The following is a 72089-nucleotide window of genomic DNA, read 5'->3' as shown; positions in this document are numbered from 1 at the left end:
ACCGCAATATTTTTAAAATGTTTAATACTTTACATTGTTATAATAAGAACAAAAGATGTGTAGTTATCTATTTAGAGAAGATTAAAAAATAGTTTCTATATTGTCCTTATATTACCAGAAACAGATACATGTGGATCCCATTTTGATTTGGGGACATAAGAATTGTTTTCCTAAGATAATAGCACCAGCTAGGATTGTTACACAAGGCCAAAATGGCTAAAATTTTACCATATAAGCGTAACAGAAATCTCAAGTGAGTCCCAACTCAAATTCTCTTTTACTTAGACTTATTCTGTTCTCAGATTTAGTGTTAGCAAATGCCTAAACACCTGCTATCTGTAGTGGATTCTGTTAGACACCGCAAGGAACAAAGGAAGTTAATGGCAAAAGTTCTTCATTCTACAACATTGCCACGAAAGAAGCAAGGCTCCTTAAAGTGCTTCCTGGAGTCATCTAAATGCAGAGTATCTTCAATCTGAGCTCTCCTTGATACCATTCAGAGAATATGTGTGACGTGTGACAGGTCTGGTGTCTGTCTAGATCTAAAGAATCTAAAGAAAAAGCAGAAATCTAAAGAAAAACTAAAAACACAATGTAATTGTGACAGGGGGCTGACTTTTTTTTTTTAAACCAATACACTCTAATATTTACCACGGTAATAGGAGTATTTTTGTATTACTGTGTGCTCTTTTATATTCTGTCATGAGAACACTTTTTCAGGGAATTATATCTAAAAATATATGGCTATATTTTTCTTTATCACTCTAATGGCAGATTTTGTACCAAAACAGAACATTTAAAAATAATAATAATAGATAATAATTTCCTTTGACAAGGACTATAATGATAGCATAAAATGGAGGAAGGGCAAGTATACATTTATTTTTGTGACAGTTATATCAATGCACAGAAAATTGTGGACCATTAATCTATTTGTATGTCAGGCTTTGGTTGGGTTATCATGGATCTCAGAGAGTGCCATATCCTTTATTAGTTTCTTTCTCCAGGAGGAAAATTATTTATCTGGTGGAATATAGAAGAACACACATTGAAAGTGCACATGTAGCCTGCCGAACTACATATAGAAGCATTTCTCTCAGCAATTCTGTAAGCACCCATTTTCAAGCATCATATGGCACAATTACCATAATTAATTAGCTTTATGGGGCTGTGCTCAGCAGTCACCTGCTTTCAAAAGGAAATTAAAGTCACTGTTTCTGATAAGTTAAAGAATCATTATGAATGTGGGTGAAATTATAGATCATAGTGTTCTTATGGTGTCAGGTTTACCACAGAGAGGAAAAGAAAGAACTATTTCTAGGGGTCACTAAACTTTCTATGAAAAAAATTAAAAAACAAGAATAGCTAGATGAACTGTGCAAGTGTTTACCAGTCAACGAGATACCCAAAGATCAAGGGTTAGAACTGCCCTCAAACCTTTATGTTTATGCATTTTTGATGCTTGTCATCACATTAATAGTAGAGCTCTTTCCTGTGTCAGATAGAAGAGGAATCTACAACAATGAAAACAGATTATATCTCATTTTTAGTAACCTGTATGTTTCTAAATAACTTTAAATGTTGAAAAAATCTTTTAAAAATAAACCTGTTTGATTATATATGTTTTGATATAAGGCAGAGTCTTGGGGGAAAAAATAACCCAGCATGTTTCAGGATTGAGCTTAGCTATAGATAAACTGGGACATTTGCTTAGAAGAGTGAAAAATACTGCCTGAGCTCAGGAAGGATAGACACTAACTAGGACTAACCAGGACTAACAAAACTGGGAACTGGTGTGGAAAGAGTTAGTGTTATACTCTGTCACATGCTCCGTGTTGATCTTGCCATATGTAGAAGGTTGAATGGAGGCCTCTGGAAAGCTATGCCCAGGTCCAAATCCCTAGATACTGTGAAAGTTAGCTTATTTGCAAAGAGGGTCTTTGCAGATGGAATCTAGAGATGTGGTCTGCTTGCATTACTGGATGGGCCTGAGATAATGGCAAATATCCTTACAATAGAGAAAAGGAGGCCCAGACAAGCAGAGAAGGTGGCCATGTGAATACAGAAGCAGAGACTGAAGTGACACAGCAACAAGCTAAGGAATGGTAAGGATTGCCAGCAGCCACCAGGAGAAAGACATGGAATGGTCAGAGTATAGCCCTGCTGACACCTTGATTTCAGACTTCTGGCCTCTATAATTGTCAGAGAATACATTTATGATGCTCTACGCCTCTCAGTTTATGGTGATTTGTTACAGCAGCCCTAGGAAACTAACACACTATATCATCCCCCAGATGAAATGGTAAATAAAAATATGCAAAGGGCAAAAAGAAAGAGGGACATTCCCATTTCTTTAACCACCCAAAACTGTTTGGGAAGGGCAGGTGTAAAATATGCAGACATCTCAGAAGCCTGGCCAAGAGAGAGGAAGGGGAAGCCTGGTTCTGGCAAGATGAGGGAGAAGCTCCACATGGGAATGGCCCATGGTGAGATGGTCTCTTTTATATACCTACTAAATACAACATCTAATGAGAAGCACAAATGCTGCTTTGGCTTATAAAAATAATATAATTGAAGAAAACCAATGTGGTGAGGAGGCAGGCAGGCACAGTAGCAGGAGGCTGGGCACGCTTGAGTAGAAGAGGGGATCTGTTGACAGAAACCCTGGCTGATTCCTGGGCAAGACCAGAGGAAGGGAAAAGAGACAGGTGCTGGCAAATTTCCTGCAGTGATTGGGATAAACACTGCTGAACCATTGACTATCAATTTAGTCCCCATGCAGTGTGAGCAATATAGTGTTCCCCACTAAGATCCATGGGGTCATTGGACCGTTTGAGGGGTTTGAGATGACCTGATGGATCGTACAAACCGCGCCGCTTTCTGTTTTGCAATATAGCTTCTTCCAGAACTCATAATGATCTCTTTAGAACTCCGGGGGTTTTTTGTTTGTTTCTTGTTTTTAGAAGAATATGAAAGTCCTTGAGAAGGCAAAATGGTCTCCATTTTCCTAAATATTCGTGTGCTATTTCAACTGCTTGGCTGACAGGGGTAAATAGTAAGATAGAGTGTATTAAATTCTGTCCACAGTGTTCAGCATGGTTTAACAGTTGACAGCCACTCTGATGTATCAGGAAGGTTGTGCTGTGTGAAATATTCTTTCATTTGATAATGACAATTTCATTGCTATTTTATGTAACAGGTGCCATGTGGGGGAAGCCGCGGTAATGAACTGGCATCATTTAGATCTTCCTAATATGATAATTTTCCAGTAATCCTAAAACCTCTGCCCCAATTCATATCAGGCTTTAGCTACAGACTCTGACTACCCCTCTGGCTACAGTTTTCTGCCTGTAAAGTCAGCAGGAAGCATACGAAGGGGAGAGAGCATTCAATGATATATAGTGAATAAAATGAAATATTTTGGCATAATGACAGGTCTCAAGTCAGCTTTATCATTCATTTGCTGTATAGTATAACAGAAGTTTCTTACCTATATGGAGTTTCAGTTTCTGGGTCAGCCAGGAACTATAATCTGTGCCCATAATTAATTTATCCACTTATCTGTCAGTGGACATTTTGGTAGCTTCCGGTTTGGGAATACTCTGAATAACACTGCAGTAAAATCCGTATATATTATTTCTGGTGAATATGTGTAGTATTTTTGCTGACTATTTACTTAGGAGAGCAATTACTGGGGTATATTTTACATTTTTTGAAGATGCTGCTAACCAGTTTTCTGAAGTAGATATGTAAATTTTACTCTTCCAGCTGCATTACTGTAGAGTTCTTGTTGGTCCACAGCCTCACCACCACACAGTGTTGAACATAATCACATCTCAGCTACTGATTTTCTCCCTGAAATCTGTTTCTTCCACAATCTTGCACTTTGCAGTAAGTGGCATGGCTGCATATCACACCTGTTTGTCTGCATTGATTTCTCTCTCTAAATCCAGTGAAGCACAAGGCCTGATAATTCTATTTCTAAACATCATTCTAATGTGTCAGCTACTCTCTCTCTTCATTGCCAACTTCCTAGTCTAAATAAACACCATTTTTCACTTGGTCTACTGCAATAGCTCCCTATCCTTCCTAGCTCCCTATTTCCCCTACTTCTCTCGTTCCCTCCTATTCATTCATAGAGTAGCCAATGAGTAAACTGGATTCTTTTATATCCCTGTTTAAAAACTCTTCATGTAAAATGTTCTATAATTATAATGTTTTCAAGTTTCATTCTTCACAACACCATTCCTTTTTATGACTGAATAATTTTCCACTGTATAGATATACCACTTTTTGTTTATCCATTCCTCTGTAGATGGACATTTAGATTATAAATTGAACTGGGTATGAACATTTGTATACATCATGCTCAGTAAAGGAAGACAGACACAAAAGACCACACATTATATGATTCCACTTATGTAAGATATCCAGAATAGGTAAATCTATAGATAGGGGAAATAGATTAATAGATTCCAGGGGCTTGGAGGACAAGGAACATAGAGTGACTGCTTCGTGTGTGTGAGGTTTGCATTCCGGGTGATGAAAAAGTTCTGAAACTAGGTGGTGGAGATAGCTGAACCACATCGTGAATGCACATAAACTACTGAATCGCACACTTTAAAATAGTTACAAATGGTAGATTTCATGTTATATATATTTCACAATAAATTCTACTATAGTGATGGTCGAACAACTTCATAAATATACTGAAAACCACTGAACTATGCACTTTAAATGCATGATTTTTTTAGTGTCAATTATATCCCAATAAGGCTTTTAAAAAAATGGGGGAGGTCAGCTAGAGGCTGTGACTGTCAGTTGACCTGTGAGTTGGACCCCGGCAATCAGAGGTTCCTCACCCCCTCCCCTGTCCTGGGAATGTAGGTTCCACTTGGCTCCCCCACTGCCAGAGGCTGCTGTAAGGACCTAGCCTTGAGATGGTGATGTGATGCTGAGACTGAATACATGACTGAACCCAGTGAAGGCCGCTCTATGAGTTTTTATGATTCGGTGGGCAGGTGTGGAGGCCTCCTTGTCCTGCAGCTGCTCAAGGCAAGCCCTGTAAGTTCCAGCTGCTTATGAAGCCTGACATCTACCGATGTAGAGTGCTCTGCCTCTTTCTTCAGTCTCTCCTTGCCCTCCATGTATGGAGACCAGTTTCAGATTGCACTTGCGAACCCACGAAGCCCTTCATATAATTTCCATTTTACTTCAGCCAAATTCCAAATTTCTCATCTTGGATAACCTGACTCCTTTTGAGCTGTCATTCTCATGTGGAGCCCTTCTCTTCCAATTAAGTCACATCCAGCCATTTTTACCTTCTTTTAGTTCCTACAACACATTGTTATTCCCTTAACTCAGCCCCTGTGTACTTGCCATTTCCTCTGCATGGAATACCATCCTCCTCTTCTCCCCCAGAGCTGAATTCTTCTCATTCTTTACATTTTACTTTAAATTTTATCTCCACAGACAGACTCCCATTGCCCTATAAAAGTAGCCCTCGGGTTCTGCCTTCAGTGCTCACAGTCCTTCAGTGCGTTCTATCCTGACTCATCCATTGCTTCTATACCTCATTCCCAATTTATAAGAACCGACTTGTTTTCCTGTTTCACATCTGTTACCACCCCACTAGAGGGTAAACCCCATGAGAGTGGGGAATGTGTCCACTTCACTTACCACTAATAGTGTCTGGCATACAGTCATTGCTTAAAAAACATGTATTGAACAAAATATTCAATTATTATTGCATGCCTCTCACTGGTCTGCATTGGAAGTTCACATTTCTATAGACTCTTGGAATAAAGTCACTCGAGACACTTATGTGGAGAATTTTTATTCTGCCTGAAACATATAGAACTCCAACAACTTTTTTTTTTAAATAAATGAATGAGTGAATAAATTAACATTGAAATGTATGCTGAGTCTCTTAGATTTTTAAATTTTAAATGTAGAAGCTTTCTTGAGAGTAATACTTTTTAGTTTAGTTTTTAGTATTTGAAAATTTTATTCTCCATGTATATTGATTCTGTATTATAAATAATCATAGATATAATCACTGTGTTTTCAACCTAAGTCAAATTTCATATGGCCAAGCTTTGTAACTACTTAAGTTATGGAGACAAGGGAAATTTCAATTTTGATGTTTTTACAATTAGACTAATTTACAGTTAGACTAATTATAATTAGACTAATTTTAAAATGGCTAAATATAAAGATAAATGGATTATAATCACTATCAACCATTTTCTAGGTGTGTGGCAAATCCTTTAGTCTCTCTGTGACTCACTGTTTTCATATATTTAAAGCAAAGATTGGGTTAACCGGATGTCAATGTTCTCTTTGAGTTCCTTTTTCATACAGAAATTCCTTCTACAGAACTGCTCATTGGTTGCCATTCACTCTATTTCATTCTGCCACTTCTATAAAAATAAATTTTAAAATGAGCCACCAGACCATATTTCAATTCTAATGAGAGTTATACTTTTGTTTGTACAATTCCTTATTTATTACTAGTTTAAATTATTTTTAGGGCACCTGGGTGGCTCAGTTGGTTAAGTGACTGCCTTCGGCTCAGGTCATGATCCTGGAGTCCCGGGATCGAGTCCCGCATTGGGCTCCCTGCTCGGCAGGGGGTCTGCTTCTCCCTCTGCCCTCTTCCCTCTCGTGCTCTCTGTCTCTCATTCTCTCTCTCTCAAATAAATAAATAAAATCTTAAAAAATAAATAAATAAAATAAGTAAATAAATTATTTTTAAAAAGTCATATACCGGGGCGCCTGGGTGGCTCAGTTGGTTGGGCGGCTGCCTTCGGCTCGGGTCATGATCCTGGAGTCCCGGGATCGAGTCCCGCATCGGGCTCCCTGCTCGGCGGGGAGTCTGCTTCTCCCTCTGACCCTCCCCCCTCTCATGTGCTCTCTCTCATTCTCTCTCTCTCAAATAAATAAAATCTTTAAAAAAAAAAAAGTCATATACCAAATCAGAATCATGTCTTAATATAGCTGGTTGTCTAGCAGCCCCTGCCATTTCATTTTGCAAGGAGATACAGTTCAAATTGAGCCTGGGAATTTATACACACCGGTAATTAGTTGAGCCTTGTAAATTGCAGACTTTCTCTCCTTGTAAGGCATCTCAGAGATTTTGTGTCAAGACATGAAACAATATAATATGTCAAGATTTGGGAAAATATATGCCAAACTGTGATGGCTTAGTTGAAAACACAGCTGGTTGGGGAAAAAAAGCAGGAAAATTGTAGGATGCAAGTAACACATTTAGTGTGTTTGGAAAGTCTCTAAAGATACCCATATAGTCTGCAGATTCTCCTTCCTGTGGGAATGCAAGGTAAGTTTAAAATGAAGCAGCCAGGAGTATTTGGTAGTATTGTCCCCATTACTTTGGGAACTAATTAATGACAGAAAAAAAGAAATAGGAGAACTTCTTGGAAGTGACAAAACAAATGTAAGTGATCATGAATAGATTGAAAACATTGATCAAAAGTATTGGAAAAATTCACATTGGTGTATGCCTCAGATATGCACTGCCCCCCCCCCTTTTTTTTTCCCTCTCTAAGCATTAGTATTCTAGCCATCCTGCCTTTTAGGAAGCCTTTCTGATTGTCCCAGTCAGCAAAGATCATGTCTTTTCTCCAAACAGCAGTACTTGGGTAAAGCATGCGAAGCCAAGTAAAACCTTGTTATCTAATTATTTCATGTTTGTAAGACACTTCCCTCATGTGACTGCAAGCTCTCTGTGGGCGGAGATAGGTGGTGGGTGCCTCGTGCAAAGATGAATACTTACTGCTTCTAGTCTGGTTAATTAAATTCCACAAATATTTATTCTGTGTCCCAACACAGCCTGCTACAAAAATTAGGCATAGCCACAGATGTTTCTATCTCAAAAGGGTACCTCAGGGCTCTTCCACATGGGTAACCCTTGCCTATTTTTAAATATTGTCATATAAAGTGGAAGCATTGGGTTTTGAAGGTATATGAGGTAGTGTGGAATGCATCTGTGAGAAGCAACCTGGCACTGTTACAACTTCCTGAGAAGGAGGTTGGAATAGACTGATCTGTGGTGGGGCAGGGGCAGGGCTTTAACAAAATGAAAACCTAGCCAAGAGCCCCCGGGAGGATTGAAAAATCAGTGGAATATTTTAGTATCTTCATTAATGAAGATGCAGATTTTACTACAAAGCTTTAAAAGCCATATTAACAAAAACCACCTTCTTAATCCATTAAGTGATGAAAGCTAAGCAAAGTTGAGAAATCCTTATCCTATGTAGGCAGAAAGCGAAAATATCTATCACTATTATATTCTGGATTTTGTGTAAAGCATGTCATATAAACATTGTAATCTTGCTCTTGTAACATACTTACAGTGATAGGTTTTATGCCCTCGTTTTACATAAGGTAGAACTTGGGCTCAAAGACATGAAGTGTCTGTTTCAATTTCATGGAATGGAAAAGAAGCTGAGCCCTCAGTAAAGGATGTTCTATGGGACCTTCTTTCCCAGCTCTCTTTGCCATCGTGTACAGTAGTGTGGAATGGAGTAGTGTGTGTTAATATTCCTGCAACAAATTGTTAAATATAGCTTAGAAAAATATGTTATTTCACATTTTTAGCTAGTGTGCTTATTGAAATTTTAACAGTTGCTGCATAAAAATAGTGAATGCCATTATGTTTTCCTCCAGCAGAAAAACAATGAAGAAAAACTATACAATTTAATTTTACATTTGAAGTAAAGGCTAATCACAGTAGCCTATAAAGTTATTCTCTGGAAAGTTGTTCTGTAAAACAAATGTTACTGATTTTAATTAGAGTACATGTATGCACAATTTCACATTTAATGCTGAAACGGGAAATTAAAGAATTCAATCTCATTGGCCTTAAGTCAATTCAGAATGAAAAATAACTTCTCACTCCAGAGCTTATGCAATAAACACAGCTTTAAAGTTCTGTCTTTGAATTTCAGGCCAGTCATTTTTTTTTAATCATTTAGAAGTTTCCATTTTTCACCGAGGTACCTTCTATCTATACTCCTCTTCCTCTGCCATTATGTTTCTTGCCAGAAAACAATGCCAATGTGAAAATAAAAAGTTTTTAAAGGGTCAGACACAAAGGCAATAAGAAGAAGCTCTCTAGAGATTTTCCTTGTAAAGATGTTTTTGAGTAATTTAATTTCTCGATAGCTCCATCGCCTCATTCATAATGCATAGTGCATTTTACTCTAATTCCCTTTCTCTCTAATAACCACTGCAGAGCACACTCCTGCTTAGCTTTCATCAGCAATGGATCGGGTTACCTAGGAGAGCTGCTTGTACTCAAATGACCTAAAATAAAATGTAATGGGAATATAATTAAAAGTTAGTTTAAAAAAAAAGTTAAGTAGCCTAATGGTCCGGTCTCTCATATTTGGTTTATGTTGGATAAACTGATCCATTAAGGAACAGAAAGAAAACATAGCACCTCTTTGGAAAGAAACATTTAATTACTCTGCATTGCCTCCAGGAAAATGTGCACATTTCTCCCAAACTGCTCTTTAGGGTCCTCCATTACTCACATCGAATTCGCTTCTCTATGGGATTTGCACCCCCATAGTTGACAAGCTAGGACTATAGACTGGGCCAGAGTAGGTCAGGAGTGTTAATAGTGGAGCAGAGCTTCAAGCGTGTTTTTGTTTTTGTTTTTGTTGTGGGTTTTTTTGTTTGTTTGTTTGTATGTTGGTTTTTTCAAAGTAGAGGCTGAGCGCAGAGGACAAGGAAAGTTTGGAGCAACCTTCCTCAGAAGGCTGTGGTGTGGAAACACCAGGCTGAGAGAGTGAATAAATGAAAGTATTCATAAGCTTGAAAATGAAGCCGAGGTCAGAAAGCATTTATTAAGTAGTCAGTTGGTCTCTGAAACGGAAAGATTTAGAACAGGAATTAAACTTTCTGTGCATTTCAAAATTCTCTGTTTTCTGTCTCTTTTTCATGAAAGACGCTGTCCACTGCTCATACAGCTATTCTTCATGGAGGTCAGATGCTGCAACTCACCTCTCTGCTCTCAACACCAATGTGTAGACTTGCCAAGAAAGTTGAAGCTGAGCTAGTAGAGCTGGAAAGTGGGAGGTGGATAAAACAAAGCAATTAAAATTAGAGACTCTCAGCCTAAGTATTGAAAACCCATAAATTTTCTTTTTATCTGAGAGACAGTGTTACTTATAGTTAAGAAACCTGACTCTAGAGCCAACGGGGTTTGCATCCTACCTCTGCCATGACCTACCTATGTGACTTTGCCATAATCACATTTCTGTGCCTAAAATGAGACAACAATAATACAAATTATGAGGTTGTTTTGAGCACTGAATGAATTTACAGCAATGGAAAAGCACTATTAATGACAGAGGTTTTTGTTGCTTTGGATCTAATGACCTTCCTCTAGCCCTAGACAGAAATTAACTCTTAAAGGGAAGATAGGCTCAATTGTTTCCAGCTTCATTAACCTCCCTTTCTTTTCCAAACCTCTACTCTTGTCAACTGTTTTTGTTTTTGTTTTATACTATCCTTAACATGCCTCTAAGTATTTTCTCAGGTGGTGTGATAATTTTATGTGTCAACTAGGTTAGGCTGTAACACCCAGTTATTTAATCCAACACTCCCGCAGGTCTCTCTGTGAAGGTATATTTAGATGCAGTTACCATCTACAATCAGCTGACTGAAAGTGAGAAAACTCAGACCTGGTTTCCAGATGGTTTTATATGACATCCAGGTCCCATCTGAAAGCAGACAGCTCAAGCAGTACAGCTGGATGTTCATATTGCTCAGATAAAGAAATGCCCAGAAATATACATGTATATCGATTCATGGGCTATAGGCAATAATTTCACTGGATGTCATTCATTTTACTTACCCACATGCTATAAGCACCCGGTAATACATCAAAACTGGTATTACTTTCTACAGTTATCTTTCAAGTCCTTTAAAAATAAGAAAATGAAAATATTTTATTTTGACTTTATTTTTTCTCTGACGCTTTATTTTTAATATGATCTTAGTTCCTGTTCTGTATCATTTTTTTCTGCCTAAAGCACTTCTTTTTAACATTTCTTGCAAGGAAGTTTTAGTGATGATTAATCCATCAGGGGTGTGTGTGTGTGTGTGTGTGTGTGTCCATGCACAAGCACCCACACACATACACCAGATAATGACTATGTTTCTTTCACTTTTTTTTAAAATTTTTTAATTCTTATGTTAATCCCCATACATTACATCATTAGTTTTAGATGAAGTGTTCCATGATTCATTGTTTGTGCATAACACCCAGTGCTCCATGCAGACTGTGCCCTCCTCAATACCCACCACCAGGCTAACCCATCCTCCCACCCCCCTCCCCTCTAGAACCCTCAGTTTGTTTTTCAGAGTCCATCGTCTCTCATGGTTCGTCTACCCCTCCGATTTCCCCCGCTTCATTCTCCCCCTCCCGCTACCTTCTTGTTCTTTTTTTTTTTTTTTCCTTAACATATATTGCATTATTTGTTTCAGAGGTACAGATCTGAGATTCAACAGTCTTGCACAATTCACAGCGCTTACCAGAGCACATACCCTCCCCAGTGTCTATCACCCAGTCACCACATCCCTCCCACCCCACCCCCCACTCCAGCAACCCTCAGTTTGTTTCCTGCAATTAAGAATTCCTCATATCAGTGAGATCATATGATACATGTCTTTCTCTGTTTGACTTATTTCACTCAACATAATACCCTCCAGTTCCATCCACATTGTTGCAAATGGCAAGATCTCATTCTTTTTGATGGCTGCATAATATTCCATTGTATATATATATACCACATCTTCTTTATCCATTCATCTGTCGATGGACATCTTGGCGCTTTCCACAGTTTGGCTATTGTGGACATTGCTGCTATAAACATCAGGGTGCACGTACCCCTTCGGATCCCTACTTTTGTATCTTTGGGGTAAATACCCAGTAGTGCAATTGCTGGATCATAGGGTAGCTCTATTTTCAACTTTTTGAGGAACCTCCATACAGTTTTCCAGAGTGGCTGCACCAGCTTGCATCCCCACCAACAGTGTAGGAGGGTTCCCCTTTCTCCGCATCGCCGCCAACATCTGTCGTTTACTGACTTGTTAGTTTCAGCCATTCTGACTGGTGTGAGGTGGTATCTCATTGAGGTTTGGATTTGGATTTCCCTGATGCCGAGTGATGTTGAGCACTTTTTCATGTGTCTGTTGGCCATTTGGATGTCTTCTTTGAAAAAATGTCTGTTCATGTCTTCTGCCCATTTCTTGATTGGATTCTTTGTTCTTTGGGTGTTGAGTTTGATGAGTTCTTTATAGATTTTGGATACTAGCCCTTTATCTGATATGTCATTTGCAAATATCTTCTCCCATTCTGTTGGTTGTCTTTTGGTTTTGTTGACTGTTTCCTTTGCTTTGCAAAAGCTTTTTATCTTGATGAAGTCCCAATAGTTCATTTTTGCCCTTGCTTCCCTTGCCTTTGGCGATGTTTCTAGGAAGAAGTTGCTTCGGCTGAAGTTGAAGAGGTTCCTGCCCGTGTTCTCCTTTAGGATTTTGATGGGCTCTTGTCTCACATTGAGGTCTTTCAACCATTTTGAGTCTATTTTTGTGTGTGGTGTAAGGAAATGGTCCAGTTTCATTCTTCTGCATGTGGCTGTCCAATTTTCCCAACACCATTTGTTGAAGAGACTGTCTTTATTCCATTGGACACTCTTTCCTGCTTTGTCAAAGATGAGTTGACCATAGAGTTGAGGGTCCATTTCTGGGCTCTCTATTCTGTTCCATTGATCTATGTGTCTGTTTTTGTGCCAGTACCATACTGTCTTGATGATGACAGCTTTGTAATAGAGCTGGAAGTCTGGAATTGTGATGCCGCCAGCTTTGCTTTTCTTTTTCAACATTCCTCTGGCTATGCGGGGTCTTTTCTGGTTCCATACAAATTTTAGGATTATTTGTTCCATTTCTTTGAAAAAAGTGGATGGTATTTTGATGGGGATTGCATTGAATGTGTAGATTGCTCTAGGTAGCATTGACATCTTCACAATATTTGTTCTTCCAATCCATGAGCATGGAACGTTTTTCCATTTCTTTGTGTCTTCCACAATTTCTTTCATGAGTATTTTATAGTTTTCTGAGTACAGATCCTTTATCTCTTTGGTTAGATTTATTCCTAGGTATCTTATGGTTTTGGGTGCAATTGTAAATGGGATCGACTCCTTAATTTCTCTTTCTTCTGTCTTGTTGTTGGTGTATAGGAATGCCACTGACTTCTGTGCTTTGATTTTATATCCTGCCACTTGACTGAATTCCTGTATGAGTTCTAGCAGTTTTGGGGTGGAGTCTTTGGGGTTTTCCACATAAAGTATCATATCATCTGCAAAGAGTGAGAGTTTGACTTTTTCTTTGCCAATTTGGATGCCTTTGATTTCTTTTTGTTGTCTGATTGCTGTGGCTAGGACTTCCAATACTATGTTGAATAGCAGTGGTGATAGTGGACATCCCTGCCGCGTTCCTGACCTTAGGGGGAAAGCTCTCAGTTTTTCCCCATTGAGAATGATATTCGCTGTAGGTTTTTCATAGATGGCTTTTATGATATTGAGGTATGTACCCTCTATGCCTATACTCTGAAGAGTTTTGATCAAGAAAGGATGCTGTACTTTGTCAAAAGCTTTTTCTGCATCTATTGAGAGGATCATATGATTCTTGTTCTTTCTTTTGTTAATGTATTGTATCACATTGATTGATTTGCGGATGTTGAACCAACCTTGCAGCCCAGGGATAAATCCCACTTGGTCATGGTGAAGAATCCTTTTAATGTACTGTTGGATCCTATTGGCTAGTATTTGGTGAGAATTTTTGCATCCATGTTCATCAGGGATATTGGTCTGTAATTCTCCTTTTTGATGGGGTCTTTGTCTGGTTTTGGGATCAAGGTAATGCTGGCCTCATAAAATGAGTTTGGAAGCTTTCCTTCCATTTCTATTTTTTGGAACAGTTTCAGAAGAATAGGTATTAATTCTTCTTTAAATGTTTGGTAGAATTCCCCTGGGAAGCCATCTGGCCCTGGGCTTTTGTTTTTTGGGAGATTTTTGATGACTGCTTCAATTTCCTTAGTGGTTATGGGTCTGTTCAGGTTTTCTATTTCATCCTGGTTCAGTTTTGGTAGTTGATACATCTCTAGGAATGCCTCCATTTCTTCCAGGTTATCTAATTGGCTGGCATAGAGTTGCTCATAATATGTTCTTATAATTGTTTGTATTTCTTTGGTGTTGGTTGTGATCTCTCCTCTTTCATTCATGATTTTGTTGATTTGGGTCATTTCTCTTTTCTTTTTGATAAATCTGGCCAGGGGTTTATCAATCTTGTTAATTCTTTCAAAGAACCAGCTCCTAGTTTCGTTGATCTGTTCTACTGTTCTTTTAGATTCTATTTCATTGATTTCTGTTCTGATCTTTATTATTTCTCTTCTCCTGTTGGGTTTAGGCTTTATTTGCTGTTCTTTCTCCAGCTCCTTTAGGTGGAGGGTTAGGTTGTGTACTTGAGACCTTTCTTGCTTCTTGAGAAAGGCTTGTATTGCTATATACTTTCCTCTTAGGACTGCCTTTGCTGCATCCCAAAGATTTTGAATAGTTGTGTTTTCATTTTCATTGGTTTCCATGTATTTTTTTAATTCTTCTTTAATTTCCTGGTTGACCCATTCATTCTTCAGTAGGATGCTCTTTAGCCTCCATGTATTTGAGTTCTTTCCAACTTTCCTCTTGTGATTGAGTTCTAGTTTCAAAGCATTGTGGTCTGAAAATAGGCAGGGAATGATTCCAATCTTTTGGTACCGGTTGAGACCTGATTTATGACCTAGGATGTGATCTATTCTGGAGAATGTTCCATGGGCACTAGAGAAGAATGTGTATTCCGTTGCTTTGGGGTGGAATGTTCTGAATATGTCTGTAAAGTCCATTTGGTCCAGTGTGTCATTTAAAGTCTTTATTTCCTTGTTGATCTTTTGCTTAGACGATCTGTCCATTTCAGTGAGGGGGGTGTTAAAGTCCCCCACTATTATTGTATTGTTGTCGATCTGTTTCTTTGCTTTTGTTATTAATTGCCTTATATAATTGGCTGCTCCCATGTTAGGGGCATAGATATTTACAATTGTTAGATCTTCTTGTTGGATAGATCCTTTAAGTATGATATAGTGTCCTTCCTCATCTCTTATTACAGTCTTTGGTTGAAAATCTAATTTGTCTGATATAAGGATTGCCACCCCAGCTTTCTTTTGGTGTCCATTAGCATGGTAAATGGTTTTCCACCCCCTCACTTTCAATCTGGGGGTGTCTTTGGGTCGAAAATGAGTCTCTTGCAGACAGCATATCGATGGGTCTTGTTTTTTAATCCGGTCTGATAGCCTGTGTCTTTTGATTGGGGCATTTAGCCCATTTACATTCAGGGTGACTATTGAAAGATAGGAATTTAGTGCCATTGTATTGCCTGTAAGGTGACTGTTACCGTATATTGTCTGTATTCCTTTCTGGTCTATGTTGCTTTTAGGCTCTCTCTTTGCTTAGAGGACCCCTTTCAAGATTTCCTGTAGGGCTGGTTTTGTGTTTGCAAATTCCTTTAGTTTTTGTTTGTCCTGGAAGCTTTTTTTCTCTCCTTCAATTTTCAATGACAGCCTAGCTGGATAGAGTATTCTTGGCTGCATATTTTTCTCATTTAGTGCTCTGAATATATCCTGCCAGTCCTTGCTGGCCTGCCAGGTCTCTGTGGATAGGTCTGTTGCCAATCTAATGTTTCTACCCTTGTAGGTTACATATCTCTTCTCCCGAGCTGCTTTCAGGATTTTCTCTTTGTCTATGAGACTCGTAAGTTTTACTATTAGATGTCGGGGTGTTGACCTATTTTTATTGATTTTGAGAGGGGTTCTCTGTGCCTCCTGGATTTTCATGCCTGTTTCCTTTCCCAAATTAGGGAAGTTCTCTGCTATAATTTGCTCCATTATACCTTCTGCCCCTCTCTCTCTTTCTTCTTCTTCTGGGATCCCAATTATTCTAATGTTGTTTCGTCTTATGGTATCGCTTATCTCTCGAATTCTGCCCTCGTGATCCAGTAGTTGTTTATCTCTCTTTTTCTCAGCTTCTTTATTTTCCATCATTCCATCTTCTATATTACTGATTCTTTCTCTGCCTCATTTATTCTAGCAGTTAGCGCCCCCATTTTTGATTGCACCTCATTAATAGCCTTTTTGATTTCTACTTGGTTGGATTTTAGTTCTTTTACTTCTCCAGAAAGGGTTTCTCTAATAACTTCCATATTTTTTTCAAGCCCAGCTAGTATCTTTAAAATGATGATTCTGAACTCTAGATCTGACATCGTACTAATGTCCGTATTGAGTAGGTCCCTGGCAGTCGGTACTACCTCTTGTTCTTTTTGTTGAGGTGATTTTTTCTGTCTTGTCATTTTGTGCAGAGGAGAATAGATTAATGAGAGAACAAAATGCTAGCAGAGTAACCACGTCCCCAGAAAATATACTCTAAACAAATCAGAAAAGACTTGAAGCAGTGGGAAAAGAAAGGGAAAGAGAGAGAAAAGAAAAAGTAAAAAAAGAAAAAGATAAAGATAAAAACAAAAACAAACAAAACAAAACAACAACAACAACAAAACCAGAATGTGATCAAATATGATCAGGCTGGTGCATAGATCAGTGCCACACACTAGATTTGGGGTGTATTTTGGTCTTTTAGGAGAAAGTGCCTCCCAAAATTTTAAAGAAAGAAAAACTTATATATGTACAAAAATAAGGGTTGATATGATGAAGGGATGGAATATGACTGTAAAGATGGAAATTATAAAAAATTTTATAAAAGGAATTGATAAGAAGTTGTTTATAAAAAGAAAGAAGAGGATTTAAAAAAAGAAAAAAAAAGGGAGAGGATGTGATCAGGCAGGGGAATAGAAAACACCATATACTAGAGATTTAGGGTATATTTTAATCTGTTAGAAGAAACTATCTCAAAATTTTAAAGAGAGAACAACTTATATATATAAGCCAAAAATACGGGTAACTACTATGAAGGGATAGAATATGACTCTAAAAATGAAAAATAAAAATGTTTTTTTTTTTTTTTAAAAAGGGATTGATAAGATGTTGGTTGAAAAAGGGAAAAAGAAAAATTCAAAAAGAAAAAAAAAGAAAAAAAGACAGTTAAAAATTAACTTTGAAAGACTAAAGAATCATGGTAAAAAAGCCATGAATTCTATGTGCAGTAGTCCCCTAGCGCTGGAGTTCTGCCGTTCTCATTGATCGGTAAACTTGGCCTTGGCTGGCTGTTCCCGCTGATCTTCTGGGGAGGGGCCTGTTGCCGTGGTTTCCAAATGTCTCTGCCGGAGGCGGAATTGCCCCGCCCTTGCCCCCACCCGGCTAAGTAATCTGCTCGGGTTTGCTCTCCGGGGCTTTTGTTCCCTGCGAGCTTTCCGTACAGCTTTGGAGGCGGAGAGTGAAAATGGCGGCCTCCCAATCTCCGCCCCGGAGGAGCCGAGAACTCGGGGCCCCGCTTCTCAGTGAGCCCCCAGAGAAAAGCCGTCAGTCACTCCCATCTCCCCGGTCTCCAGCCGCACTCTGTGCTCACCCGGCCTGTGACCGCGTGTTTCTATCTCTGGCACCCGACCCCGGGTGGAGTCTCCAAACCCAGCAGATCCCTGCGGTGCACTCCTGCGCGGCTCCTCCCCGGGGAAGAAGGTGAGTCTCCCCGGATCTGCCACATGTTGGGTCCCTGCTGGAGGAGCAGTGGCCCGACTGTGCTGCGGATCACAGTTTATGGCAACCCCGAGCTGAGAGCCCACACCTGGGCTCCGCCTCTGCAGCAGCTTCCCTGCTCCGATACCTGGGAGCTCTGCCACACTCAGGCACCCCCGGTCTTTCTGTGACCCCAAGGGTCCTGAGACCACACTGTCCCGGAGGGTTCCACCCCCCGCTTAGCCACCAGAGTGACATCCCTCAGCGGAGCAGACTTTTAAAAGTTCCGATTTTGTGCTCCGCGGCTCTATCACTTGCCAGAAGCGGCCGCCGGAGGCCCCTCCCCCGCCGTCTATCCTCCCGAATATCGCCTCGGATTCACTTCTCCGCACGTCCTACCTTCCAGAAAGTGGTCGCTTTTCTGATGAGAGAGTTGTTGCTCTTCTTTTCTTCGACCTCCTGTTGAGTTTGTAGGTGTTCAGAATGGTTTGATCCCTATCCAGCTGAATTCCTGAGAGGAGACGAAATCCAGGTCTCCTACTCCTCCGCCATCTTGCTCCACCCCCCCTGTTTCTTTCACTTTTGAAGGAATTTTGCTCAATATGGAAGTCCAGGTTTTTCTTTTGTTTTGTTTTGCTTTTTTACTGCTTTTTGTTCTCCAAGAATACTAAACCTGTGGTTTGGTGTCTGTAATTAATTGTGGAAAGCTCTTGACCATTATTATTTCAAATATTGCTTCCACTCAATTCTTTCTTCTTCTCCTCTCATATTTTAATTATGTGCATATTACACCTTTTGAAATTCTCCCACAGTTCTTGGGGAATTTCTATTGAACTATCTTCAAGATGTCTAACACTTGTTTCCCGTGTGTCCAATATACTAATGAGCCCTCAAAGGCCTTCTTCAATTATGTTTCAGGCTTTTTCCCCTAACATTTTGATTCCTTTTTACAATTTCTGTCTCTCTGCTTATATTATCTCTGTGTTTTTGAAAGCTGTCTACTTTTTTTTTCCTTTAGAGTTCTGAATGTATTAATCATAGTTACTTAAAATTTTCTGTCTGATAATTTAAAAATCTGTATTATATCTGAGTCTAGTTCTGATGTTACTTTATCTTTTGTACTATAGGGTTTTTTTCCTTTTTTAAAATTATTGTTATTTGGCATGCTTTGTAATTTTTTGTTATAAGTCAGACATCTTACATTGAGTAATAGGAACTGAGGTAAATAGGCCTTTAGGGTGAGGCTGTGTTAATCCAGCTAAAAGCTGGGCTGTATTTAATAATTTATGTAGATATAAGTGCCAGAAGCTTCAGATTCTTCTGATACCTTTGTTTTTATCTCTGCCATCGATTTGGGGCTTCCTAAGAACTCCTCCTCAGAGAGTCTGTGTCTTGAAGCTCCTTTAGCTTTACACTAGTGTTCTTGACTGGAGTCCTGTTGGTTTAGAGGCAATCTGTGTGTGTCTGTCAGTGGGAAGTACTCTCTAATCTTAATGATTGACTCCTAGTTTTTCAGTGGGCCTGTACCTCAGGACTGTGACCTTCACCAGTGGTATAGCTTCCTTCACTCCCTTAATAAGAAAGGAAAGCTATAAGCACCTGGAAGAGGTGGGGGAATGGCGGGGGTGGGGGGTGGGAGGAGTTCTTTCCTATCTAGGAGAAAACTCTGATAAAGACTTTGTTATGGAGAATGCTTTGAGCATTTAAAAAAAAAAATCATTATTCTTCTTCATCCTCAGCCAGAGCCAAAAAGGTATCTTTCTAACATCTGCATCATAAAAACCTGGTGGGGTTCATGGATAAAGACCATAAAGTATGGGGGCCCATAAGACAGCACTTCTGGAGGTTCTTACTCTCCCTAGGCCACACTTGGCCTCCAGCAGTCATTCAAAATTACCATTTTTTTTTCTTAGGAGGTTTTCTCCCCCAATACTCCTGTTCCAGGTAAGCAGATCTTGGCTACGACTGTCTGGATTCACCTTTCTCTCTAGATTTCAGTGTGGAAGTTTGCTTTGCTAATTAAGTTCTCTGACTGGTCCAAGAAGTCTTTGCTGTTTGAATATTTCTGCTGTTTTCTTATAGGAATGGCAGTGACAACTTCTAAGCTCTTTACATGTCAGAGCTAAAATTGGAAGGTTCCTCATTTCTATCAGTAATTGAGTGGTACTACAAAATAAAGTATAAAAATTTAAAACTTGTAAGAGCAGAGGGATTATGATCCATATTCTTGAAGGAATGAAAGGAAGAAGATCCCATAAACTTTTATAGTGAAAGTTCTCAATAGGAGCCATGATTTTCCGTGGAGGGTAAAACCCAAGAGATACAACACACTAAGAAATTTAGGTAAATAAAAACTCTAATATTCATTTTTTCAAACTGATCAACTGTGGTTTCCCATTATCCACTTTATTGTCAGACAGCAAGCTGGAAAAAGGCAAAACATGGTCTAGCAAATGGAAAGTAGCCAGCCTGTTATTGTTAATACCAACCTCATTTGGTAATAATGGCAACAATCATCTATAGCAGGATGATGATGATGGGAACAATATTAAGGAGGAAAACCTAGTTACTGTGGGGAATTCTTGGAGGAGAGGAGTCTCTGTGTGTTGAAGACCACTTATTCATGTCCAATAAATTTTCAGAGCTTTTTTTTTTTAAGATTTTATTTACTTGAGAGAGAGAGAAAGAAAGAAAGAACACGTAGAGGGAGAGGGAGAAGCAAACTCCCCACTGAGCAGAGAGCCCAACGCAGGACTCGATCCCAGAACCCGATCCCAGAACCCTTGGATCATCACCTGAGACAAGGCAGATGCTTAACCGACTGAGCCACCCAGGTGCCCCAAATTTTCAGAGTTTTGAAGAAGTAAAAAGATTATAACTAGATTAGAGAAGGCAGATAAATCAGGGGGGAAAAATCCCCTTGAAAGCAGGAACATGCCTGAGTTCTTCCATTCTCAGGATTTATTCCTATGCTTGTAGTTGTTTCTCTACTTACAATGCCCTTCACGTAATATCTCCTGTGCTACCTTTTCCCCATGCTTTGTAGTTTCCTTGAGATACTATTTTTTTCTGGTAAGAATAATTTCTAATGGAAATTAGTCTTATTTTTCTGAATTTACAAAGCACATCTTGATTCTCTCACATACATTCCAATACATTCCGCCAGACATTATTGGATTTTGTGTATGGTTTTCTTCATTAATATATTAACAAATCAATTATTAAAGTCAAGGCATGGAAAAGTGAAACAACATAAAACATTAATATAACTTGCTGATAACTTTGTCATAGTTTGTGGTAGAAGACAAAATTGCAAAAATAAATAATGACCAATTAATAAAAGGCTATGATAGGCATCCTAAGCCAGAGTTTGGAGTTATTCTGCCATCTTAAGTGAAGCTAAAATAAAAAGTAATGGTATGCCCTAATTTGACCTAGGAGATTTTGCAGTAACTTAAGAGTATATATTGTTTTCCTTCATTCTTAAGTTCCTCTAAATATTCTACATACTGATAAATTATTGTTAGATTGATAAATATGTGAATTAACATTTTCCATGTGAAAACAAAACTGAGACTCCAAAGACTAAATGGGTTGCCCATGGTAACATAGCTAGATGGTAGTAGAGATCATGCTCTGATTCCTAGTCTAGAACTCTGTGTTACAACACGATGTGGCTTCCCCATGCTCTTTCTATCACTGTTTTCTATCCATGTTTGGTCCCACGGTATCATCAACTAGTATAATTTCATGGTACAATGCTTAACACCTGCTTTCTGCTAGACTATGCATATAAGCATATTTTCCCTGCCAAATGAGTCACAAATGATTCATCGACGTTAGGGAGATAATCTTAGTGGATGAGGGGAACAAAGCATTTGTTCTCCTTATTTACATTCAATCAGTTCTGAAACATTCTATCTGGTACACAATCATGAAAGAGGACACTGTGTAAATTACGCCCCCCCCATAACAAAATATAGTAAAAGAGTAAAATGTTACTTGGTAATCTGGAGTAGAGGAAGGATAAGTTTAGAGTTAGGAGAGTAAGATATAAGACCTGTACTTAGAAATCTTATGTCTGGAACCTTAGTAATTTGTTTCTCTCAGGTATAATGTTAATACTTAGATCAGAGTTTTCCAAACTTTCTCTGCTCGAGGTACCTTTAGTATCTCAGTAATTTTTCATAGACCCTACGCCAAAAGAAATAACTAAGAGCACTTAGGCCTTTTGAAAAAATTAATACATGTAAAATAGAAGAAATTAACTACAATTAAATAAATGCTATTACTAAAGGCACATGTGCGCCTGTTTATCATTGCACAGCTTCTCAAACCTCAGAATCAGGTTGACTAAAGTCACTCTCATTTGCTGTTTCTGGTTAATTTTCATGCAGCACTGCTTATTATCACAGTCACTAACAAAACTTGGCTTTGAAAACTATGACACTACATTAAAAACTAATGATGTATTATATGTTGGCTAATTGAACATAATAAAAAATTAAAAAAAGAAAACTATGACATAATTGAAGTGCATGCAACACTATAATATAGACACTGCGTTAGAGTTAGCAGTTCCCTCAGTGATATTAAATGTCTAGTGTCACTGTGCTTTCCATGAAAATTTAAAATTTTAGTATCCTTCCCATTCAGTTCTCCCTCCCTTCCCCTGTGCTCCTCCACACTAAAAAAAATAAATAAATAAAATCTTACAAACAAAACTGCCCTCTGGGAAAAAGTCACCTGAGAAGGTTGATAAAACCAACGATATCCAACTTGTTTCAAATGTCAAACCATCAATAGATTGAACCAATATTTCTTATAAGTACCATGTAATAAATTGAAATTTCATTCAAATATAAAAAAAATTGGTATCATTTAGCATCCCTGTGAGTTCATCATGATGTCCTGGGGAAACTTGTCACCCATCTTGTAAACTATAAGCTTAGATTATTGTAGAATTTATTATCTATTGCAGAATTTCCTTTAGAAACAAAACCTTTCTTTTAACACTTTTCTAGAGGTCAGAATAAGATTCTAAAGTAATAAAGCCATGAATATGATACCTGTGCACAATTTTTCCATAGGGCAAACACCCTTGATTCTCAGGTGATATAGTTAGTTTACTAGGCCTGAACTTGGGGAAAATGTGTTCTATTTTATGTTCTGGCAATAGCTCACTGTAAATATTTGGAGAAATATTGGTGCAAGTTGTTAGTGCTTCTGTACCTCAATTTTTATTTTCCATTGGTAAGACAGAGGAAGTTATTTCTGCTTACCACCAGAAAAAGTCATTTCTTAATGTTGACTGAAGAATCCATATGAATGCACATTGACGTAAAAGACACGATGTACAGATCATCAGGTGATATTATAAACAGTACTTGCAAATTGATAAATGACCCACTTAAGCTAAGGAAGTAACCCTTCATCATGGTTTTCTCATTGTGATTCTGTATATTTTATATACTGGAAGATAAATTAATGTATATCAAATAAAAATCTTGCTCCTTCTCCTACCTTGACCAATTTCTCAACAGAATTTTAGAAATTATTTTATTTACTTAAAAATTTTAAATTTTAATTAAATAAATTTGATACCTAAATGCATGTTTACTCTAAAATTTAAAATACAAATGAATATAAAGCTTTCCTATGTCTCTGCACATTTGTACTAACTGCTATCTATAGGAGTAATGATCACTGTTAACAATTTAATGTTAATAAAATATATGATATATTTTATATATTTATAATATATTAAAATGTTTAATGTTAATTTAATATACATCCAGATTTTTTTAAATGGAATGAATTTTTATTTATTTATTTATTTATATTATTATGTTATGTTAATCACCATACATTACATCATTAGTTTTTGATGTCATGTTCCATGATTCATTGTTTGCATATAACAACCAGTGCTCCATGCAGTACGTGCCCTCTTTAATACCCATCACCAAGCTAACCCATCCCCCACCCCCCTCCTCTCTAGAACCCTCAGTTTGTTTCTCAGAGTCCATAGTCTCTTATGGTTCATCTCCCCCTCCGATTTCTCCCTCTTCATTCTTCCCTTCTTGCTATCTTCTTTTTTTTTTTTTTTTAACATATAATGTATTATTTGTTTCAGAGGTACAGGTCTGTGATTCAACAGTCTTACACAATTCACAGCGCTCACCATAGCACATACCCTCCCCAGTGTTTATCACCCAGCCACCCCATCCCTCCCACCCCCCACCACTCCAGCAACCCTCAGTTTGTTTCCTGAGATTAAGAATTCCTCATATCAGGGAGGTCATATGATACATGTCTTTCTCTGATTGACTTATTTCACTCAGCATAATACCCTCCAGTTCCATCCACGTTGTTGCAAATGGCAAGATTTCATTCCTTTTGATGGCTGCATAATATTCCATTATATATATATACCACCTCTTCTTTATCCATTCATCTGTCGATGGACATCTTGGCTCTTTCCACAGTTTGGTTATTGTGGACGTTGCTGTTATAAACATCGGGGTGCACGTACCCCTTCGCATCCCTACATTTTTATCTTTGGGGTAAATACCCAGTAGTGCAATGGCTGGATCATATGGTAGCTCTATTTTCAACTTTTTGAGGAACCTCCATACTGTTTTCCAGAGTGGCTGCACCAGCTTGCATTCCCACCAACAGTGTAGGAGGGTTCCCCTTTCTCTGCATCCCCACCAACATCTTGTCCAGATTTTTTAATGCACTAAATAAGTATTGTATTAATCATGGTTACCCAGAAAAACAGAAATAATAGGAGATAGATATATATATATATGAAAAGATTTATTGTGGGATTTAAATATTGATATATATTATTGAAACTCCCTCCAGAAAGGGAACATCAGTGTATCCTTTCAACAAAAGTGAATAAGGGTATATATTTTTCTACCTCATGACTGTCACTGAGTTTTACAAATGTTTCTTAAAATGTTAAGAGAAACATTATCTTTTTACTATTTGAATTTGTGTCCCACTGGTTACCAATGAAAGTAAACTTCTTATAATGTGTTTATTGGCCTTTTACACTTTTTCTTGAATTAATGCAAATTTTCTGACATTAAGAATGAGAACCAGGGGGGTCACCTGGGTGGCTCAGATGGTTAAACGTCTGCCTTCGGCTCAGGTCATGATCCCAGAGTCCTGGGAATGAGCCCCGCATCGGGCTCCCTGCTCAGTGGGGAGTCTGCTTCTCCCCCTCCCTCTGCTTCTACCCCTGCTCATGCTCTCTCTCTCTCTCTGTATCGCTGTGTCTTGAATGAAAAAAAAAAAAAAGAATGAGAACCAGGGAATGACAGCTAGAGTAGTATGAGAAACACATGGAGCAAATGGCTGTGACTTTAAACTCTGTAAGAGTTAGTTTCTTCAGCAGAAATAAATAATTGATTCAATCACCTGAACCATTTTTTAAAACATCTCCTTACTTTCTGGCTCTTATTAAATCCCAGTACCTTCCCCTTTCTCTTGACCCTTCAAGGGAATACTGCTCCATCTCAAATGGTGGCCCTTTTACTTTTCTTATTCCTTATAGTCTGGAGGTGGGGTCAGGTATCCTCCTCGTCACATTTAATCTATTGTCTTCCTCTTTTCTTTCAAAACACCTAGTTTTGGTAATGTTCCTTCCTCATCCCTAGAAACACCCAGATTTAAATTTTATGCCATTCCTTCTTTTTGCAAATATCCATAGACACTTTTGTTCTTCTCACACCCTTAAAATGTTATGTCCCACTGTGATCACTGTCCAACATTGCTGCTTCTGTAATTCTTGATGATTTAAATACTGACATAGATAATTCACCTAACAATCACATTTAAACCTACATTTTATCCTTATTAAATGCATGCAAATTTCCGTGATTTCATTTTCAAGCGCTACCCTCTACCTTTTCTTTCCACACTGCACATGCTCTAGAATCTCAACACCAATAACTAAAACTTAAAATGCATTGATCTACTTGGTTCTCATTGTTCCTTCTTTATTTCGTGCCTTTGTTTCTGTTTTTACCCAGCCTTGATTCCATGGTAAACCACTATCATCAATCCCTTGCTTGGATCTTCAGGTCCCACGCTCCTCTACAGCTTTATTATACTCACTTGGTCATATCACCGCCTTGGTTCCCTCCGTGTCCATCTCATACCTGAGTCCACCTACTTGAACACAATGCTGAAAAACACATCATCCTGTTGATTATTTGTATTGAGAATCATGTTTACTAGCTTCCGTGTGTCTCTACTGCTGCTCAACGACTGTGTTATATTTTTCCATTCTCTATTCACTCTGCCATTCTTCTAGATGATCATCTCAGACACCGTCCTCTCTTCTCAAATCTCCAACAGCTACACCCTAGCTGAAGATCTCACATCCTATTCTCCTGAAGAAATTGTAGCAGTTTAGAGAGAACTTCCACAGGTTGCATCATTGCAACCCACTTAGTTGTGTTTGTGGGGATATAAGCCATTCTGGTTCACTGCACATAGATTGTCCACACTTCCAGCCAAAGGCAACACCTTCAGTTGTGCCATGAATCCTATTCTCACTAGCTTCCTGAAGTATATCACTCCATCAAGTTTTACCTTTCTTTCATTATCTTTACACATGTGCATGATCTTAGTATTTGAAACTGCTGTTTTTCCTCCAGTCGTAAAACAAAGAAAAAAAGCAACCAAATCTCCTGTGTCATGCTTTCTTCTTTATATACAAAACTTTATTTCCGCCTTTACAACAAAACCCCTTGGAAGACTCATCCAAACTCATTTATTCTAATTCTCTTCCTATTATTCTTTAAGCCCATTTTACTCAGACCTATTGCTCCTACCACTGTACCAAAACTGCTTCCACAAGGTCAACAAGGAGTTCCTAATTACTAAATACACCAGTCACTTCTTACTCTTCATCTTGCTTAATCTATCTGCAGCATTTTCTCTCTGTCCTAGAACACATTTTTAACTTGTATTCCAGACTCTCCTGGATTTCCTTGTATACTCTGACCATTCATATTCAATTTTGCTCACTGTTTTCTCATATCCTGGGCTCAGTTACCAAGGGCTCAGTCTTGTCCTTGGATTTCTTGTGGGGTTTTTTGTTTGTTTGTTTCATTCTGTTTTGTTTTTTACATATACACACTTACCAAATATCATTCAGTCTCATGTTGTTAAGTTCAGTTTCCAAAGACTTTAAAATGTATACCTCTAAAGTGGATTTCATCCTGACCCAAAGACTTATAAAATCAACTTTCTACTTGATATCTATACTTGGTCTTCTACCAGGCAACTCAAAAGAAACATGCCCCAAGCTGAGCTCTCAGACTCCAGCGTGTCATTGCTACCATCTTTTCTTCCTGTAGTCTTTGCCATCTCAGTTTAAGGAAACTCCATTCTTTATTTCACAATTCTATGAAATTGGGTCTTTTACCTGCTTTCTTTCTAGAGGCCAAAACATGCCCGATACAACATAAATTTTGCATCTTTTGAAGGATTATAGATTTTTTTTAAAAGATTTTATTAATTTGACAGAGAGAGACACAGCGAGAGAGGGAACACAAGCAGGGGGAGTGGCAGAGGGAGAAGCAGGCTTCCCGCTGAACAGGGAGCCCGATGCGGGGCTCGATCCCAGGACCCTGGGATCATGACCTGAGCCGAAGGCAGACACTTAACGACTGAGCCACCCAGGCACCCAAAGGATTATAGATCTTATTAAGTATAAAGATACCTATTTATCCTCTTAAATGCATTTAACTAACATTCCTTCTGCTCTAACATTGATAATAACACATCTGGGTATGTGTTTGTGTGTGTGTGTATGTGTGTTTACATGTATCTGTGATACACTTTGCTCCTTCTTTACTACCAACATTTATGAGTCATTTTTTTCTAAGTATAGCCCTTTTAAACAGGAAACAAGATCACGTTTTTTAAAGCTCTATCTGGGACTAAGCACTTAAATTGTTAATTTTTAGATATTCATTTCATTGTGATTACTGAGATGTTTAGACTATTTCCTGACAACATATTTTATGTTTTCTACTTTCTCTGCTTTAAAAAAAAGAAATTGTTATTCTTATCTTTTGATTAACTCATGTAGTTTTCTTAGTTGCTTTTTTTTCTTTAATGTGTTAAAAGTTTAACATCTTGGGGCGCCTGGGTGGTACGGTCAATTAAGCATCCAACTCTTGATTTTGGCTTAGGTCATGATCTCAGGGTCTGGAATCGAGCCCTGCCTTGGGCTCCCCACTCAGCATGGAGTCTGCTTGAGATTCTCTCTCCCTCTCCCTCTCCCTCTGCCCCTCCCACCGCCACGCTCTCTCTCTCTTCCTCTCTCTCTCTCAAATAAATAAATGAATCTTTAAAAAAAATTAAAGTTTAACGTCTCAATACTTTTGATTGCACTTGAAATTTTAACATTTGTATTTAAGATGTGATATTTCTCTGTAAAGCCTTATGTTAATCATTCTCTTTATATTTGTATCATATAAATCAAGAATCCTAGCACTTATGTTATTTTTTCTTCCTCCCACCTCCTGCCATCTCTTACATCAGTGGGCTGAAAAACCTATTCTACACTGAGATCATCAATAAATTTAAAGTTGTCATTTTTTAAACCACTCTTATTTAAGCCTAAGTATATATTACACTGGTTTTATTATTCTTCACTATTTCTTGTAAAATCTCTCCCTTAGAGTCATTGCTCCTTTTTTCCTACTAGTATCCTCTAGTAAATTATTCAGGTGGGGTGATGGATGATTAAGAAATATTGTATATTGGGACGCCTGGGTGGCTCAGTCATTAAGCGTCTGCCTTCTGCTCAGGTCATGATCCCAGGGTCCTGGGATCGAGTCCCACATCGGGCTCCCTGCTCAGCAGGGAGTCTGCTTCTCCCTCTCCCTCTGCTGCTCCCCCTGCTTGTGCTCGCTCTCTCTCTCTCTCTGACAAATAAATAAATAAAAATCTTTAAATAAAAAAAAAGAAATACTGTATATTTGGGCATGCTTTATTTATTTATTTTTTTTTTAGTTCTCATAATTCAATGTTTGGTTTAATATAGAGTTCTAGTTAAATCTTTACTTCAGAAATATAAAAACAATCCTTCCAAATCTTATACCTAAGCTACTAATGAGGATTCAGTTGACTCTCTGTTGGTTATTAATTTAATAGTTGTTTCTAATCCCATACCATCCCATGGAACTTTCAGTGAAAAAACTTCTTTGAATTCTAAAATTTCATTCTTACATGAAAGGTATGGGTTATTTTAAATTCACTTTTCTTGTCTTGGGTTGACAATGAAAATGTAAGGACTTATGTTTTCTCTTCAATTCTACAAAATTTATAATAAGCATTTCTTTAGGGGCACCTGGGTGGCTCAGTCAGTTAAGGGTCTGCCTTCGGCTCAGGTCATGATCTCAGGGTCCTGGGATCGAGTCCCGCATCAGGCTCTCTGCTCAGTGGGGAGTCTGCTTCTCCCTCTGTCCCTCCCCTCTACTTGTGCCATCTCTCTCTTTCTCTCAAATAAATGAATAAATGAAATCTTTAAAAAAAAGATAAAAAGCATTTCTTTGTATATCTTCCTACTGACTCTCCCTATTGTCTGCTGTACCATTTATGCATAACAAGAACTGATGGATGATGGAAATGTGTATGTATGTATCCTCTGTGTGTGTTCAATTTAATTTTATTCTTTTTCTTTCTCTCTCTTACACACACACACACACACACACACACACACATACACACACACACACCATGATGTGTTCTGTGGGATTCCTTGTCTAATCTCCCAGCTCATCAATTGACTCTATTTATCAGGGTTCTTTTTAGCTCATCTTCTCATGTACCACGCCACCCTTATCCAATTTTTATTTTTATTTTATGACTTTCTTTTTTTTTTTAAGACTTTATTTATTTATTGAGAGACAGAGAGAGTGCACCAGCAGGGGGAAGGGCAGAGGGAGAGAGGAGAAGCAGACTCCCCGCTGAGCAGCTGGGATCATGACCTGAGCAGAAGGCAGATGCTTAAAAACTGAATCACCCAGGTGCCCTATTTTATGATTTTCATATTTTTATTTTCACTTAAAAGGTGTTCACTTGGATCCTTTCATACCAATATCTACATCAATATTTCCAGAGTACTTTTAGTCTGACCTCATAGTTTGGTCTTAACAACACAAAGTTGATTATATGCAATTTCTTTAATCTCTGTTTCATGTATACCTATCCTATTTGTTCAGTCAGGTTATGAATCATTCAAAGACACCTAATATGATTTTGTTCTTTTTTTTTTTCACTTTCGTAGTTCTTATTACCTTGATTAATACAAGATCTCTATAAGGATTCGTTACTTCAAAAGCAGGAGGCTCTTTCTCTGTTTGCTTCCTCTCGTCCTCCATTTGTACTCCTGAACATAAACCTTCCTTCCCAGTCCTAGAAGCACACGAATATCTTCTTTTCCTTTCCTCCCCTGAGCTCCTGAATCTCTGGAGCTCTGTTTTGTCTGGTTAGGCCTCAGTTTTCCAGTATCATTCAAATAATTTGGAAGAATTGGAAAGATTGATTACAAATAATATTCAGCACAAGAGATAGTGTTCAGTAAACTCAAAGTCTCACTTGTCTAAATGGGATTTAATTTTCACTCATAGTCATACATTGGCAGCAACAATATTTTCCAGGAAGAACAGGGTTACAAAGCAAGTGACAAAGAATCATTATCTTGGGAGAAAATATAGCACTTATAGTCTCTAAGGAAACATTTTTGTTATGCAATTGTTTTTATTTATATTTTTAAAAACTGCTAATCTAGATAGCATATGACTTATTGATAGAAATGTCAAATAGATTACCAGACCCATAATGATAATAAAAGAACCCAAATTTACCCATTTATGTTGCAATTATTAAACATTTATATGCAAGGAGAACTTAGAGCTCTGACAGTCAGATACTTGATTTTGCAAAATTATTATGTATCAAACGGCCAGCACAATCCCAATTTAAATCTAATGGTTGAACTAATCAATCCCAAGTGAAGTTTAAAAAAAAAAGTGTGGGAAGTTAAAAATAGGTTACAAGAAAAAGAAAAACAATTACCCAGAGTAGCCATAATAGAACTGTGTGTGATTCCCCTTTAGAGAATAGCCCATTAAAAAAATTCCTATAAAATTTTTTAAAAAGGAGTTAAGAAAATCCATTTTCAATTACTGCTATCTTTGCACCCAAAGTCAACCAAAACATTATTGGGCATGAGGTTCACAATTAATTATAAAATAGAAATTCAATTTTACTCCCTTTGCAGTAATTATTTTTAGAAAGAAGCTTATAGATCTGAGAATATAAAACATGGTAGAAGATGTTACACAGTGTAAGATTTAGTCCTTATATCAAAGGGACAAAGTGAAATTACAATAGTATTCCTGTGGCATTGGCTATAATCAAAGCTGAAGGTGTATAACAATGGATACCAAGTATAGGAAATATAGAAACTCTTAAGGATGATAACTAATCTTCTCTTGAACCCTTATATAGTATTGTGAAATGAAGGAAAGCTTATAAAAAGGCACATAAATGCACATTCTCTTATCTGTAATTCTGAATTTCAATGTCTGAGAAATAAAGGGTTTCTTCATTTTGTTTTGTTTTTTGTTTGTTTCATAACCTGCTTGACAGATAAGCCTGACCTAAATTGAGGAAGGCAACCTTATGTGTCTCACTTGTAGTATGGTTATTCACATGTTCTGTTGAGGAAATGTCAATATACCCCTGCCTATCCTGTCAGTGTTACTTATATAATGTGTATCTTTCCAATTCTGGGAAATTTTGAAATCTGAACCATATCCTATCTCAAGTGTTTTAAGAAGGGAGGGTAGATTTATATTTGAGTAGTTAATAAGGAGGCAAGTCATCCAAAGCAGAAGTTCTATCACCTTAAATCAAAAGAATATGCTATTTCAGGAAGTTATACATACAACTATACTTATTTATTATCTATCTATATATCCAATTGAGTATGCCCTTTTAAAGCAGCCAATTATTCCAACAGTCTTGATATTTATAATGTTAGGAATTTTTTGTTGTTTTTTGTTTGTTCATTTGTTTGTTTGATGAGTTTACTTTGTGAGCATGGGCAATACTCAAGTAATTGTCTTTGGTCATGAGTAATTTCTGTCCAGGGAGAGTGAACGTAATCTGGGAAATTAGCTAAAATATATTTAGATGACATTTCAATGAAAAATAAAAGCTATCAGTATGGCTTATGTTTTTGGTGTTTTAAAAAAAGGAGTTAAACAAAGGAAGACATAAGTGATTTTTGCATTGTGTTTTAAATGTTCTTTTTTTATCTATGTATTGACAAAACTGTTCCCAAAATGTTTAGTCACTATGTATTGAACGTTCTCTATCATGTCAAACTCAGTCATTTCATTGCAAGCATTCATATAGATATGTTTAAATATTTATTTTTCTAACTGGAAAATAAGAACCTATATTTGCTAATGTGGGGCAAGAAGAAAAATTTCATTGGTCTTTTATTACTTTTTATTTTGAAATGACTATTTGCTAACAGTCTCTCTCCATGATAATTCCAATGACTCTTCATTCTAAAAAAACCCTAAAATTATAGGATTAACACTTTACCTTTTTATATACACACAATTATATATATAAGTACGTGTGTGTGTGTGTGTGTGTAAACTGACCTGTGCCAATTTGTTTGATCAGCAATTATTAGATTCTTTCGGTAAACATCTGTAGACCTTGATGATTAAAGGTAGGAAGAACCCACATGATTCCTTACCCACAGTCTTACCACCAAGGATGTATCATAACGAAAGAAAGTTTTACACTAGGTTTTTCCAAACTTACAAATATTTATTGACTCAACAGGCACAAAAACAACTATCAGACTTGTTTTGAAAGCTTAGGGAAGCCCTGATCTCCACTCTGGCATTCCAACAAGTCTATTGCATGAAAGGCTTATTCATAGTACACACAGCATATTTTGATGGTGTAATGAGCCAATTTTCTGAGCAACTCTGGCAACAAAGAGAGCCATAGACTGATAGCACTGACTTGGATCTTTTAGGCTTCTGAAGCTGATGGAATTTCATATCACGTCTATGGAAAAGTGGTGTGCATTCGTTCTAGCAGCTGTATTTCTTGAATACCACTACTTTTAAGATTTAAAATTAAGTTCCACAATCAAATATTCAGTTTCCATTATTTTGCGTGCTCACATAACCACTTCTGAATTGTGGATTTCTGATCACAGTATGTCAAATGCTTATGTCTTCATCTTAAGTCTAGAACAGTAGTTTTTCAGCAAGGGGCATATAATCCTCTTAGGATGCATTTTGAAATGTATCATGGAGTTTTGGATGTCATGATGGCTTGGGGAAACTCCTGACATTTTGTAGGGGGCAAAAACAGAGAGGGTATGTGGAACTGTGCTTTTCTCTAGTTCTTGGAAATCCAAAAATGCTATGTGTTTATATACTGACTATTCCACATTGTTTCTATTCACTCCTCCTGGGACTCCAATTATAGAATTTCTAATTTTATCCTTTTCATCTCTTCCTGCCTCCTTTCTGTTCTCCATCTCCTTTGCCTTGTCACTTCATTCTATGCAATTTATTCTTATTATCTTTCTGTATATTATTTTTCTCTGGATCAGTGTTTAATCTACTTCTTAACTTTTTAAATAAGTTTTTAAATTTATAAGTCTGTCATTTTTAGTAGTTCCATTTGCTTTTATCTTTCTGATTCATATATAAAAATCCCTTTTTAAATTGTCCATCCTTGTGGTTTTATACCTTGTGTTCTTAAATACTTTATAAATGCTGTTTTGCATTCCTTATTTGACAGTTATAATACCTTTAGTCTTTGGTAATCTAAGTAAGTTTTTTTTTTAATTATTGCTAATATTAACTCTTAGTTATGGTGATTTTTTCTGTGTGTGTACTCCTGATCTTTAATTGTACCTTCATTTTTTTTTGGTTTTAGCATTATTTCTTTATAACTGTGAGAGTCCTATGGCCTAAATGGGAAATTTGGATAGCATTCCTACAGACTGGATTTGCTTTTACTTCTCTTAAAAAGTAGCAGGGTGGGAGATGGCACTTATCTGGGACCACATCAGCTCTTTTATATAGTCTGAGTTTTGCCGTAGGAGCTTTCTCATCTCAACGTTGCTTAAGGATCAGTACTACTAGTAACATCTATTCTCAGGCTAACATCCCTTAATATGTAGGTCTCGGCTAATCAGTTTTATTGGAGGAGAGCCCTTCCAGTGCTTATCTAAATTATTTCAAATGATCAGTCTCACAAAAAGAACATCATATACATGATATGATTGGTGTATACTGTCAGAGTCTCAGAGCATATAGGTAGCCATGATGCTGGAAGCAGACATTTGATGTTTATTCCACAATCTCCGGTTCTGCAATTCCTCCTTTCTGAGGACCCAAAGGACTCAAATTATTTTTTGCTATAATTTTAAGAATTCTGTTGGGCTAATAAGCATTATTATATTACCTCATAAATTATGACTTGAATAAAGCTTCTTTGAAATAGAGAAAAGTAGTGAAGACAGGAGCTCCTCGAGTTTCTTTTTAATGAATTTTTAAATGAAAAAACATTAATTATAAAGGAACTCTAGGCTGAAGTACAGGCACATATATTATAAAGAAACACTATATAAATCTGCACAGATGGTCTCTCTAAGAACTCTCAAACTGTAAACCATATTTATATACATAATCTTCAAGAAGACATTATGTTCCCTATATCTTGATTTAGTTACTAATATATGTTACATTTGCAGCAAGTTTCTGGCCTGCAAAGATCTTTGGGGATTTCCTGGTGAGCACAAACTATTTTTCCCATCTCTACTCCACCATATATTATATGCTATCTATCTCAATAGATGTGTGGCATCTATTGAGCATCTAATTAAGATGTATAGCATAAAGGATTTCAGTTTTATTTTTCTACTACTGTATCAGTATATACCTCTTTAAATATTGTTTTCACACAAAGCTTCTAACTGATATTCTAAGACTAAAGTGGACAAATGCAGCAATTCCATATAGGTTTTCCACAAATTCACTTTATCTTCATCGACAAGGATAGCAGTGGAAAATAAAAAGAAGGTGAAGTGTTTATTCTAAAACCTGAGGGCAATTATAAAATCAACAAAATTGATCAGAATATTTGTCTTTATAGACTTTAAGGAGCTGTCACTCACCTTTGTCTATTGGTGAGTGGAATACATCTTAATGGAATAATAAAAACTAATGGGGTAAAAAATTAGGAATAGAGTAAGTTATATATATATGTATATATATATATGTTTTATATATATATGTATATATATATATATATATATGAAGATTTATTTATTTATTTTAGAAAGAAAAAGAGAGAGAGTGGGGTAGGAGGGGCAGAGGGAGATGGAGAGAGAGTCTTAAGCAAAAACTCTGCACTGAGCACAGAGCCCCGCATGGGGCTCAGTCTCACAACCCTGAGATCATGACCTGAGCTGAAAGAGTCGGACACTTAACCAACTGGGCCACCCAGCCACCACAAGTAAATTATATCTTTAATTAGGGATGTACCTGCTTATTAAAACCATTCCATGATAAATTAGCATGTTCAATTTGCCCATTACAAATAGTGTTTTCACTTATACATCATAACCTGAAGTAGATGCAGAAAAAGTATCTTCATTTCACACACTGTGTGCTTATAGCAAAATAACATGAGACAGTGTTATGGATTATTCTATGTGAGAGTTTGCTTGACAAATGTTTTATACCTTAGCTTATATAACATACACAGAATCCCATAATTAATGTTTAAAGTTTTATTCTCATACTTATGATCTTACCACTAACATTTTTTTCATAAAATAAATTAAGGTCCAAGAAATATATAGAAGATATCTGGGAAATTCACTGAAGTAAGTAGACTGTAACCTATTGAATGGTGCATAGTTGATCTAAAATTGTCTGTATTGATTTTTCCTTCCATTTTCTGTTTGCTAGTGGATTTATTGGGGGGAAATGATATAGTGAGTAGATTATATTATTCATAATTCCTACCTCCCTCTACTAGTCTCCTCCCAACTACTAATCATCTCATCTTACTGTATTTCTTGGCTCAAGATATCACTCCTTTAAAACATGTGAAAAAAGTAATGCATTATTCTTATCCTAATAGTTACCCTAACTTTATTCATTCTTTCCTTCTGAGATGGAATTCATTGTCATGAATGAGATGGCATATATAAAACTATGGCAGAATCTGTTCCTACTTTTGAGACTGAAGAATAAGAGAGCATATGGCCCTTTAGATGATCAGTCTGATAAGTCTTCTGAAATGTTAGGCTAAAATCCCTGGGCATTAAGTGGAGCAGCTAAAATTGGATTATTATTTTTTTCAACAAATTTAGAATTAAATCGTATAATTCTCACATATAATTCTGAGAGTGTGAAATTAGTGATTCTGATTTATAGGTACAGAAATTGATAAGGGAAGGTAAGTGATTTGCTTGGCATCCTGCAGCTGGTAGGTGGTAGGACAGTGAATTGAACCTGGCCTCCCTCTTCAGCTTCTTCATTTTCCAAAGAAGTTATCTGGCCCCCATGATATTAAATCATATCCCCATAATGAGTGACAGAGCCAAGTTCAATGCTTTGATCAGATGACTTGCTATCATGGAAAAGTTGAAAACAGATTTGAATGCAGTATCCATAAGTTTAGTGTCTCTATTACTATTACTATCTGGGAAAGCAAAACTGACTTTAGCTATCTTAAGCAGAAAAACAAAGATTTTGTTAGAATGAGAAATGATTTGGGACATCTGGGTGGCTCAGTTGGTTAAGCTTCTGACTCTTGGTTTTGGCTTAAGCCATGATCTCACAGGTTGTGAGATGGAGCCTCACCTGGAGTTCTGTGCTCAGCAGGGAGTCTGCTTGAAGATTCTCTCCCTCTGCCCCTCCCTCCACTGGCATGCATACTCTCTCAAATAAATAAATGAATCTTTAAAAGAGAGAAAAATTACTTGCCAATAACTTGTAGACAATTTTGCAGTTGATTTTAAGAAATAAATTGATGTTAAAGAAATAAATTGATGTTAAATAAATTAATGTCAAAGTAATTAAAAGAAAATATGTTTAAACCTAAACTGATTAGTGTTCTTTCTAATTTAGCTTTCTTTCATTTATTTATTTCAAGAATATTTGGGTTTTTTTTGTTTAAAGATTTTATTTATTATTTATTTGTCAGAGAGAGAGAGACAGAGAGAACACAAGCAGGGGGAGAGGCAGGCAGAGGGAGAAGCAGACTCCCTGCTGAGCAAGAACCCCGATGCGGGACTCGATCCCAGGACCCGGGGATCATGACCTGAGCCAAAGGCAGACGCTTAACCGACTGAGCCACCCAGGATCCCTTTTCAAGAATATTTGATTGTTGATCAAATGATTGTAATTGTTGATCAAATGATTGTGATTGTGTGTGTGTTATGTTCGCCATTTTCCTTTTTACAGTTTTGGAATGTCAATAGGCTGAGAGCCATAAAAATTATAACATAAAAAAGGTAGAATCATAAACATCTGTTATCAAGTTTTTAATTTAGTATCATACCATTATAATTTTACGTATTCTGTATGTACTAGGTAAGGAAATCATTGTTTCCCCTCCAGTTCCTGATGACCTGTCTGAAAATGTTCACATTTTCTTAACATGGAAAATGTTTTCCCAAAAAAAGCCATTTCATTTTCCACATCTGTTTTTTCTCTGATAAACATTAGCATACAATATTTACAATATACAAAAAAGTAATAACTGTATCAAAAAAGATAAACCAAACACTTGGATCCATCACATAGGTTAAACCACAGTATTAGCAATAGAGTGGAAACCAGTCCTGGGCATGTCCCTCCAATCTCATGTTTTCCCCTTCCTCCAGATGAAACTTTGTCCCAAATTTGTTCCAAATTTGATGGTTACTAGCACCATGCATTAACATACACTTTCATGATGTGTGTGTCTCTGTGCAATCTATAAAACTGTCCAAAATTTGTTCTACTAAGTGAATCTTCTCATCACAGTGTCTATGAGAATCTATGCACTATACACCACACCTCCTGCTGGACCTATTATTAACAGATTCTTTTGTCAATATGGATGATCTAAAACAGGACCTACTTAGGATTTTAACTTTCAGTGTTTATCAGTGGACTCCTGCATCGTTTCATGTTTATGAGCCATACATGTTTCTCTTCATTTCAATTGTCTATTCATATTTCTGATATGTTCTAATGTAGATTTTAAAACTATTTTTTGTAGAATTTTATTTATTTATTTGACAGAGAGAGACACAGCTAGAGAGGGAACACAAGCAGGGGCAGTGGGAGAGGGAGAAGCAGGCTTCCCACGGAGGATGCGGGGCTTGATCCCAAGACCCCGAGAACATGACCTGAGCCGAAAGCAGCCGCTTAACGACTGAGCCACGCAGCACCCCATTGTAGAAATCTTTTTAAAAAATATATTTATAATATCAATCATTGTTATTATATATACTGTAGATCCTTCCTCCAGGCTAAGATTTGGCTTTTCATTTCTTCATGGTGGTTTTAGATGAACAGAAGTTTTTTTTGTTGTTTGTCAATTTGGTTATGCATTTTTTTTGCTTTCAGTTTTAATAAAATTAAATATATCAATCAGTTCTTTAATAGTATGTGTTCTGTTGCATCTGGTTTAAAAATCCTATATCAGAAAATAATGATTATATCTAAAAAGTTTTAAAGTATTGCTTTTCATATTTGAGGTTTTCATGCACACAAAATTGATTTGTATGATACTGTTGAGATAGTCTGAAGAGAAAACTAAAAATAACTTTTTTTTTCCTATGTGAATATCCAATTATTCCAGGATCTTTTGTCATAAAGACTATCATTTCTAGAGTAATTGCAACACCACCTCTGTCATGTATCGAGTTCCTTCTTCTGTGTAGGTTGGCTTCAGGGCTCAGATTCTGTTCCACTGGTTGGATTCTTTTTACATACATGTTATTTCCCACCAACTGATTTCTATTCAAGCATTATTCTTTCTAATTTTATCCATTTCACTTTTTATTTTTCTCTACAAATATTTCGTAAAATTTTTATACAGTAGGTTTCCATAGTAATTTCCATTTGTATCTTATGATCCTGTTTTCTCTGTTAGATTTTGCAATTTAATTTTAATTTTTACTCATACTTTATGAGACCATTGACTTTTTGAATGCTGTTTTCATAGTGACAAACCCAGACTATTCATAAGGTTTTAGTTTATGTTACCCCCATAGCCTGGAACCCATTATTAATTCCAATTATTAAAATTAATTTAATTAAAAATTAAATTAAATTCCTTTTCTATTGAAAATAATTAGCATACTCCAAAGCCTATACTCTCAATTATTTTAAATATTTTAGGAGATTGGGAATTAATGGCAATTAGACATGCTGTAAAGTTTAAACATTTACAATAAATTAGACAACATCACTGCAGCAAAGGCAATCTAAAATGAAGTGTTAATTATCTCCAAAGAGATAGAATAGCATTTTTATGATAACCATTTGCATCTAACTAATATAATTGAATTTTGTATCTCAACCATCTCCTGAATTAAATAGAAAACTATCATTTAAAAATTATCATGGCAGTACTGGTAATCTGATAATCTTTCTATACCCTGAGATATCTCTAAAAATGCTGAAAAAGAAAAGAACTTTGTTCAGATATGCTTCTCTGATGCTACAGAGCTGATTATAAAAGAAAATATAGGTTTATAAACTTTTGGTATTTTTGTCCCTATATTATTAATAAGGTATTATGTTTATATAAGGAGTAAATGTGAGATTATGTAATTCTTTCTTTAATGTCAGTGATAGTAATTAATCAAAGAGGGTATACTTGTAACTAGAGGTGTGACGAGTATCATGTTTTTCAACAATCTCATAACTCCCCTCAACCTGAAACCTCTGCCTGCTTAGGTAACTGACCAGAGTAGGGTATTGATCAGTGGAATATTGGCTGCAGTATAAAAACCAATAAAATCTGGATCTAGACCCTATTCTTCTCTGAGCTAACAGGCAAAATTAACATAATAGCTTAAATTTTTTGAGTCTTAGTATCTTCAATGATATAATGAAGACCTATAAATGAATAAAATAATTGTTATAAATGTCAAAATATATCTAATATTAACAAATATTTCAAATATAAATAATATATATTTTAAAATCAATAAATAAAAATTACCTCCAGAATTCCTGAAGCCTATAATTTGGTTGGGGAACCAAACTATCAAATATAAAAAATGGGTATCTAGTTGATTGGTATGTGGAGTAATGAGATGTTAAGGCATGGGAAAGGAAAACCTGCCATTCAAAACCAAGTCATGTGGCAATGAATAATTGGAATAAGCAGCCTTGTGGTTTATGCAATAATTTGGATGAAAGCACTAGGAATTTGGGTGGAATGAAGGATGGAAAAGTATTTCTTGAACACCTAGCATATATTTAGCATTATGTTCAGTGTTTTCTACCTTATTTAATTTTTATAACAATGTGGTAAGGTCAATATTTTTGTTTTTTACAATTTTTTTTTAAGATTTATTTATTTGAGAGAGAGAGAGAGTGCAGGGGGAGGGGCCGAAGGAGAGGGAGAAGGAGAGGAGACTCCCTGCTAAGGGCCGAGCCCATTCTGGGCTTGATCTCACGACCCTGAGATCAGGATCAGAGCCAAAATCAAGAGTTAGACGCTCAACTGACCAAATCACCCAGGCACCCATGTTTTTTACAATTTAGAGATGAGGAAATTATTGCTAATAAAGCTTAAATAACCTACCTAAGATGGTGAAATCAGGATTGGCATTCATGTCACTCTGATTATAAAGCCAATTCTTAAAATAAAATATAGGAAACAAAGTACCAAAGACCTTAATAAATCATCCTATTAATCTTACTGATCTATCTAACCGTCTGAATAATCTGTCGTTCTGCTTTCCCATTTTTAAAATGATTATGTTACAGCAACTTGTAATCTATGTTGTCCCTAACCCACCTAGGAAATAAAGAATAAGATGACCTGACCAAATCCCCTTGTTAACATGCTAGGAGCAGAGCTCCATAGAAATGTAGTGATAGTCCTTAGGAGCATGAGAGTCCTTATCAATGAAATGCTTTTAGCATGATGTACCAGGTCCATCCTTATTGGTAAATTAAATACTTTAAAGGAAACTGTAAGGCTTAATAGAGCATAAGAATCTGGTATAAGCTATACAAGTATTCAAGTAAAAATTAGGGATGTTTTATAACCTAAATAGCCCCTTTTGTGATGATGTTCCACATCAGTTGGCCACAGCACATTCTAACATGGTGATAAAGGACTTGGGGAGCAATCTGGCTGCTCCATGCCTTATATATAACATGTGATTTAAGCTGTAACCTTGAAATTATTAGTAAAACTTGATGCTGAGTAAGATTTCTGATTCTTGTTGAGTTTGAAATTACAAGTCAACCTTTTGTGTTATCATCCTTTCACAGTGTTCCCTTCTTGGAAAACTCCTTTTTAATCATTGCATTTAATGATTCAATATATATTTACTGATCACTCACTGTAATGTCAAGAATGGGGCTGGGGCGCCTGGGTGGCTCAGTTGGTTAAGCATCCGACTCTTGATTTTGGATCAGGTCATGATCTCAGGCTCATGAGATTGAGCCCCATGACAGGCTCCGCACTCAGCATGGAGTCTGCTTGAGATTCTCTCCTTCTGCCCCTCCCCCACTTCAAATGAATAAATAAATCTTAAAAAAAAAAAAGAATGGGGCTGATCAGTCAAATATCACTTCTTTTATTACCTCCTCCTTGCCAGGTTAGAAATGATGGTCCCTCCTATGTTCTCATAGCATTTTCAACTTACATCTTTTAGTGCAATACTTTATTGCATCATATGATTTATTAATGTATTTTTTCCCAGCCCCCAAACAAAACTCTAAGAAGAGGGAGTAGGTCTCATTTATTCATTTTATCTTTCCTAATACCAAGCACAGTGCACTGAACATAATAACTATTCAATAAATATTTTTGGAAGAATAAAAGATACTTCTCTTTGTTTCTCTGACCAGCCCTGTTGGTTACTATTTAGTTAATTTAATAAAAATTAAAAACTAGTAAAAATAATTAAATACAGGCATCTGGGTGGCTCAGTAGGTTAAGAGTCAGACTCTTGATTTTGGTTAAAATTAATACCTTCCTCTTATTGAACTCTTAAGAAATTTTCGTTGGTAATGATTACATTTATCATATCCCTTCTTAATTTGATTAAATAACTTTCCAGCAAAATTTCTTCCTGTATTGAGCACCAACATGTGGATGAGAGACAGCCAGTGCTGCCCCTCTTTGTCACTATGTATTGGATACTCAGCAATAATTTCTTGGGATTCATGAATTTTAGATAAGTAAGCCAAAAAAAAGATGTATTTCCCCTTTGATCCATGTTGAAGAGATTTATTCATTCACTTGTATTACACTCCACAAAACTTGTGGACTCTATGTCTTAATTAACATTTTAAAGACAAAAATAGTAAGAACTTGTCATTTTCCCATCCTTCTCTGTTTTATAATTGCAGCTCATTTTTTCTTATAACACTTCAAGTCTGCAAATACAGCCAATTTTCTTAAGTAATTAGGTTGTCTATTTTGGGTAAATATGCTACAGTGTGAGAATGTGCAAAAGTCTCTGTGTGACTTGATATAAATTGTGTTAATTAAACACACTATTGTTTGAAGCAGGATCTTCTAAAAACAACCATCAGAGATTTTGTTTCCATACAGTAATCAGATTCCAGTGCTTGGAAGAGTTAAGCCTAATGAGCTCTAGGCACTGTCATCAAGTGAAGATTTTATGTTTTCTTCGGTGACCAGGACCCACTGTGGGGCAGAGATGAGGTGGAGGTCAATTGTAGTTGTCAGTGCCACTCTGCAAGGCAGTCGTCAATAGACATAACATTGAAGACAGAGCTTGGGAAAGAGAAGTAAATGTTTACTGAGTACATACTGTAAACTACAAGCAAGGCCAGGTGCTAGAGGAAATACATGACTTTGATAAGCTGCTACTCAATGCTATAGGGACACATTTTCCCTACAGATGGCTAACTTGAACTCAAAGTATGTAACTTAGAATGCACATTTTTACAACTACAGAATACTAGCATTTTCTAAGTTACCAAGGTCTACTCAAGGGGTAGTGGCATTGGTGGGATGGGGGGTCGGTAAGGGAAGAATGGAAGAAGCACACTAGGAAGTAGATTAGAAGAGAGGTTACAGAAAGCTTATGCACCTGGAGGGGACTTTTTATGGAAAACAATACAAAATTATGAATAGTAAATTACATGTGAGGCCTTGAGAAAGCACCCGTGAAAATAAGTTTCTCTGAAGATGCCTGTTTGAATTATGTATTTGCTGCATGATAAAACACCTCAAATATTTAATAGCCTAAATCAATAAGTTACTATTATCTTTCATATTTCTGGGGAAGTACTCACTTAGCATTCTTCATGTAGTTGGAATTAGGTGCCAGCGGAGGCTGGAGACAGCTGAGCACTTGCTGAGCTGAGCAACCAAGATGATTCATTCACATGACTGGCAGTTCATGCTGGCAGTCCACTCAGTGCTTAGCTAGGGCTGTTGGCCATGATCTTATCTGGGGCTGTTATTGCGACCTGTGCATGTGGCTTGTGCTTCTCATAGCATGCCAGCTGGGGCCTGAGGTGTAGTATCACAAGACACAGCCTTCCAGTAAGGATGGAGCAGATTTTGCCTGTCTTTTTAAAGGGTTGCCAGAAGTTGCACAGCATTGCTTCTACTGCATTCTACTGGGTAAGCAGTCACCGGGCCAGTCTAGATTTAAGGAAAAGGGAAATCAATTCCACCTCCCAATGTGAGGAGCATGACAGAATTTGCAGCTATCTCCAATCCACCTCTGCAAAGCAGATAGAATCCTACCGAAGAGAGTAATAGAGCACTATAGACTTTCAACACTTTAAACCTGAATAGACAAGTAAGCTGGTGTAGTACTGAAGTTTAAAAATCACTGACAAAGGCAAATAGGAAATCATATGACTTTCTGCCTTTCTTGTATCCTGATGCTGATGAAAGAACTAGAGAAAATGGTAAGGATGGAAATTTAAGAGGTTAATCTTTGAATGGTACCCGTGAGGAATGAGAGAATACTTTCAGCTAGGAGAATCAAGATTTCCCATCACATTATTTTATGTTACATACAAGGAAACTGGTGAGGGTAAAATAAGTGAATGGCTCAAAATTACACAGCAAGTTAGTGATATATTAAAATTAATTGTGTATTATGTAATCTTATAATTTAAGAATGAAAAATCTTAAATTCTCTTTTTCATAGTAAAAACTACAGTTTACTTATATAAATTTACCCAAATTTAAATTTAACCACATGTAAAAAAGTTAGCCCCATGAAAATCTAGGTTTTTAGCTGGAACACACATTCTTAAACTCATCAAAATGTAAGCTCCCTAATGGAAAAGAAAGTGTCTACTTTATTCAACTTTGAATCCCTGGGATTTAGCACCATGCCTGGCATGTGACATATAAAATGTACTAAATAAATATTCTTAAATATTATTGACTGAATAAATTCATAAAAATAGCATTTACAATTTTGACTTTCTCAAATGCTTTAAAAGATAAGGTAATTATGTGTCCTATCTATATCCCAAATTATCAATTAGGTTTTATTCTGTGTATCTTATTTCCCATTCCTACCTTCTTCCCTGGAAATCTACTAGTCTTAGAGTAAGACACATGAGGCCAAGCCATTTTCCTCAGTTCACAGACATTCTGAGGCAGATATACCCCAGTTGACCTGAAGCTTGTCAGCATGGTAACTCTGTACTGCTGTATGTCACTGAGTTTGGGGGTGCTTTATTATGCAGCAATAGGTGACCAATAAAAAGATGTGTTTTACTTTGTTTGTTTTTGGTTATTTTTATTGGCTTGTTTTTAATTTGTTAAGTTTTTGTTTTAAAAAAATAATAAAAATAAATTATCCAAAAAGTTACCATTATTTTTATACAAAGAATAAATTAATAGCATCATTCCATGCACTAAAATATGGGACCCAAGAATGTCTAATCACCCAGGAGTAGGGATGATTTTTAAAGCAAGATAGGAAATAGCTAGTGACAAATATCCCCCACATCACAATTTAACTTTAGTTTAATCATTGGAAAATGTTTTACAGTACTTCCTAGGGTAGTACAAGCAATAAACTGGTTTACTTAGTCTCTTGTTTCTTGTGCCCCCCTTTTATTTTAAATCCCATTTAATTAAGTGAGAGTAGGAATCATTAAGCTAATTATATAACTAGCCTCAGCATAGATATCTGTATATTAAAGTTTTCATATCCAAAGATTTTCAGAAGGTTTTCACTGAAGTAAAACCTAGCAGTGATATAAGGCAAATGCATTCACATAGTCCTATTACTATCAGGCTACTGAGGATAATTGAAGACTGCGGGCATTTGAGGTAAGAACAAAGAACTGTTCCAAGTTTCTTTCTCCAGAGAGACATAGTGTCAACAGTTCAGCAGACTCAAGACCAGCATAGCTGCACCAATCCCCCCAATTCTCAAATATAAAAGCATGTCTTATTCTTATCCAGTCCCAGGTGTTACCAGTGAAAGGGAAATTCACTGGGGTTTGATGCTTTCGACATTTATGATTAACAGAAAAAAAAAAGTAATTATAAGGCAATGTAAGTAGATGGGTGTTGATGGGAGCAATTAATGCTGTAGATAAAATTAATAAGGGGCTAAGGGTGATAAATGAATAATTAAATGTTACATGTGAAAACCAGAAATGTTTCTTGGCAGTATGTAAGGAGACTATCACCTCCTGCAGTGGGAAAGCAGGAAAACCTCAGAGCAATTCCCAGGCCATAAACAGAATTGCAGTGAAACTCCAGAGAAGGTTGAATTTTTAGTCCCAGTAGGTCTGTTCCTCCAAAGTAAAGACCCTTGGGCGCCTGGGTGGCTCAGTTGGTTAAGCGACTGCCTTCAGCTCAGGTCATGATCCTGGAGTCCCGGGATCGAGTCCCGCATTGGGCTCCCTGCTCAGCAAGGAGCCTGCTTCTCCCTCTGACCCTCCCCCCTCTCATGTACTCTCTTTCATTCTCGCTCTCTCAAATAAATAAATCTTAAAAAAAAAAAAAGACAAAGTAAAGACCCTTGTTGGAAAGAAAAGGAAACCTAAAATGTGAACTTAGGGACATTCACACTGGGATGATGCACTTAAGAATTTTGAGTTCCTATGGCCATCAGTGATGAACCATGTACTATCCCCAGACTTGAAGGTAACTATAGGTCTTTCTCAGTCTGCTCCAACTACCTTTTGGCCACTACACCACTAAAGGAACATAATGGGGGGGAGCCAGATAATTGCCTTATAAGGAGAGAAAAGACTGTATCCTGAGTGACTTGCAGAACTAGCCAACATGTACAGGCAAAATTGGGAGTGTATTTATGAGATTGGATTCTGAAACTTCTAGATTGAGGGGTAAAACATGAAGTTGGGTAACAGGGAGTTTGTTCATGAAGATCCCTTTTCTGGTTTATAGGATTTTATACTCTGCCAAGGACCCTTGGAGATAGCACTAATAAGTGGAAACCAGTAGAACACAGTAGATGAAATAGAAATACCTGAACCACTGTGACAGATAGTGGAAGAACGGATCAGAAGGCTAAGAGAATTGGTTATGCTAGAGTGGATATATTATGCAAGACTGGGATACCCAGAAGAATGCTCCTGGTGGACAGTGCATTCACCAAAACAAGAAAGTATGTGTTGGTAGGAGAGACCCCAGCACTGAGAAGCCTTATGTTAGATGTCTTCTAAAGTCCATAGCTGATGGTAGGAGATGCCTTTACATAACTAGACTACAGTATAGCAATGGGAATGATAGGCTCCTGAAAGGAAAGAGGCTAAAATAAAGTTGGGCACTGTTGCTTATTGTTGTAAAAAGCAGAAAGTCAGAGAGGAAGCCAGGAATCTGACATAGACTTAAGGAGACAGTTAACAGTACATAGTTTTCCTTTCCAAGCTAAAGACAAATGATTCCATCTTGTATCTCTCACTGCTAAGACAAAAGCATAGCACACTGTAGGTCTTTCTGGGTTTTGGAGACAGCATATTCCACACCTGGGAATATTTGGTGCCATATAAGGCTCTAACTTTGAGTAAGGCCCAGAGCAAGTAAGGGCTTTGAAGCAAGTCCAGGTTGAGCTGCAAGAGATGTTGCCATTTGGGCAGTGGACTCCATGGTATTAGAGACATGTGTGTTGGGAAAAAAATCCATGGAGAGTTTATGGCAAGGACCAAAGGAGAATCACAATACAGACCTCTGTTGTTCTGGAGCAAGTCTATTCCATCTGAAGCAGAGAATTATAACCTTTTTAGAAAACTGTTCTTGTTATGCTGATTGGCACTGGTAGAGACAGATTGCCTGATAATGGGACACAAACTTACTGTGTAAACAGAACTGCCATGAGTTGGTTTTTGTCAGACCCACCACATCATAGACTGGGCAGGCCCAGCACCAACCAGTCATAAGATGTAAGTAATATACACATTCCTGAATTGGACCATTGGACTCAAAAAGTCTTCACAGGAAGTGGCCTAGATCCCCATGATATCTACCAATTTTGCACCAGATCCTTTCCCTTGGATCTCACAAAGAGCTGTACAGGAGATCACTTTGGATTCACTGACCAAAAAGGAAAAATTTCAAGATAGCATATGGGTGAAGACGCCAGTAATTCATGCAAGCTGAAAATGGATGGCAGTTGTACTATAGACGTACCCTGGGAAGACAGCAACAGAGGGGAAAAAGTGCAGAATTCCCGGTGGCTCATCTGGCCATCTACATTTTCTGGAAACAGATAGGTCTTGAGGTTAGAATTTATATGGATGCATGGACTGGTTGTTCAAGGAGGAGATATATTGGAAGATGGGAAGAAGAACAACTGTAGAAGAGACACATGGATGGACCTGTGAGAATGGGCATAAGGTATAAAGAGTGTTGTATCACATGTTAATGCTCACCAGAGAGATGTACCAGAGAACATTTTAAAAAATAAAATAACAAAATAACTGAGCTAGTCCAGAGCAGACAGCTGGCCATACCAGTGCTGGAATAATTGAGTCATTAACAAGTAGCTATGTTGGTTGAGATGGAGATTAGGCACAAACTTCAAAGCAAGGCATCCCTCTTCCCAAAGCCGAATTAACTCATTCTCTTGCTCTAACTATAAGAAACAGAAATTAACCCTGATGGCACCATCACAGAGCACCATTCCTCAAACAGACCAACCAGCCATCTTGTGTCAAGTTGACTGCATTGAAACCCTTCCACCGTAGAAGACATAGCAATTTATCTAGAGTGAAATAAAAATATATTCTTTTTTTTTTTAAAGATGTTTTATTTATTCATTTGACAGAGACAGACTCAGCGAGAGAGGGAACACAAGCAGGGGGAGTGGGAGAGGGAGAAGCAGGCTTCCCGTGAAGCAAGGAGCCCGATGCAGGGCTCGATCCCAGGACCCTGGGATCATGACCTGAGCCGAAGGCAGACACTTAATGACTGAGCCACCCAGGCGCCCCTAAAAATATATTCTTGGTATGAGTTCACTTTACCTGTTCACAAGACCTAAGCTAGGACTACTCACTATTCAGGAGCTCACAGAATATTTGATCCCCATTGGCACTAGATCCTGCATAATCAATGGACCCATTCTACAGCAAAGATGTTCTATCATCTACAGCACACCAGGAAGCTGATGATGGCCTGATACAATATTGGAATTCAATGTACAGCTGAGGCATGAGTTTCAAACTGATATCCTACAAAGATGGGACACTGTCAACACTTTCTGACTATAACCTAATTGGAGAATTTGTTATTTCCATTCTTGCAACTCTAGGTTATATAGGTTTTGGTCTTATCTCCAAGATAGCAAAACTCAATTTCACATATAAATTTTAAAAGGTGTACTTTGTCATTATGAATATTTTTAAAGAACATACAGCCAAAATATAGAATAAAATATGAGCATCTGCTTAGCTATACTGACTATGGTTTAGAATAACAGGTCATTATAAATGTGAAGTCCTCAAAATTATCATATCTGATTCTCTGTACTTATCAGGCAAAAGATTAAAGAAAGAGGAAGTCTAGAAATTTTATTTATGTCACATGACTAGCTAAAGGTATAAAAGTGAGCACAACCTTATTAGCCTAATTCTTTTTAAATACATATTTTGACTTGATTGAGTCACTGATTTTGGAAGGTCCATATGAAAATAAAAGAAAAGCAATACCCTTTATTATTTTTTTCCAACTAGGTAAGCAAAATAACAATAGATGGGTTAGGAAAATAATAAAAATGATCATGGATGTGATGACAAGGAAATTTCCAAAAATAATAAATCAATTAAATAGTCAATTAAAAGGTCCACTTTCTCTTTATATTAGGGACTCAAAGTGAAAAAAAAAAGTTAAGGATAAATGTAATCCCCTAAATATTACTCTAATATCAATTTAAATCAAGGAATAATACAGAAATATTTATTAAGCTCTCCCAAGGGCGTAGAAACAGAAGAAATTTCAAGGTAAAGAAAATTAATTAAAACTTTTTCATAGAAGATTAAATTCAGGAGCTCTTCCAAGACACAGTAATTTATTACTATAGTGTCAAGAGAATAGAAGAAGGAGAGTAAAGGAAAACCCTTTTCATCAAAGTGTTAATGGGTTGCATTGAACTTTTCCAAGCCCATATTAATCAGCGTGGCAATGGTAAGGAGTAGGGGCCGAAAGGATATAGATCACAGACAGGCATTTTCAAAATTATAAGATGTCTTTGGTCAACTTTCAATTTTCTCAGGGAATAAATGATTACATTTTTAGTGACCTAGGGGGTGACCTCTACTTTTGTATGTTTTGAAGCCTGACAGAGTTGCCTTACACTGAAGGCTTCTTCTAGCTGCTTTGTGGCCAATTCATCTCTTGTCTCAGATGACTTCATTTAAAGGATGTGGGAGTATAAATATCTCTCAGAGACTCAAATATTATATTGTATGACAATTCTGTATAAATAAATGTAATATTAAGTGAAATAATATAAGTACTCTAAGAGAGAGAGCATATTTGTAGCAGAACTGTTAAGTTCTATTCAGAAGAACTTTTGTATCTTCAATTTGAGGCTCATGGAAGAATTTAGGTAAAATCATGCATGTTATCATACAAAGCTATTGAAAGGTGAATTATTTTTAGTAAAATCCCCAAAATAGAAGTATGTCAAGAACAGTACCCATTTGCAATCTACCTCATGCTTACCTGTCCATATTCCTCTTCCTCCCTCAAATTTCTCATGTATGTATGATTAAATATATAAAATATATTGCATACAGAATTATATATACCAGCTATAGCTATATGTGGTATATACAATACATAATTTATTTTTAGGTTAGATGGTGAATTCCTTGGAATTTTTTCTGAATTCAATTTAAATTGATTTGCATGTGAAGATCACTTTAAAGGCAATCAACTCACTGTGGTACAGTGTTCTGAGGAGAGTAAAATTACTTTAGTCTAAGATGACATGATAGATATGATGAGTTCATCTATTTTTTTTTTAACTTGGAGGTTGAAGGGGAAATGATGAAGGGTTAAAAGAATAATTGTGCTGTGACTATCCATGGAGTTTCATCAGAACAGGCTGTAGCCAGGAATTTCTCACTATGGAGGTTTTTTTTTTTTTTTTTTTCCTTTTCTTTCTTTCTTTTTTTTTTTTTTAACTTGATGGAACTAATCTGAGCTGAGAGAGTTCTGTGATGGCATTACTTTGATATATATCCTTGTTAAAAAAATATAAATATAAAAGTTCAGTTCCTCACCCATAAGCTTTGTCTATGTAGTGTCAAGTATCCAGATATTTGGAAACATACGATGATTGACTGACATTTTAATTTTTCAACTAGAAATTGTGGCAGTATGTTGACCCAGACTTCATCAGAAAAAGCCCCTTTTTCTGAACTAGAGTCTTATTTTACAATGATTGGCATATCTTAAAATTACACATTTTTTGAATTGCCGTTTTACTGGGCTGTGAATTTGAAAGAAAAGAATAAAAGAAACTGTCATAAATCTGCACACAAACCATATTAAATTCTTAATATAAGTACAAACTTCAACCCTTTTACATAATCTTCATTTTGAAGATATTTTCAAATAGCAATATAAAACATTTTCAGTTATTCTGCACTATTTCCTAAGAATCGTATAGTTATGAAATTTGTTGCACATGACTTTAATTGGAGATTTTTTTTTTAAGTTAGTCCTATTACCATTAGATTTAGTTTAGTTTCTTTTTTCTTTCTTTTTTTTTTTTTTTTTTGAAAGAGAGTGTGTGAGCCGGGGTGGGGTGGGGAAGGGACAGAGGGAGAGGGAGAGGGAGAGAGAGAATCTTAAGCAGGCTCCATGCTCAGTGTGGAGTCCAACATGGGGCTAATCCCATGACCCTGAGATCATGACCTGAGCCCAAATCAAGAGTTGGACTATTAACTGACTGAGCCACCCAGGTGCTCCCATTAGATTCAGTTCTATTGTGAATTAGAGAGAAGATGAGTTTATGTTGAGGCACATTTTGCTAGAATATAACTCCATAGACAGGAATTTGAGTCTGTTTACTTCTCATCACAAATGTATCCTAATGCCTAGATCTTTCAGATAGTAGGTGCTCAATAAGCATTGATCAAATGAGTAAGTGGCTAAGAGGAGTTTGGGACACCATAACTTATAAAGGTTGTGATATTGCCTCCAAGAGATTCTAAGACAAGATAATAAGATTTGTATTTCATAGAATTAAAATTCATAGAATTTATAAAAACTGGGATGCTACAGAGTCAAGTGTATTGAGGGGGAGAGGACTTCATTTAACCTTAGTGACCTCTTTAAAGGGTTCATCTCCAAATACAATACCATTGGGGGTTAGGGCTTCAACATATGCATTTGAGAGGACACAATTCAGTCCATAATAGATCTGTGGATTTCCCATGTTTTCTTTACCTCTCTAGATTTAGAGATATTGGTGGGATTATGCCAGAAATATTTCTGTTTTAATACAAAACATTGTTTTTTTTCCTCTGGGGGTAGAATAAATTCTTGGTGCCATTTTCAGTTTATCTCTTTAGGCACTAAAGTTTATATCTTAAAGAAATTACTGGTGGTGGGCGCCTGGGTGGCTCAGTTGGTTAAGCGACTGCCTTCGGCTCAGGCCATGATCCTGGAGTCCCGGGATCGAGTCCCGCATCGGGCTCCCTGCTCGGCAGGGAGTCTGCTTCTCCCTCTGCCCCTCCCCCCCTCATGTGCTCTCTCTCTCTCTGAAATAAATAAATAAAATCTTAAAAAAAAAAAAAGAAATTACTGGTGGTTTTTCTAAATGGTGACAACCTTCTATATTTTCAAAGAAGTATGTTTTTGCTTTAGAAAACTTTTCAATGAAAGCCTTGACAAAAAACATTGCTATTATTTTTTGCTCCCAACTGAAAAAAGAAATCAAAAGTAAGAGTTAACAATCTCTAACCTTCCTGGTACCTAGAAGGGTTATGATCCAAGAGAGAAACTAGAATGAAAGAATTTAAGGTGAGAGTTTTGTGTGAAGGAGCCACCCCTGACTGGTAGGGGAGTAGGGGCTCCAAAGCCCAGACAAATTCCCAGACACACATTGAGAAGTGTGTACTGGTTGTTTACTCAGAGCACTAAAGTAAGATTGGAAAGAGAGTGACTTGATCATCTCCTTAGGTGTTTTGCTGCTACAAAGGGAAACAATGTACATGTTCCAAGTAAAAGAAAGTGAAGGAAATCCATTTCTACCTGCATTACCATACCATCCCCCTCCTAACCTCTCACCTCTTCATAACTTTGCTTTCAGTCGGGAAATGATATATTGATGCCTACATTTTATCTCATTTTGCATGAAAGCAAACAGAAAAGGACACTCTTGCTCTGGGATGACTTGTTACAAAAATTCCCTCTATACCTCTCCTCATAGAACCACTGCTTTAGCCATTCATAAGAATGCTTTGCTGCATTAGTGCATGCTCAGATGTGTTCTTTAAAAATAAGATAGCAATATTCGTAATATTTCTGAGAATAAGTGTTTTGTTTATTGACTTAGGTGTCTGGAGCCTGTGATCCAACCACAGAACAGGGAATGCGAAGAAGTCAGGAGAAATGAGTAAGCTACCTATGATGGGCGTGAAGCAGTTAGAGAACAAAGCCTTCTCCAGGTACATAAAGCTCAGCCCTCTGATCAAACAGACCCTTGGTAGTGTGGCTCTGTGTAGTAATCATCAGGAAGTACACATAAAGGCAACATCTTTAAAATAGCAATGATGGAATGCTGAGGCTAGAAGATATTTTTCCTTCCCTTTCTTAGAAAGGTAGCCTGGTTTCCGAAAAAGAGATTGAAACATCTGATCCCACTGGAAGGGAAATGCACAGGAGAGCTATGGCTCTTTATCCATTAGGATATTTATTAATCCATCAAATATATGTTAAATGGGGCACTGTTCTAGGCACCAGAGGTATAGAAATCAGCAAATTTGTGCAATGGAATTTTGGACACATAGAAATAGAAATCATTGGACATAAAAACAGACGCAGAAATGAAGAACTCCATGCACATAAGGCACAGTCTATAGTAAAAAACAAAAACAAAAACAACTTGGATCAATCGTGTAACTGTAGAAAGGGAAATTGACAGTACTAGACCTGAGGTAACCAACAAGTCTGAACTGATAATGTGGTTCAGTGGTGCAGAATAAACATAGTTTAACTGGGCATTGTATTCTAGCTTTAAAATAGTATTGCCCTCATTCTTCTGCATGTGGCTATCCAATTTTCCCAACACCATTTGTTGAAGAGACTGTCTTTTTTCCATTGGACATTCTTTCCTGCTTTGTCAAAGATGAGTTGACCATAGAGTTGAGGGTCCATTTCTGGGATCTCTATTCTGTTCCATTGATCTATGTGCCTGTTTTTGTGCCAGTACCATACTGCTGTCTTGATGATGACAGCTTTGTAATAGAGATGGAAGTCTGGAATTGTGATGCCGCCAGCTTTGCTTTTCTTTTTCAACATTCCTCTGGCTATGCGGGGTCTTTTCTGGTTCCATACAAATTTTAGGATTATTTGTTCCATTTCTTTGAAAAAAGTGGATGGTATTTTGATGGGGATTGCATTGAATGTGTAGATTGCTCTAGGTAGCATTGACATCTTCACAATATTTGTTCTTCCAATCCCTGAGCATTTCCTTACACCACACACAAAAATAGACTCAAAATGGTTGAAAGACCTAAATGTGAGACAGGAGTCCATCAAAATCCTAAAGGAGAACACAGGCAGCAACCTCTTCGACCTCAGTCGCAGCAACTTCTTCCTAGAAACATCACCAAAGGCGAGGGAAGCAAAGGCAAAAATGAACTATTGGGACTTCATCAAGATAAAAAGCTTTTGCAAAGCAAAGGAAACAGTCAACAAAACCAAAAGACAACCGACAGAATGGGAGAAGATATTTGTAAATGACATATCAGATAAAGGGCTAGTATCAAAAATCTATAAAGAACTCAGCAAACTCAACACCCAAAGAACAAAGAATCCAATCAAGAAATGGGCAGAAGACATGAACAGGCATTTTTCCAAAGAAGACATCCAAATGGCCAACAGACACATGAAAAAGTGCTCAATATCGCTCGGCATCTCAATGAGATACAACCTCACACCAGTCAGAATGGCTAAAATTAACAAGTCAGGAAATGACAGATGTTGGCGGGGATGCGGAGAAAGGGGAACCCTCCTACACTGTTGGTGGGAATGCAAGCTGGTGCAGCCACTCTGGAAAACAGTATGGAGGTTCCTCAAAAAGTTGAAAATAGAGCTACCCTATGATCCAGCAATTGCACTACTGGGTATTTACCCCAAAGATACAAAAGTAGGGATCCGAAAGGGTACGTGCACCCTGATGTTTATAGCAGCAATGTCCACAATAGCCAAACTGTGGAAAGAGCCAAGATGTCCATCGACAGATGAATGGATAAAGAAGAGGTGGTGTATATATATACAATGGAATATTATGCAACCATCAAAAGGAATGAGATCTTGCCATTTGCACGATGTGGATGGAACTGGAGGGTATTATGCTGAGCGAAATAAGTCAAACAGAGAAAGACATGTATCATATGACCTCATTGATATGAGGAATTCTTAATCTCAGGAAACAAACTGAGGGTTGCTGGAGTGGGGGGTGGCGTGGGAGGGATGAGGTGACTGGGTGATAGACACTGGGGAGGGAATGTGCTCTGGTAAGCACTGTGAATTGTGCAAGACTGTTGAATCTCAGATCTGTACCTCTGAAACAAATAATGCAATATATGTTAAGAAAAAAAAAAAAGAAGAAGGTAGCAGGAGGGGAAGAATGAAGTGGGGGAAATCGGAGGGGTAGACGAACCATGAGAGACAATGGACTCTGAAAAACAAACTGAGGGTTCTAGAGTGGAGGGGGGTGGGAGGATGGGTTAGCCTGGTGATGGGTATTGAGGAGGGCACGTTCTGCATGGAGCACTGGGTGTTATGCACGAACAATGAATCATGGAACACTACATCTAAAACTAATGATGTAATGTATGGGGATTAACATAACAATAAAAAATTTAAAAAAAAATAGTATTACCCTCAAAACTGTGGTGTATTCTGGTATTGCCTTGGGGGATAGCAATGCCATTTGTTTTGATTCTTATATTTTTATAGCCTCATTTTCCTCCTCTCTTTAAGAATTTAATATTTTCCACTTCCTCTTTATCCTTGGTACTCTGAAATTTCACAAAAATGTGAGTCTCTTTCATTTATTATATTTGCCCTATGCTCTCTGGAAAACTAATGTTTTTCAAATTTAGGCTTTTTAATTTATAATTTCGGTGAAAAATATTTCCTTCCCCTTACTTTGTTCATTCCTTGATCACTCTGTCCAAGATGGTGGACATCTTGACTTGATTACTTAATTTCCTTATCTTTTATTTCTTGGTTATATCTTGACTCCCCCTCCTTATTTTTTCATTAGTATACTCATTTCTAACTGTTCTGTGTAAATTTTATGTTTTTTCTATCACATTTTAACTTTCAAAAATTTGTCCTTATTTTTTTTTAATTTTATTATGTTAGTCACCATATATTACATCATTAGTTTTTGATATAGTGTTCCATGATTCATTGTTTATGTATAACACCCAGTGCTCCATTCAATACATGCCCTCCTTAATACCCATCACCAGGCTAACCCATCCCCCCACCCTCTCCCCTCTAAAACCCTCAGTTCGTTTCTCAGAGTCCATAGTCTCTCATGGTTCGCCTACCCCTCCGATTTTCCCCCCTTCATTTTTCCCTTCCTACTATCTTCTCTTTTTTTTTTTTAAAGCATTTAATGTATTATTTGTTTCAGAGGCACAGGGCTGTGATCCATGAATCTTACACAATTCACAGTGCTCACCATAACACATACCCTCCCCAATTTCTATCACCCAGCCACCCCATCCCTCCCACCCCCTACCACTCCAGCAACCCTCAGTTTGTTTCCTGAGATTAAGAATTCCTCATATCAGTGAGATCATCTGATTGACTTATTTCGCTTAGCATAATACCTTCTACTTCATCCACGTTGTTGCAAATGGCAAGATTTCGTGTTTTTTGATGGCTGCATAATATTCCATATATATATATATATATATATATATATATATATACACACCACCTCTTCTTTATCCATTCATCTGTCGATGGACATCTTGGCTCTTTCCACAGTTTGGCTATTGTGGACATTGCTGCTATAAATATTGGGGTGCAAGTACCCCTTTGGATCCCTACATTTGTATCTTTGGTGTAAATACCCAGTTGTGCAATTGCTAGGTCTTAGGGTAGTTCTATTTTAAACTTTTTGACGAACCTCCATTATATTTTCCAGAGTGGCTACACCAGCTTGTATTCTCACCAACAGTGTAGGAGGTTCCCCTTTCTCCGCATCCTCGCCAACATCTGTCATTTCCTGACTTGTTAATTTTAGCCATTCTGACTGGTGTGAGGTGGTGTCTCATTGAGGTTTTGATTTGGATTTCCCTGATGCCGAGCTATGTTGAGCACTTTTTCATGTGTCTGTTGGCCATTTGGATGTCTTCTTTGGAAAAATGTCTGTTCATGTCTTCTGCCCATTTCTTGATTAGATTCTTTGTTCTTTGGGTGTTGAGTTTGATAAGTTCTTTATAGATTTTGGATACTAGCCCTTTATCTGATATGTCATTTACAAATACCTTCTCCCATTCTGTTGGTTGTCTTTTGGTTTTGTAGACTTTCCTTTGCTGTGCAAAAGCTTTTTATCTTGAAGTCCCAATAGTTCATTTTTGCCCTTGCTTCCCTTGCCTTTGGCGATGTTTCTAGGAAGAAGATGCTGTGGTTGAGGTCAAAGAGGTTGCTGCCTGTGTTCTCCTTAGGATTTTGATGGACTCCTGTCTCACATTTAGGTCTTTCATCCATTTTGAGTCTATTTTTGTGTGTGGTGTAAGGAAATGGTACAGTTTCATTCTTTTGCATATGACGGTCCAGTTTTCCCAATACCATTTGTTGAAGAGACTGTCTTTTTTCCATTGGAAAACCCTTCCTTCTTTGTGTACGATTGGTTGACCATAGACTTGAGGGTCTATTTCTGGGCTCTCTATTCTGTTCCACTGATCTATGTGTCTGTGTTTGTGCCAGTACCATACTGTCTTGATGATGACAGCTTTGTAATAGAGCTTGGAGTCCAGAATTATGATGCCACCAGCTTTGCTTTTCTTTTTCAACAGTCCTCTGGCTATGCGGGGTCTTTTCTGGTTCCATACAAATTTTAGGGTTATTTGTTCCATTTCTTTGAAAAAAGTGGATGATATTTTGATAGGGATTGCATTAAATGTGTAGATTGCTCTGGGTAGCATTGACATCTTCACAATATTTGTTCTTCCAATCCATGAGCATGGAACATTTTTCCATTTCTTTGTGTCTTCCTCAATTTCTTTCATGAGTATTCTATAGTTTTCTGAGTACAGATTCTTTGCCTCTTTGGTTAGATTTATTCCTAGGTATCTTATGGTTTTGGGTGCAATTGTAAATGGGATCGACTCCTTAATTTCTCTTTCTTCTGTCTTGTTGTTGGTGTATAGAAATGCCACTGATTTCTGTGCATTGATTTTCTATCCTGCCACTTTACTGAATTCCTGTATGAGTTCTCGCAGTTTTTGGGTGGGGTCTTTTGGGTTTTCCACATAAAGTATCATGTCATCTGCAAAAAGTGAGAGTTTTACTTCTTTGGATGGCATTCTGTTTCTATTTCATGGTCCCAACATCTCTCATATTCTCTGAGGATATTAATTTAAGTTGTAAAATGTTCTTTTAAGGGCGCCTGGGTGGCTCAGTCATTAAGCATCTGCCTCCAGCTCAGGTCGTGGTCCCAGGGTCTTGAGATGGAGCTCTGCATTGGGCTCCCTGCTCAGCGGAAGCCTGCTTCTCCCTCTCCCATTCCTTCTGCTGTGTCTCTCTCTGTCTAATAAAATAAATAAAATCTTTAAAAAATATTAAAAAATCAAAAAAGTAAAATAAAATGCTCTTTTGATCTATTTCTGTTCTTCCACATTTCTCTGTTTTATGTTTTGTAGCCATTTCTCTAGAATGGCTAACATCCAAAAACAACTGACAATACCATTCACTGGTAAGGATATGGAGCAACAGGAACACGTTCATTGCTGGTGTAAACATAAAAGGGTACAGTCATTTTGGAGATAGTTGGCAGTTTCTTACACAGCTTGACATAATTTTACCACATTATCCAACAATCATGCTTTTAGATTTTTACCCAACTAAGTATAAAACTAATGTACACAAAAGCATATACATGAATGCTTAAAGCAGCTCTCTTCGTGATTAACAAAAAGTAGCAGAGACCAATTTGTCTTTCTAGACAATGGTATTAAAAACCAGGGGTCAGAGTGGGGAGGACTTGAATAGGTGAAGCACATGAGATTTTTAGGACAGTGAAACTAATTCCTTTTTTATGATACTGTGATGGTAGATACATGACATTATGCATTTTGTCAAACCCTATGGAATTTACACAAGGAGTGAACTTTAATGTACTCAAATTAAAAAATTATTTAGAAACTTATCCTGAGATACTTCAGTATACAATGCAGAATGAGACAAAAGAACCTCTTTGGATTATACATGTATGAAACAATTCACTGAAGGAGCTAAGGGAAAATGTGTAGACCTAAGTATCTTTGGAAATTAGCAGAATCTCTGAGACTAAAGGCAAGAGGAACTGAACATAAGCTCTGTATGTTAGCTGATACGGTCATTTTTAAAGGAATACGGGTTAACAATTCTGAAACCAGAAATGTATATACGTATAAAAGAATGTAATATTAAATAAATTCGTGGTGGATGGTGGGAGCCAGGTTTCTCAGGGATGAATAGGAGGTTTCAGATAAGAAAAGGGTGACGGCTAGAATGATCCATGTGGTAAATGGGTTAGATTTAGAGAAAATAGTATGAACTCATGTTTAGCTTAGTATAGACATAGATGGTTACATATAGAATAAGTAAAATGTTTGACAACTTACTCTATTTAAGAAGGTGTGGTGAAATGGGCACCAGCCCATCTGGCCCCTGTGGAGTAACATCTGGCAACACTTAACCAAAACTAGATAGGTTTTTTCCATTTGATCCCTTAACTCCTCTACTCCTAGGAATTCACTGTGGGACTTATCACCAATAATGAAAAAATTCATTTCCACAAAGATTTTCACTGAAGTATCATTTAAATTACTGGGGGGGAAAGAACTAAATGCCCATGCCTAAGACAGTTGTTGAATAAGTGCATAGTACATATCATAGAATACTATAAATTTATGAGACTGAATGAAGACCTCTATGAAATAACACAGAGTGGAAAAAAACAGTGCAATAGAGTGAATCTAGTACACTACCTCTTGTATAATAAAGATGAGGAAATAAAGAAACCAACAGTAATAATAATAATTATAAGAGTAATATAATAAAAACAGCATCTATTTGTTCCTTCCTCTGGTTTACCAGAAAATAATTTTACAGTGATATTCTGGGATTGGCAAATTGGGAATAGGAAAGGTATACACTGAGTCCTGGCTTTCTGGAAGCAGAATGGAAATAGGGATTTGGAAGCCTTGCTATTAAGTGTACAGATTTTCACTTACTCACTATTACTCATTTGCTAATAGAAAAAGAATTTACTCGGCTCTGCCTTGTTTTCCTGAAACTTTTCAGGTTCTCCTGTCCAAGAGTTAAACATCAGTCTTTTTCCATCTTTGTATCTGAGCCATTCCCAAGTCCTGTAGTATGGGGGGAAGAATCTTGTATTGTAGAACTGCCTTTTACATGCAATGTTCATTAGCCCTTCTGATTTTAGCCTCACCCTGAACCCTACTTTTACACACCAAATGTTTCTAATTTCTGAGAATTTGTGACAAAAATAACTTGCTTCTTGTGGCTTCTCCCTTTGCAGACTTACATATCAGTGTTATAGGACATCCAAGTCAGTAACTACTCATCCATTGTTTTTTGGCTTCCAAATGTCTATTGTTGTATCCTTTTCCTGAATTGTTTCTTACGTCTGTTTTTTTTTTTCCTTTCTTATTTATGGGTTCTCTTTATATTCAGTATCATTTAATGAAGAAAATAAATTCATATATTCAATCCAAATGATTTAACTGTCAGGCCTTACTTGGGTTTGTTTCTAAATTTGCAATATGCATTAGGTTTAAATTAACACCAAGCTGTGTTTTACTTGGCATGGATTTAGTTTCTTTTGCCAAATAATTTCACTTTTTTTTTCTTTCATAAAGTTATTCAACAAAATATTTTCATTCATTGAACAAATATTTGAGAATTTTCTGTAGACCAAGCATCATAGTGTAAATGGCTCCCAGACGGCATTAAAATATCTGTCTTTTAAGTAAAGCAGAAAACTATTAAAGGGTTTCTAGTGTGGTTTCAATATGATAATGATTTCTATTGAAAAGGATATCATTTCAGCTGCTGTCTACAAAATGAGCTAGAAGGATTTAATATTCACAGCAGAGGGACCAGATAAAGAAGTGATTTCTGTAGTAAGAATACATGAAGATAGTGGCTGGGACAAGAGTGTTTTAGAATGTCAGATAGGAAGGATGGACTTATTTGAATATATTTTGAAGGTAAAATTGTGGCCTTATTGATTGGCTCTGAGAAGTAATGAAAATGGAGGAAACAGGTACGATTTTTAATTTTATGGCTTTATCAATGATAGAGGTGTCTTTACTGAGAAGACTACTGGCAAATGAATATATAGGAATGGGAGTGAAAGGGAAGTACATTGCGAGGGCTGCATTTTACACGTGTTACACTCAAGCGCTGGCTTGTGGAACTGTTTGTGACATTATTTTTTTTTTTTTTTTAAGTAGGCTTCATGCCCACTCTGGAGCCCAATGTGGGGTTTGAACTTACGACCCTGAGATCAAGACCTGAGCTGAGATCAAGAGTCAGATGCTGGGCACCTGGGTGGCTCAGTTGGTTAAGCGACTGCCTTTGGCTCAGTCATGATCCTGGAGTTCCCTGGATCGAGTCCTGCATCGGGCTCCCTGCTCGACAGGGAGTCTGCTTCTCCCTCTCCCACTCCCCGTTTGTGTTCCCTCTCTCGCTGTGTCTTTCTCTGTCAAATAAATAAATAAAATCTTTAAAAAAAAAAAGTCAGATGCTTACCTGAGCCACCCAGACACCCTGTTAGTGACATTATTAAAACACAACACTAGTGCTACTGGGATTCTGTCAATATCTACTGTAAGTCTTCCTGGTTCTTAGTCTAAAAATAAGACAAGATGTGCAGCCTTCTCATATGGATTGGACAGAATGACCACCTTTGGCCAATTAGGACATTAAAGAATACTCAAAGAAAACTTAGGGTCCTAATTTTGAGGGACACCAGTTACAGAGTTGAAGTGCTCTTAATAAAGATCAATTTCAACACATTATCTCAGTTTTTAAAAGAGAATTATATAGCTATACACATCATCAGAGAAGTTAGTGGAAATTAGAAACAATATTTGAAAAGCTAGAAAAACTTTGGGTGGATACTTCTGCTCACAGCCTAATTATTAATGAAAAAAATAACACTATATTAGGTGACCGACTACACTAAGTTCTGTTTTCTGTGAAATATTGCTAAGCCTATTAATTGGTTAAAAATACAACTTTATCAACAGATTTGTTAAGTATGAAAATCTGAAGGGTTCATATCTTTATTCATAATGGCATGTTGGGTAAGGTACTACATTCTGTGGAATCATAACCATCCAACAGTCCCCCATGCTGTGTGGCATCTGGTGGAGAAGGAAGGAGTTTGACCGAATTTCTGTATAGAGTTTTCTTTACTCTAAGGCTTCTGAGGATTCATATATGAGTACAAGTGTTCTATGAAAAAAATGATTTTTTTCTTCTCATCAGTGCGTGGTTGATTGAGTTAAATCAAATATTCCACAATGAACAATGCAAAGGAATTATTGCTAGCTCTAGACCATACTTACGTCTTTATAATAATCTTATTGGTTTATTGTACTCATAGTTGAGTTATTGATTATCTACAGAACTAGATGTGACTGAAAGACGAATAAGATACATGGCCAAATCATCAAATTTTCGTGCGATTACTCAGGTAGCTGCTGAAACCTAGTGAAATGGAATTTAAATGGAGAAAGTAGGAAGGCAAAGAAAGGCTTTTGCACTAGCAGCTAATAGTTAATTAACTCCACAGCTTTTACCAGTTAGTTCTATGTAGTTTTCCCATATGGGGAAATGCTAGCTTGTGGAAGTTCATCAAATTTCCTAAAATAATCCTCTGATACACACACACACACACACCCCACAACACACGCACATACAATCATTTGCCCTTTATGTCTCCTTGGTGACATGGCATGAGAAACAATCAGTGCTTCATGTAAAGCTGTGAGTTCTCATTCATGACACCACCAGGTGTATTTATTGCCTGCAATGGGTTTTCAGGGAAAATTCTGATTGTGATTGCAACAATAAGCAGATATTGACTGCTGCAATTTTTAAAGAAAGTATTTTGCCGATTTTTAACACACTGTTCTCCAAAAAGGTTATATCACTTTTATTTTTAAGTTGCAATTGAACATTCTCAGGATGACACAAAAAACTGAGCTGCAAGGCTTCATTGAGCACCTAATAATTCCCCCAGTGGCACTTGGCACGGGACAAGTAGAACTTTCAAAGTCAGTGTAAAAGACAATAAACAAACACATTTGTAAACCCAAAAGAAGGACAGAGTCCAAAGGAGTAAACTGAGGAGTGCCTTCCTGTTTGGAAATATTTGTTTAAATATTTGTTTTCCATAACAATCCCCAAATATGAATATATACCAGATGACTGCATCTGTCTTAATGTAAAAATTCCTATCAGTCCCTAAGGTTTTATCCTCAGTTTCATGTTTGTATTTTATTTGCACTTTGGGCAAAAATGGCAAGTTAAAAGTTTGTGTTGTTTGGCAATAATAAATAAGAACAGAAGTGTATTGCCATATATCAACTCGGATATCACAAGGCAGAGGCAGATCCATTTCAGTGAAAGAAATGTGGAATCAACTTCAATCGCTTTTTCTGGACTTTATCTCCCATTACTGAAGCCAGTACTTGAAGGGAGGGTAGGACACTGTAATGAGGTAATTAGACATGATGGTTCCTATTAACATAATCACTACTCCTGCAGGAATAGGTCTTCTCTCTTGTTTGTTTACACTGTTAGAATGCCTCTAGTGAATTTGGGGAGGGTAGAGGGCTCTCCAATTAAGCAATGGGATATGGAGATAGAGCTGCTCTGGATTAGGGCCCCAGCTTGTTGGCCTGCATTTCCCCATCTATTAAAAAGCCCCTAGATGCTCATCTCATTCCCAATTAATAGATGAGATTTATGTATTCTTGAATATTTCCCCGCTAACCTATGGGGCTAGAAAATGAAGAGAATCTAATTCCCAAGATATCTCAGGAGATGTCATTTCTGTGATGTTTATGTGCATATTGAACCTCACAAAGTGACAAGAATCCCAATAAGGGGTAGTGGGAGCACCAAAATGAAGGTCATAGTTGCACCATACAACAAAGAACAGCTTTTAATATATTGCCTGGAAAAAAGGCTACTTATTTATTTTATTTTTCCTCATTAATTCATACTGGCTGCATAGCAAGTGGGTGAAATTGAGCCAAGGAGCAATACACAGAAGCTTAACCTGTTTCTTTCACCCAAGTGATGGATAGAACTGTAAAACTTCAGTCCTGTTAGGGACATCAACATCCAGTTCTTAGTGCAGAATGAGGAAACTGAGTTTCCAGAACTGTGAAGAGGAAGAAACGAATCTGAAACCTAAGTAACTAGATAGCACACTAGGTCCAAGCACACTTGACATCGTTGTCAAACCCGTGGGCAGCTCTCTAAACTGAAACATCATTTGTGAAATGTGTATTTTATGCCTAATTCTTTTGAGGCCCATACCCTAAAGACCACCAAAAAAAAAAAAAATCACTTGCAGTTAAAATAAAACTGACATGCGTTTAGTTCGCTGCACACAGGGAGAGAAAATGAAACCTAGGGGAAGTGCAAGGACATCTCAGTAAAGGACAGTTGGGAAAGAAAACTTACTAGGTTTTAGCATTGATGAATGATTTTGAGAAGGGATTAGGAAAGTGAGCAGCTATTCTGGATTGGATGTCTTCAAAAAATTGGGACAATTTAGTAGTTGGATATTTTAATATTTTTAAGTAGGAGATGGGAGTTTTAAGCAGTCTTAAGAGTTGGCAGTGGCAAATAAGGGTAAATCTCTTAGAAAAGATGTTAGTGAGGAGAAAGGGGATTTAGTCATTTTTGTGGTCTTAGAGTTGCCTTGTCTTACTTGGGGGAATACTGTAGTTGGTTGTCAGCAGGGTGATTTTACTTTTTCAGTTCTACATAAAAACTCATGAAAGTTTTATTATACTCTATTTTTTGAAAGTACAGAAAGTAAAAGTGATCTTTGTCATTAGAACAATAATTTTCATATAGGTTAGTTAGCATATTTATACAAATAATCATCATAAATCATCTGGCTTATAATTTATTATAAATAAAATAATATTTTGCAGTCACCTTGATTTCTCTTAATTATGTAATGATTGGTTGATTCAGTAAAAGGCCTGTAGACTAGATATACTAAATAAAAATATGGACTTTATTTTCACATTCCCAGAAAAAATTATCTAAATTACTCATGCTTTTTGGCCATATAAGCCATAGAAACTCTCAATCATGGACAAAAATGGTGCCAAGAATTCTGTTAAAATATTTTCTCTGGCTCTTGTATTTCATACTCTCACTTCCATATAAATACCTTTCAATTAATTCAGAGGAAAAATTCAATTTGCTAATTATCCTTCTGTATCAGGTGATATGTAATTTAGTTCTCTGTCTTGTGAAGGGAAACAGACAAATTAATATGACAAATACATATTAACATAATCACAGGAGGGACAGAAAAGAGGATAAAAGAGACAACATATAATTCAGACCAAAGTATCAGAAACACTCCAGTGATAAAGGGACACTTGAGGATAAGTTAGGAGAAAGTTGGAGGGAGTATATTCCCAGTAGAAGGAGCACCATGTGAGAAGCTACAGTAACAACAACAACAATAAATCACAAGTTCCATGAGAAAGGCTTTTATCCAACTCGTTGGCACAGAGCCTGGGAGAAAGTGAGCATATATTTATTTAAAAATTCATGAATTAATCACCCACATATGGCAATCAGTTAAATCAACCCTAGAAGGAAATGTGTTGAGAAATTTTTGCATCCAGATCAGTCTCACTAGTCAGGTCTGTGAGATGGCTTGCTGCTTAGGAGAACATCCATTCTGAGTGAAGTGAGGTCCTAGAGTTATTAGCATGCAGTTACCATAGACTTTGACCTTCTCTAATCACAAGACATAAATATAATATGTTGTGACACACATATACTCAACAGAGATTTTCAAACTGGCATTGACATTTTAGGAACCAATCAAATATATATTAAAAACTAAAATGTTCGTGTCCCCTGACTTTGAAACATTTTCTTAACTTTTTTCGTCCATCACAGTGACAGAATGCAAGTTCTAAGAAGGTCATAATCAATCAGTAAACATACATCCAGAACTATCAGAGAATTATCAAAACTATATCAGACTATAACAAACTATCAGAAAGAGGAAATAAGAAAGCAATCCTATTTACAATTTCATCAAAAATAAAATACCTAAGAATGAATTTAACCAAAAAGTTAAAAGCCAGTACAGTGAAAACTATAAGACGTTAATGATAGACACATGAAAAAATGGTCATCATCATTAGCCATCAGGGAAATTCAAATCAAAACCACACTGAGGTACCACCTTACACCAGTTAGAATGGCAAAATTGACAAGACAAGAAACAACAAATTTTGGAGAGGTTGTGGAGAAAGGGGAACCCTCTTACACTATTGGTGGGAATGTAAGTTGGTACAGCCACTCTGGAAAACAGTATGGAGGTTCCTCAAAAATTTAAAAAGAGAGCTACCCTATGACCCAGCAATTGCACTACTGGGTATTTGCCCCAAAGACACAGATGTAGTGAAAAGAAGAGCCATATGCACCCCAGTGTTCATAGCAGCAATGTCCACAATAGCCAAACTGTGGAAAGAGCCGAGATACCTTTCAACAGACGAATGGGTAAAGAAGATGTGGTCCATATATACAATGAAATATTGCTCAGCCATCAGAAAGAATGAATACCCAACTTTTACATCAACATGGATGGGACTGGAAGAGCTTATGCTAAGTGAAATAAGTCAAGCAGAGAAAGTCAATTATCATATGGTTTCATTTATATGTGGAACATAAGGAATAGCATGGAGGACATTAGGAGAAGGAAGGGAAAAATGAAGGGGGGGAAGTTGGACGAGGAGATGATCCATGACAGATTATGAACTCTGAGAAACAAACTGAGGGTTTTAGAGGGGAGGAGTGTGGAGGGATGGGTTAGCCCGATGATAGGTATTAAGGAGGACATGTATTGCCTGGAGCACTGGGTGTTATTCGAAAACAATGAATCATGGAACACTACATCAAAAACTAATGATGTACTGTATGGGGACTAACATAACATAATAAAATTAAATTTTAAAAAAAGAAATTGAAAAAGACATGAATAAATGAAAAGATATTCTGTGCTCAATGATTGGAAGAATTACTATTGTCAAAATGTCTATACTGCCCAAAGTAACCTACAGATTCAGTGCAATCCTTATCAAAATTCCAATGGCATTTTTTCCCAGAAACAGAAAAAACAATTCTAAAATTTGTGTGGAACCACAAAAGACTCCAAATAGCCAAAGCGCTCTTGAAAAAGGAGAAAAAGCTGGAGGAATCACACTGCCTAATTTCAAACTATACTACAAAACCATAGTAATCAAAACAGTATGGTATTGGCATAAAAACAGACACATAGGTCAATGGAACAGACTAGAGAGCCCAGAAATACACCCCCTCATATGTGGTCAAATAATTTATGACAAAGAAGACAAGAATACACAATGAGGAAAGGACAGTCTTTTCAATAAATAGTGTTGGGAAAACTGGACAGCCACATGCAAAAGAATGAAACCCAGATCATTATCTTACACTACACACAAACATTAATTCATAATGGTTTAAAGACTTGAATGTAATACCTGAAACTATAAAACTTCTAGAAAAAACATAGACAATAACCTCCTTGACATTGGTCTTAATCTATAATTTTCTGGATCTGACTCCAAAAGTAAAAATTAACAAGTAGGACTACATCAAACTAAAAAGCTTCTGCACATCAAAGGAAACAAACAACAAAATGAAAAGGCAACTTACTGAATAGGAGAAAATACTTGCAAATCATATATCTGGTAAGGGGTTCATATTAAAATATATAAAGAACTCATACAACTCAACAGTAAAAAAAAAAAATCTGATTTAAAAATGGGCAGGAGATCTGAATAGACATTTTTCCAAAGAAGACATACAGATGACCAACAGTCACATAAAAAGATGATCAACATCACTAATTATTAGGGAAATTCAAATCAAAATCACAATGAGATGTCACCTCACACCAGTTAGAATGGCTATTATCAAAAAGACAAGAAATAACAAGTGTTGGTGAGGATGTGCAGAAAAGGGAACCCTTGTACACTGTGATGGGAATGTAAATTGGTGCAGCCACCATGATAAATAATATGGAGGCTCCTCAAAAAATAAAAACTACACCACACATGATCCAGCAATTCCACTTCTGGGTATTTATCTGAAGAAAACAAAAATACTAATTTAAAAAGATATATGCAAACTGAGGGTTTCAGAGGGGAGGGGTTGGGGGGATGGGTTAGCCCGGTGATGGGTATTAAGGAGGACACGTATTGCATGGAGCACTGGGTGTTATACACAAACAATGAATCATGGAACTATCAAACTACATCAAACTACATCAAAAACTGTACTGTATGATGTACTGTATGATGACTACATAACATAGTAAAATTTAAAAAAAAAGAAAGAAAGAAACACAGAACAGTGCCTGCAAATCTCTAAACCACGTGTGTGTGCAGAGGGCTGGAGTGACCAGAATGCAGTAAGCAGAGGGGAGAGGGGTGGGAGTTGAGGTCAGGGAGGAAACGGGGGCCAATAATGCTTAGGACCTTGCAGACTATTGCAAGATCTTTACAAATAAAAACAAACAACCCCCACTTCCTACCAAAAAATAAATACATATTTAAACAAAAAAAAAGGAAAGAAAAGATATATGCACCCCCATGTTCATGCAGCATAATTTATAATAGCAAAGATATGAAAACAACCTAAGTGTCCATCAGTGAATGAATGGATAAAGAAAATGTGGTATACATATACAATGGAATACTATTAGCCATAAAAAGGAATGCAATCTTGCCATTTGCAACAGCATGAATAGACCTTGAGGACATTATGCTAAGTGAAATAAGTCAGACAAAGACAGCTATTGTATGATCTCATTTATATGTCGAATCTACACAAAACAAGCAAACAAAAAACAAACTCATATAGGGAACAGACTGGTGGTTGCTTGAGGTGGGATTTTCAGGATGCATGGGGGTAGCAGGGCAGATGAAATGGATGAAGGGGGTCAAAGGATTCAAACCTTCAGTTATAAATAAGTCATGGGGCTATAAGGTAAAACATGGTGACTATAGTTAATAATACTGTGTTGCATATTTGAAAGTTGCTAAGACAGTAGATCTTACAGGTTCACGTCACAAGAAAAAAGAATTTGCAACTATGTATGGTGATGGATATTAGGTAGACTTATTGTGATCATTTCACAATATATACATATTTGATCATTATGCTGTACCCCCGAAACTAATTAATGTATGTCAGTTGTACCTCAAAAAAAATGTATCCAATTAGTCATGTATCCATGACTATTGTGTTAATTGCTGTGTAGGATTTAAGAGAAATAAAATGTATTCTCTATTTTACATTGAAATTTGTGCAGACAAAAGTTACAGACTTACATAAGACAGGATAAAATCAAATATGAAAATGTATGGTATAGGGGCACCTGGGTGGCTCTCAAGCCCTCCCTCTCCCCCTCCCCTTCCACTTGTGCTCTCTCTCTTGCTCTCTCTCTCTCTGTGTCAAATAAATAAATAAATAAATAAATAAATAAATAAATAAATAAATAAATAAATAAATAAATAAATAAAAGTCTTTTAAAAAATGTATGGTGTAGAGAATAAGAGCTGTCAGACTAAAGAAGAATAGATGTCATTCTAAGTTAAAAATAAGAATGTCTATAGAAGAAATAGTGTTGTAGTCCCTTCTGGCTGTTATAACAGAGATACCATTGATTGCCTAGCTCATAAACAACGAACAGTTCTGGATACTCGGAAGTCCAAGATCAAGGTGCTGGAAGATTAGCTGTCCGGTGAGAGCCTGCTTTCTGGTGAGGCCTCTTTTTGCTGTAACCTCACGTGATGAAGGGGCAAGGCAGCTTTCTCTGGCCTCTTTCATAACAGCACTAACCCCATTCACGAAACCTCCATCCTCATGACCCAGTCACTTCCCAAAGCCCTACCTCACCATCACATTGGGAATTAGGTCTTCAACATATGAATTTTAGGAGAATACAAATAGGCAGGCCATAGCAGATGGGATTTCCTATAAGACCTATGTTCTATATGAAAAAAAGTACTTATGACCTGTTGAGATCAAGCAAAGAAAAACAATCCTAATTTAAGGATATGAAGATGTTCAGAAAATAGAGAAATCTCATTTTATAGATCACTAATAGCAATTAAAGGTATTTGCTTCAAATGCTAAGCTGAACTTTCAGAACAATGATTGGGGGAGAGATAACTCTGGTTTTCATTTATTGGAAAGAATTATTTTGCCTCCAAATTAGACTAGCTTCCCTAAGAACAACAAAAAAGTCAGGTGTTAGACTCAATGCATTTCCTTAAACTATTTACAAATAGCAAGATTCATGCAGTTAATGGCAGAGGCTCCATGGTGAAAGATTAAGTAATACGTGTCATTGGTTCCGTGATCCCAGCTACATGTCATCATTCTGTGGAGTGACAGAAAGCCAGCTCTCTTTCAACCTTATAAAGGAAAACATGCAAGAAATTAAGAGACTGGTAAGGAGAAAATTACACATGCTAGCAACCTGGGCCAACTTCTGCACCCCAGAAAGATTGTATAGAGGGAAGAGTCGTCCAGTAAAAAATCCAGATGGAGAGCTCTTTGTCAGTTTTTTGTAGTCATTCAAGTAGTTATTAAACACATACTACATGTCACATACTACTCTAGTATTTCTAGGTATTGAAAATGCAGTTGTGAATAAATAAGAAGCCCTGCCCTCAAAGATCATACATTTTACTGGAGAAAACAACCCATAAACAAATTCAGACATAAAAAGGAAAATTCAGTTTAAAAACTGATAAGCATTTAGAAGACAGACTACAGTAGTGTTGTAAAGAGTGACCAAAGAGCTGTCTTAAGAATGAGTGGACGTTTCTAGGAAGAAGTTGCTGTGGCTGAGGTCAAAGAGGTTGCTGCCTGTGTTCTCCTCTAGGATTTTGATGGACTCCTGTCTCACATTTAGGTCTTTCATCCATTTTGAGTCTATTTTTGTGTGTGGTATAAGGAAATGGTCCAGTTTCATTCTTCTGCATGTGGCTGTCCAATTTTCCCAACACCATTTGTTGAAGAGACTGTCTTTTTTCCATTGGACATTCTTTCCTGCTTTGTCGAAGACTAGTTGACCACAGAGTTGAGGGTCCATTTCTGGGCTCTCTATTCTGTTCCATTGATCTATGTGTCTGTTTTTGTGGAGGGGGGTGGGGGGAATGGGTTAGCCTGGTGATGGGTATTAGAGAGGGCACGTATTGAATGGAGCACTTGGTGTTATACACAAACAATGAATCATGAAACACTACATCAAAAATTAATTAATTAATTAAAAAAAAAGAATGAGTGGAAAAGTCCTCTCTGATGAAGTGACATTTGTGTCAATACTTAAATGATGGGAAGGAGCCAGCTGTGGTGGTCCTGGGGGAGGGCATCCCAAGCAGAAAGAGAGCAGTTGTTGTCTTTAGTTGCTCTTTCATAATTCCTTCAAATAGGCAAGCAAGCAAAACAGCATCAGGTACATTTATCAAGCCCTTACTATGCTCAAGCATTATTACAGAATATACAAAGGCAATCATTAAAAAAAAAAATCATCAAAGAAATCGTAGTTGAATAGAGGGAAATGTGTCCAGAAGGAGGATGGAGAAAGTGAGGGGGATAAGAAAACATCAGTTTTTGTTTCCAAGTGTCAAATAATCACAGTGTTACAAACTAAAACGAAGTGCCAAGATGTATATGTTAAGGAATTATAACAAAAGTTCAACCACCCCTTCCTTCTTCTTCTTCAATGGCCCCTGTATCCTTATCTATAGAACTTGGGGAAAAAATTTCTGCTTTT

This window comes from Neomonachus schauinslandi, chromosome 3 (genome assembly GCF_002201575.2).
Source record: "Neomonachus schauinslandi chromosome 3, ASM220157v2, whole genome shotgun sequence".
Classification (NCBI taxonomy): domain Eukaryota; kingdom Metazoa; phylum Chordata; class Mammalia; order Carnivora; family Phocidae; genus Neomonachus; species Neomonachus schauinslandi.
Note: the sequence above shows the minus strand (reverse complement) of the source record.